This window comes from Arachis ipaensis, chromosome B10, assembly GCF_059453495.1.
Source record: "Arachis ipaensis isolate K30076 ecotype BB chromosome B10, ASM5945349v1, whole genome shotgun sequence".
Lineage (NCBI taxonomy): Eukaryota > Viridiplantae > Streptophyta > Magnoliopsida > Fabales > Fabaceae > Arachis > Arachis ipaensis.
This window is the reverse complement of record NC_142435.1, coordinates 141,445,385-141,516,199: the sequence shown is the minus strand read 5'-3', so window position 1 is coordinate 141,516,199 and position 70,815 is coordinate 141,445,385. Positions and strand designations below refer to the sequence as shown.

General features: G+C 33.5%; 8 protein-coding genes and 1 non-coding gene across 14 annotated transcripts; 3 read left to right on the top strand and 6 right to left on the bottom strand.

Moving 5' to 3' along the window:
- The first annotated feature begins 6,694 nt into the window (after window positions 1-6,694).
- LOC107623949 (early nodulin-like protein 17) lies at window positions 6,695-9,482 on the top strand. The gene is made up of 2 exons (XM_016326357.3): window positions 6,695-7,203; window positions 8,675-9,482. Exons 1-2 carry the CDS (start codon window positions 7,029-7,031, stop codon window positions 9,013-9,015), a joined length of 516 nt encoding a protein of 171 aa, XP_016181843.1. The 5' UTR covers window positions 6,695-7,028; the 3' UTR covers window positions 9,016-9,482.
- Window positions 9,483-10,341: 859 nt separating this feature from the next.
- LOC107624469 (early nodulin-like protein 17) lies at window positions 10,342-11,803 on the top strand. Its single transcript, XM_016326960.3, has 2 exons — window positions 10,342-10,646; window positions 11,164-11,803. The coding sequence occupies exons 1-2, from the start codon at window positions 10,460-10,462 to the stop codon at window positions 11,673-11,675; spliced, it is 699 nt and encodes a 232-aa protein (XP_016182446.1). The 5' UTR covers window positions 10,342-10,459; the 3' UTR covers window positions 11,676-11,803.
- LOC107624468 (Hus1-like protein) lies at window positions 11,523-14,659 on the bottom strand. 5 transcript variants are annotated; one of them, XM_088484445.1, is made up of 4 exons: window positions 13,940-14,653; window positions 12,311-12,644; window positions 12,148-12,243; window positions 11,523-11,668 (listed from the first exon to the last, which is right to left on the bottom strand). In XM_088484445.1, exons 1-3 carry the CDS (start codon window positions 14,453-14,455, stop codon window positions 12,182-12,184), a joined length of 912 nt encoding a protein of 303 aa, XP_088340571.1. In that variant the 5' UTR covers window positions 14,456-14,653; the 3' UTR covers window positions 11,523-11,668; window positions 12,148-12,181. The 5 variants fall into 5 exon arrangements, 4 of the variants coding, with proteins under 4 accessions (XP_088340571.1, XP_020970681.1, XP_016182444.1 ...); XR_015880975.1 differs by having other exon boundaries at window positions 12,148-12,644; XM_021115022.2 differs by lacking the exon at window positions 11,523-11,668 and having other exon boundaries at window positions 11,841-12,243.
- A 162-nt stretch (window positions 14,660-14,821) lies between these two features.
- LOC107621412 (uncharacterized) lies at window positions 14,822-15,343 on the bottom strand. The gene has a single exon (XM_016323434.1). The coding sequence runs from the start codon at window positions 15,341-15,343 to the stop codon at window positions 14,822-14,824; it is 522 nt and encodes a 173-aa protein (XP_016178920.1).
- A 151-nt stretch (window positions 15,344-15,494) lies between these two features.
- LOC148581942 (uncharacterized) lies at window positions 15,495-15,923 on the bottom strand. Its single transcript, XM_088494581.1, has one exon. The coding sequence runs from the start codon at window positions 15,921-15,923 to the stop codon at window positions 15,495-15,497; it is 429 nt and encodes a 142-aa protein (XP_088350707.1).
- Window positions 15,924-42,236: 26,313 nt separating this feature from the next.
- Window positions 42,237-42,735, bottom strand: LOC148581941 (uncharacterized). Its single transcript, XM_088501943.1, has 2 exons — window positions 42,661-42,735; window positions 42,237-42,542 (listed from the first exon to the last, which is right to left on the bottom strand). Exons 1-2 carry the CDS (start codon window positions 42,733-42,735, stop codon window positions 42,237-42,239), a joined length of 381 nt encoding a protein of 126 aa, XP_088358069.1.
- Window positions 42,736-44,326: 1,591 nt separating this feature from the next.
- Window positions 44,327-46,248, bottom strand: LOC107624005 (replication protein A 70 kDa DNA-binding subunit B-like). Its single transcript, XM_016326433.3, has 9 exons — window positions 46,237-46,248; window positions 45,814-46,081; window positions 45,627-45,720; window positions 45,384-45,511; window positions 45,211-45,295; window positions 44,987-45,119; window positions 44,758-44,915; window positions 44,546-44,669; window positions 44,327-44,416 (listed from the first exon to the last, which is right to left on the bottom strand). The coding sequence occupies exons 1-9, from the start codon at window positions 46,246-46,248 to the stop codon at window positions 44,327-44,329; spliced, it is 1,092 nt and encodes a 363-aa protein (XP_016181919.1).
- Window positions 46,249-57,299: 11,051 nt separating this feature from the next.
- On the top strand, window positions 57,300-60,957 carry LOC107622116 (early nodulin-like protein 20). Of its 2 annotated transcripts, XM_016324029.3 has the most exons (3): window positions 57,300-57,437; window positions 57,537-57,737; window positions 60,426-60,957. In XM_016324029.3, exons 2-3 carry the CDS (start codon window positions 57,551-57,553, stop codon window positions 60,782-60,784), a joined length of 546 nt encoding a protein of 181 aa, XP_016179515.1. In that variant the 5' UTR covers window positions 57,300-57,437; window positions 57,537-57,550; the 3' UTR covers window positions 60,785-60,957. The 2 variants fall into 2 exon arrangements, with proteins under 2 accessions (XP_016179515.1, XP_016179516.1); XM_016324030.3 differs by lacking the exon at window positions 57,300-57,437 and having other exon boundaries at window positions 57,485-57,737.
- Window positions 60,958-62,445: 1,488 nt separating this feature from the next.
- On the bottom strand, window positions 62,446-62,517 carry TRNAQ-UUG (transfer RNA glutamine (anticodon UUG)). Its single transcript has one exon. It is a non-coding gene; the product is annotated as a tRNA-Gln (tRNA).
- Between the last annotated feature and the right edge of the window lie 8,298 nt (window positions 62,518-70,815).

Genomic DNA, 70,815 nt, shown 5'->3' with positions numbered 1-70,815 from the left:
AGTCCAATTTAAGAACACTAGCTAATCCTAACTTAAAAAATGTCTTGAATGCAATGCGGATGACGAAAAATTGTGAGGATAAGTAAGAAACAAAAATGATACCCATTGTAAGTAAATACAAGCTAAAGATTTCATCCATCTGGTGACCTTTAAGGATCCGATTTAATAGTTTGTATGATTTAAACAGAACTTAATAATACACAAATGGCTTGATCAGGACAACCCATCAAATTGCTCTTTCGAAGTAAAGGCATGAGAACATCACTAAAATTCAGACAGTTTTTCACCAATAATTTTTTTCATTAAACAAATTTTCAAAACATAGCAACAAGTACGACCATCAATTTGATTGAAGAATCAGGTAAACTTCTACAATTAAGAAACAAAACCAGCACAAATCAACAGTAATCAGAATAAAAACGAGAAAAAGGAAAATTGATGAAAGTTTCCATGAGCTGCACTGCAGAAGACTGAGAAATAACATCAGGTATCATTTCTGATTTGAATTTTTCCTTTTTTTTTCCACCGTAACAAACCTAGTAACTGATCAAACCCTAGCACAGAGCCCAAAACAGAGGCGTTCATAGCCACAGATTGCATTCGAAAGAAACGGCCTGAACTTTGGTGAATGTTAAATTAACAACAACATCAAAACACAGAGAAAGCACATATTTTTTCATTTTCGGCTTACCTGTGTCAGAGAAACTAGCCTTCCCAACTCTGTGTATGAAGGAGATGACAACAGCGATGCTTCAGGGCCTGAGTTTTCGACTGAAATCGGTGCGGTTAATGCAATCGCACATGCGCCATTGGTGACTGTCTCGGAGAGGAAGAAACCTCACTCTCTGTTGTATTTGTTTTGTGTTTTGAGAGGAGGGAGGAAGGAGGAAGGAGGAAGGAGGAAGGAGGCTTTCAGCATGAAACGACATCGTTTCATCTCATTTTGGCGCTACAGCCAAAACGGCGTCGTTTCAGTAAGGCCCACGTGTCACGAAGGCTGCCAACTCAGCTTTCCGGTTGTGCCAGATGTCCAGAAATTGCCGGAAGGATAACTTTGAGTCCCGGAGTGCAAGTTCGGGGATGACTTTGAGAAACTTTTAAGTTCAGGGACTATTATGAGACTCGAGTGCAACTTCAGGGACTACATTTAGGCTTATCTCCAAATTTAATGGTAGGATAATATTGAATCCGTTTAAAACTTTTTTGTGATTGAAATAGGACGTGTAAAAATTTTTGGGAATGAAATAAGACGTTTGAAACGTTATGGACCAAACTAAGATTCGACCTAAATATTGGAACCAAAATAATACTTTACCCTATATAAATAAGAGTAGTGCCTTAGTGGAGTGGGCCAGATTTAATTATATCCGGATCTTTTCTAAATATTTTATCTAATCTATTTTAAAGATTTTAATTTAAAATAAATTGAATTAAACCCGGACGACTCAACATATAATTAGTATATATAATTTTGTAAATTTTATATAACAAATTAACAAAAATTATTTTTAATATGGAAATGGAGATGATGTTTTGGTTGAATATTGACAATTAAAGTGTATTACAGTATTGTGAAAATTATTAACACGTTCCCCACGTGTTTCAACACGCCCTCCACGTATTTGCCAATATGTTACCACGTGTTGGCCAGGATATTGCCACGTTTTGGCCAGGATGTTGCTACGTGTCCAACACGTCCCCACGTGTTGCAATACCCTCACGTATTGACTTCTCACCTACAAAATTCACCCATATGTAATTACACCAAATAATTCTATTTCTAAAAAAAATACTAATATTTTTTCTATATAAAAAAAAAATCAGCCACAAATTAACAAGAGCATATAAGAATGCATTAAATTAAATGCATTATAAGAGCACGTACGTAAAGTGCATTCTTTCTTCTTTTGAGATAGATGCAAGCAATTTTAGCATGAAGCATAGTATCTTATAGCAAAGTGACTACTGACTAGGACTAGCACTGTCATGAACTTTTCATGCTTGTTTTTTGGTACATCTCAATTAATACATTGATTCTACAGTTAAGGATGCAAGAGAAATACTTGTAGTTGTATGTATGTTGTTGGATTATCTTAATGCATATTTAAAAAAAAAAAAGACATTTTTTGAAATATGTATATAATGCGTTTGCATGTTAAATCATTTATATAGGTCATTTTTTAGAAAAATACATCGATTTTAAAAAAATTATGAACTTCTAGAAAGATTAGCTCTAGCCCAATTGCACCATGCATAGCAATAATTAATATTCATTACCATAAACAAGAAAAGAAAACATGCCATGAAAGGAAGACACAAAAGACATTGCCATAACATTGACACACCATATTTATATTTGTATAAATTTGCACTCTTCTTATAATTAATTGGGAAAAAAAAAACAGTCAGAACTTGCCTTATTTAGTATTAATTAATTATCGTAACAATTAATAAATGCTAAATAAAATAAGTTATGACTGTTTTTGACTGATTTTCTTTGGTTACCAAACATTTTTCTAATTAATTAGTATATACTATATACACGTATCATAATTCATACAAGCAAAATATGAGGAGATAGAGTAAGGGACCTTGAGACAATTTCTTTTTTTCAAAGTAGTAGTTGGATTATATTGTGACTTTAGGAAAGAGTGGACCACGCTCATTGGTAGGAAGTAGGAACAAACAATAAAAGGGTGATTTAGTGAATACATGTTTCTCATCTTTTCTCACAACTCACAACACCCAAATTGTTTCTATTTTGTAAAAGGAAATGCACATGGATGCGGTCAAAGTATGACCATTCAAAAGAGATCTTTTCAGTCACCAAAAAAAAAAGGATCTTTTCTATTTGTTTTTTTTTTTATTTAAAATTTTTTTTGTCAATTTAAATTGAGATATAGAAATTTATCAATTTGTACATTTAGTTTTATTTTTACCGTCTAAGACGATAAAAATCATATTTGTATTATTTTTTGTGATTATGCCAGCAAAAATAAAAAAGATTTAATAATTCAATTTTTTATCTCTCACATTTTCTGAACCACTGCGAGTAAAAATGAAAAAAAAAAAATTGTTCTTTTAGTTTTTGTCTACCTTAAATCTCTCTCCTCTTTTTTTTTTGTTATTTTCGCTGGCAGTGATTGAAAAAATATTAAAAAAAATTGATCTATTTTCGTATGTGTGAAATTGAAAAACTAAATTCTTCTTATTTTTGTTAGTACAGTTACAAAAAATCATACAAATATAGTTTTTGTAGTCTTTGACTGCGAAAATAAAATTAAATGCACAAATTGATAAATTTTTATATTTTGATTTAAATTGGTAAATAAAATTTTTTTATTTAATAAAAAAGTTTATATTTATTTATACATCAAAATCAGTCATTAAAATTAGTCATTATATATTTATATATAAATATATATGTAATTTAATTTATTTTTAATATATATTATATTTTAATATATATTCTATATCTAGTATGTAGTATGGTTGTTTTTGTTTTTAATAATCACCCATTTATCTTTTGTTTCTTGTTATCAAAATTGGAGAAATAATTTAACGAATTTAATTAGAGAACTATTTTTTTTGGTCAACATAAAAAATTATTTTTTATTCAAAATTTTAAATTTTTCAGAAAATAAAATAAATAAATAATTTTACAATAAAAAGTTAACTAATGTTTCATTAATTAAAAGTTGGTTTCTATACTTGTTTAATTTAATCATAGAAAAATTTAAGAGACTATTCTATAAGTAAAATTTGATAAAACATTTTAAATATTGACTAAAAAAAGTCATTTAAATCTACAAAGCCTAAGTTACTTATCTGCATGAATACAAAGATTAAATTGAGCATTGATCCAAAATTATGTCCAAAACTTTTCAAGAATATATAATGGTGCTGAACTGCTGATAGAACAAGTGAAGAGCAAATGTGGTCCTTAAAATGGCTCCCTTCCCAAACAGAACAAACACATACAAAAGATAAAATTATTTTAAAGTATCAAATATATGATATTAATATAGTGATCTATCTGTCAGATATAATATGCCTACCTGTTTATCATTAAAAACCATATCTTCATTTATTCGACAGCCGGCTTTTCAAATGAATACCAACACTAAATTTCTTTTTTCTTCCATTGCTTTAAGATACTCTATTTTAAGTATAGTGAAACATGTAGTGTTTATTTGGACGTCATTAAATTGATTAAAAAAAAAGTTTAATGAATTTTTTTTTATTTTTTAGTGTGTTTGACAAATTTTTAATAGTAAAAATAAAAATATTAAAAATAATTTTTTTTATAAGCTACAATTTATTATTTTTTTAAAAGATTGTTTTTTTAAAAAAATATTTTTTATATAATAAATAAAAAAATTACTTTTATCTTATTTTACCTAAATATAATTGATAAATAAAAAATTATTTTATATGAGATATTTAAATATAAAATTATTTTATTTTTATAAATTTTTTTAAAAAAAATATCATTATAAAAAGATTTTTTTTAAAAATAGCGTCTAAACAAATCTTAAATGAGTCTATTTTTTTTCATTAATTCTTTTTTTTTTCTTAATTTTTTGGTATGCACGTGATATATATATATATATATATATATATATATATATTATAAGATTGTTACCATTGCATTATTGTGTCTAATAACCTCATGATACATTGATATGGTGGGATTTATGAGTGTATTTCTTCTGCCAAACAATTCCCATCTTCCAAACCAAACAATTTAAAAATGTAGATTTGTTCATGGTTTTTGACAAATTTTTTAATGGATAGTGGTTGTACAATCTAACTAATAACTTTGATAAAGCGCAAAATCCAGGCTAAACAGTTAGGATTACACTTAATTAAGTTGAGTATAAAATATTAAAATGTTCTAGGATACCCACTTTTCTTCTCTCCTTTTTAGGTCCCATGATGTTAATCTCTATAAAAGTATACTTATAAAAAAATAATGCTTTTATTTATTTATTTAGTTATTTATTTTATAACGAGAGTCGTTTGTTTGTATAGTTGAAACTTGAAAGAAGTATTTTTAAGTAAAAGTAAAAGTAAAAGCAAAAAGTTATTTTACGTTTAAATATGAGTATCTACGAATTTTTTTTTTACAGGAGTATGTTTTATTAGGAAAAAAAGTTAAGTTTATTGGATATAAAAAATATATTAGAACTCCTTTTAATAAAATTACTAATATGATCATTATGAATAAAATTTTTTATATTATATGATATTTTTTGTAAATATTTATTATATTATATTATTTATTTATTTACCTAAAATGATAATTAAATAAATCATTAATAAAAATATAACTATATTATATTTTATATTTTAATTGAAAAATAGTAATATAAATTTATACAGGCGTACCTGTGTGTACACACACTAACACATTTTAATAAAAAAATTTTGAAATTGTATTTTTTAGATTTAACACATTTTAATAAAAAATATTGAAATTACATTTTACATATATAGCACTATATTTTAAAGGTATACATTTTATCAAAGGGAGACACTTCTCTTTTTCAGAAAAAATGGGTTAAATTAGTAAACTAGTCTTTTTAAAATTAATGATATATTTTTCTCTTTCATTTCTAGAAAAATTACTTATCTTTTATTTCTCATTTTTTAAAAAACAAAGCACAAAAAAATAATAAAAAATAAAATAAATACTTATTTAAATCAATTAATTAGAGTTGGATCCAAATAAAATATGTAATGAGTTATTTCATGTGTTAAATGTATAATTAACTTTTAAAGGATACCAAAATAATTACTTTATAATAATGACTACGTTGAATCATTTAATTGTACGAAAAAAAAAAAAGAACATTTAATTAAAATTCCAACTTTCTTTTGAAACAAGTAACTAAGACATCGCCCATATTTTCCCAACATGCTAGGATGAAAAAAATGAGCAATTGAGACATTCTAGATCTAGTTAGGAACAACTGCACTTAACTTCTTCCACTAATATTTCATCATTTTAGATATACTTAATAGTGATTGCTAACTTAGTTAAAAAAAAAGAGTAAAGTATATTTTTTGTTTTTAAAATTTGTTAAAAATTTTTAAAATATTTTTAAGTTTTATTTTATTTTATTTTGTTTTAAAAAAATTATTTTATTTGTATTAAATATATTTTTGATAATTAATATTTCAAAAAATTTAAGATGAATTTAGCAATAATTTTATAAAAATAAATTTCAATGCAAGTAAATCAGATATAATTGTCATATATTATTACTAGATTGGTTTTAAATTTTTTAAAAATTTAGGTATAAGAGATTTTAAAACAAAAAAACTTAAAAATATTTTTAAAATTTTTGATAAATTTTAAAAATAAAAAATATATTTTACTATTATGAAAAAATAATAACATTGAAGTATTGAACACTTTATTTATATATATATGATTAGTTTAAGTACAATTAGACATTATATGTTTTGTTGCAAGTTTGATATTTATGTTTAAAAAATAACATGTTAAAAAAATATGAGCCTAATAATGAGAAGTAGAGTGTCTAGTACTCTAGAAGATTTAAACCATGACCATCAGAAATAGTATAATGATGAAAATTTTGAATAAAAAATCTACATTCTTTTTAAAAAAATATATAAGGTAATTTGTAGGAAAATAAAATGTTGTTCTACTCAAATAAAAGAAGCTAACTTAGAAAGTGGCGAAATTTTCTCCATATATTATTGGGATAAAATATTAATGGCCGCGGAAATGTGTAAGTAGATCTTGTAAGTTGTAAGCAACCACCCTTTAAATTTTGCAATTCAAATAAATAAATTAAATAAACAAAACCAAAGTGAGTATCCCACAGTGACAATATATTAAATAAAAACAAAAAAACAGTAAAAAGAACCAAAATCGTTTTCCTTAAAAGGCCAAAAAGAAGAACATTGTAGAAACAAAACCACTATTGTTTCTGCTTCTTTCTTGGGTGGGTGTCTTCAGAACACTGAAGAACAAAGAGCAAAGAAGAACAAAGAAGATGAAGAGGGTTCTGTTGCTTCTTGTGTTTGTTGCTTTTGCTTTCATTGTTATGGTTCCTGAAGCTTCTGCTAAGAGATGGCTTGTTGGTGATAACATGGGTTGGTCCTCTAGCTATGGTGTCAACTACACTAATTGGGCCAAGGGAAAGCATTTCTACAATGGTGATTGGCTATGTAAGAACAAAAAGAATCAAACTTTTCTCTCTCTATATATATGTGTGTGTTGTTGAGTTTGTGTGTTTGATTTCAAAGTTTCAATCTTTGTTTCCTGTATGGACTGGATCTGAACCAATTTGAGCTTGGTATATGCTAAAGTTTTCAGCTTTTGCTTCATTTTGCTACTTAATTTTTTTTGGATAGTGTTGTGGACCCAAGTAGTTTTATTGGATAATCTTTTTGAGATTTTGGGTTTTTCTGTTTTATTGTTGTTATTATTTCTTTTGATTCATATTTGAGCCTTATGTTGTATGTATCAAATCTGTGTGTTACTTACTTGACTATGAAATTCAAGGATTGATAATTGTTTTAGCTATGTGAATTTGCAATGAGAATTTGAGTTTTGAAGGTAATGCCATTGTGATTTCTCTTTCTACATTCTTCTTACTTGCCCTTTTTCTTTCAAGGAATGTAATTGAGAATGGAAGGGGAAAAAAAGAAGAGGAAATGAAAAGAACAGTGTTTAGATCTTTCTTTTCCCTTTAGCTGATTTGTTCTGCATACTCAGATCTGAAAACTCTGCTTGCTTGTTCATTTTTTCAATTCTTGTTATTTTAACTTAATCCATGAAGTTTCTGAATTGTGTAACATAAATAAATAAAAAAGAAATTCACATCACAGATCTGTTTTAGTTCAAAGCAACTTTTGCTATTTTTGGATTATTATTATTAGTTACTATCATGCCAACCAAAAATAAAGTAAAAAAGGCTTCCCAATTTATTAATTCACTTTGTAAGTGAGGTGGAAAGCACAATTCAAAACAAAGATTTTTCATTGTCTCTTGTCTCTTAAATTATTAATACATTCTTGAAAGTTATGTAAGATTGATTTGTCATTACTCATTTGGGTCTTAATTTCGGTTAGATTTATACAAATGTAAGCACACGCACACCAAACACTTGTTTGCAAATGCAATGAACTCTCTAATTTCAAGTTCCAATCCTAGAATGTGGTTGTAGTTATGCCTTAGTTGTTGTCTTAGTAATGATATATTATGACATCTTATAATTCTTCCCTATAATGATAGGGAGACAATAACCAAAGTTACTTTATTTAACTTATCATTCACAATTTCATGCTTATAACATCCATAATTACACACTTATCACCTTTAAAATTATACAATTATTCTAGCGATAATTAATGAATGCTAAATAAGGTAACTTTGGATTATTTAGGCTGATTTTTTATTGTCTCCCAAACATTATTGATTCTTCCTAACTTATTATCCTCTAAATTGCTAAAGATATTATAGGGGTTAGCTAATGTGTGTCCATATTAATAATACCAAATGACAAAAAAAAAGACAAATTTTTAGGGTATATTTAATATTTAGGAGAATTATCTAGACTTTTTTTTTAAAGATGCTATATCATAGCTTGATCTACCTTTAACATGATACTAACTTGATTATTTTACTTTTTCACAGTCTTTGTGTATGATAGAAACCAAATGAATGTTCTAGAGGTGAACAAGACAGACTACGAAAAATGCAATTCTGATCACCCTCTTCACAATTGGACCACCGGTGCCGGAAGAGATGTCGTTCCATTAAACGTGACTCGAAACTACTACTTCATCAGTGGCAAGGGATTCTGCTTTGGCGGCATGAAGCTAGCTGTCCATGTCGAAAACCTGCCGCCGCCACCAAAGGCTTCCCCAGAAGTAGCTGGAGCACCACCGGCGTTGTACTCGAGAAGCCAGGTTGTTCTGTTGCCCGTTGTCTTCGCCGTTGGGGCGGCATGGGACACATTCATTCATCTTTGGTAGCTAACTTGGTGAATGGTATAGTCAAAATCCGACAAGAACTTTGTGTTCCACCATTTTTTAAAAAAAATTAATCTTTGTTATTTTTTTACCAAGAAGTATTGTTGGTTACTTGGTGAAATTAGTAGTTTGACCTTAAAATGGGGTTCAACTTTCAAGGAAGGGTGATTGTTTTTGTTTCAATTGTTAGGTAGTGTTTGGTGTTTTCTTAATTTTCAAAAAAGAGAAAAAAGAAGGCATTATATTGTATTTGTGCTATGTTCATGTGTTGTCCAGCAGAAGGCAGAAACTGGTGGCATTTTTAACTAATTTGGAGAATTCAAATGCGGAAATTGCGGGAATGAATGATTTTTTTTCTTGTCTAGGACCAATAATAATTGATAATAGGACCTTATGTTATGTGGATCCATGTGGGTGTGTATTTCTTTTTTGTCTGAAATGAAGGGACCATGTTGAAAGTTGAAACAGCATCCTTACGTTTTACCAACCATCAATTTTAGGCTTTTGAACCCATCATGAGTGAATTCTCGAGATTATATTAATGGAGAAGTTCCTCCAATTCAAAAGTGTACCTCAATTGAACTTCAAAAAGATGAATGCGTTTATCCCAATTTACTATACCATAAGTCCATACTTGCTATATTTTTTAAGGACTTAAATCTAAGATCTTTAGTTAAAAAATTATGATATAGTACCTTAATACATTTTTTCGCTCAAGAATCTCTTTTGGATTTATGTGAATTTTTAGCATAGACTTTTTTTTTTTCTTTTTATTTGTGTTATACTAAAATTATTTCTTTTGGGATCAACAAGGATTAAACTTTAAAACTTTTAATTTCTATAAGCTTTATATGATGTCATGAAATCAAAAGAAAAGAGGTTAGTCTCATTCTTGTGGTGATTTTATATATATATTTCTGGATCAAAGAAAAATATTTCGTGGTTCTTTATATTTATTCATCTGATCTTGTGCAACTCAATTCTATTGTCTCATAAATGTTAATAGCATCTGCACTCAAATAGCATGCAAAATAACGAGAAAAAAAAAGAAAAGAAAAAGAGACAAGTAGAAGAAGAATCTAACAAGTTTCAAAACAGTAATGTGGCTGGTTGATATTTAGCCACCATCTATGAGAATGATAGTCATAGTCATAGTCATAGTAATAACTTATAGGATCACTAGATTAATTGCTTCCAACCCAAACTCTTCCTCTCAAAGACAAACAAGCATTTGACTTAGACAAGAGGCCATTTATCATAAAATAAATAAATACCTTGGTGCCATTAATGAAGTGCCACAAGTTGAGATTTAATTATGTATATGTACAAAGTCAATGGGTTAATCAAAGGCTAAATAAGAAGTATATATGCATGTATTCCAGACTGTGTTAATAAAGTGAGAGGTTTCTAAATTCTAATAATTTCTACAACAAAGCCTTGGAGAGATATGAAGAGGATGTTAGCATCTAGCTCACCAGTCATGGTGCTGCTGTTTATGGTCTTTGCTGTGCTTGTCATGTTGCCGGAGGCCTCCGCAAAACGGTGGTTAGTAGGAGACAACATGGGTTGGAACTCTAATGTCAATTACAGTACTTGGGTGAAGGGAAAGCATTTCTACAATGGTGACTGGCTATGTAAGACTCAAACTCTCTTTATAGTGTGTGTCTATATGAATTGAAAATCCAATAGTAGTACAAATTTGAATCATAATAGAAGCTACTATTTCATGATTTAAATCCAACCATTTGCTTTGATTACCTTAATGCACAATACATGTCACGAACTTGGTGAGCGTGGATTTGAAGTTTTGAAACTTTTTGCTTCTCTATGGGCTTGATCTGAATTCAAGCATGATAATGGTAAGTTGCTAATGTCACTGACCAAGTTGGTTGTATCTCGAGCTTTTTTGGTTTCTTATTTTAAATCTTTGAACCTTGCATCAAATCTATGTTGTTGACTAAGGAAGAAAAAAGGAAAGACTATGAAAAGTAATTAGTCATTATAACATGAAAAGTAATTAAAAGAAAAAATTTGATTAGTCTAATTAAAGGTCTTACTAACTTCTAATCTTTTTTTCTAGTGGTTGTAACTTCCCTTTCTTTTTCCAATTTACGTTCGTCTTGCACCTCATTAAATTATTTTGCTTTCAAGTTTTTGTGTATGATAGGAACCAGATAGATGTACTAGAGGTGAACAAGAAAGACTATGAAAAATGCAATTCTGATCACCCTCTTCACAATTGGACCACCGGTGCCGGAAGAGATGATGTTCCATTAAACATGACTCGAAACTACTACTTCATCAGTGGCAAAGGAGGGTTCTGCTTTAAAGGCATGAAGGTAGCTATCCATGTTGAGAACCTGCCACCTCCACCAAAGGAGGATGACTCACAAATGGCTGATGCACCAGCATTACCCCCAGCAATAGCTGAAGCACCAACACTGGCACAGCCCCCGGTAGAGATCAGAGCACCAGCATCAGCATTACCCCCAACAATAGCCAAGGCAACAAGTCCGGCACAGCCCCCAGCAGAGACTGGAGCACCAACATTTTCCCCAGAAAGGGGTGGAGCACCAACATTGTCCTCAAGAACCCAGGTTCTTGTTATGGCTGTTGTCTTTGCCATTGGGGCAACTTGGGATACATTCATTCATTTCTGTTAGAAATCAAATAAGTTGTCTTTCATAATGGTAATTTTTGGCTTTCACGGGGATAATAGTTGTTGACCTCAAAATAAGTGGTTCATTAGTTGTTTCATTGCTGAAAATATATTCCTGCATTCTAATAGAAATAATTGTCCAATTTTAATTGTGCATAGAGAAATAATCTGTTCCTTAAAATCTGTTAGAATTCCAATTTAGCTCCCAAAATTTCCTCCGATATCTAGATTGTCAATCCATCGTATTACTAGATTTAACATAAACATCTAGACACAAGACATCAAGAAGATATTCCAGTTAAAAGCTTACAACAGCAATTGTTATGTACACACTCATCTAATCAACTTTTCCTAATGTAATGCAAAGTGCAGCTCAGAATCTCAGATAGTACTAAATCATAGACAAAATAGACAAAATACACAAAAAAAGATTTGTAGCAGTCACAAGCATATGTTGAATATAAAAAATGGTTTACCTGAATACCTAAGCTCAGAAACAAGTAATTACGCTCAGCATGAAAACTGTTGTTCAACTGGAACCAGGGTCAAGTACAGGAAGCCTGCAATGCAAACTGATTGATTTATCAGTCTGGTGAGTACCCGGAATAAAGAATTGGAATATCACTGTCAAACAACTACCCTGCGGTGCAATCCCATAGAAGGCGCAATCTGGTTTGGCCAAGTGACACTGGAGACTCTTGGCAAAGTGCTTTACACTCACTTGCACGGATTGACCATCACCTCTCAAAATCGACCTTGATGACCTTGACTGAGCACTGAGGTTTTGATCTTCAGCTGGAGCATCTGCTTTCTCTCCAATGACCATCAATTTCCGGAACTCAGCACCTAGACTGATCAGTGTTGCCGAAACTTCAACATGCAGATCACCATACTTACTAATGAAGACATTCAGTGAATCACCCAAATACTTCATCCGATCCACAAAGTTTTGCAATTGAACCAAATCCGGTGCCTATGTTATCAAACATGGCATGAGTGACATAGGGCACTGAGATAAAATGAGAACTGAAATGGCCTGACTTACATGGAATAAGAGGAAGTAACTAACTACTTACGTGTGTCCAAATAAACCATCTCAAGTAGCTAACTCTAACTAATGCTAAACAAACTCATCAAAACATTCTAACTGTGCTCTAAGGATGCTGCCGCTACTGGTGATAGTTACAAATATGATAGCATTGTATAGAGATGATTAAAAAACAGTTCAGGCAAAATGCAGAGTCTTTTCTTTTTTTTTTTTCTTATTTATTTATATGAAATCCTAAACTCACTGAATGATTAAAAATGTTTACAATAAATATTTAAAAGTAGTAACTATAACTAACTAGAATTAACTAACTTCTAACTAATGCCAATCAAGGCAAAAAAGATGAGTAAAGGTGCATAAATAAACAAGATTTGTACCAAAACCAGAAAATAACTAACTATTAAGAGTCAATAAACTGAATTAATATCTAACTAATACTAACCAAATTTTAATTTAACTATGGATATTAGATTTGCCTCTGTGCCCGAGTTTTTGGGAACTCAAATCCATAAGAAGATGAATAGATGGCTTATATACATAACAGCTTCTCACACTATTCTCTGAAATTGTAATCATCTGTTAGAATACTAGCTCTTTTGAAGTCTCTGACACTTTCTTCTGCATCAAATTACCCTTCACTTTAGGGAACTAATTCGACTTACTGAATATAATGTCAAAGATTAACTTGACTAAGAAATCAAATACTGAGAGCTTGTAAATGTCTTAAAATTATCAAAGACTGACATGAAAATTGAAGCTAGCTAACACTTAACTAACTAAAGTCAGACTAAACTAATAACTAATATTTAACTCATCAAGCTAGCTCAACTAGCCTTTTACAAACGTCAGCCATGAGTGTATGAACCAAAGAGATCTTACTCATCACTACCTAAATAAGAGTATGCAATCACAGTTTCACAATTGATTATATTTGGTCTCTATTCTCTATAAGTAAATGTGTAAGTAATTTTGGTTTCCGAAGTTTTAAGAAGTCAAAATAGTCCCTTAGGCCTCACATTTGTTACTTACAAGACTATTTTGACTCGTCAAAACTTAACAGAGACTAAAATGATTCACAAGTGTATCTACCGGTTCGTACATGATCATTAACCCATTCATAACTGAAGTCATCACATGAATTTTACAGATTTCATGTACTAGACTGAATCGCGAATACAAATTAAAGAACCACAAAACAAAGAGATTTCACTCATAACTACCTGAACAAGAGTCTGAGGCAGATCCTGCGCTGTTTCAAGTGCACTCTGAAGCTCCAAAACCTGAGTCCTCGACAGCGGCTTCGAGATCGGAACGTCCTGAATAACCGCCGACTTGTACCCGCGCGTCTCAAACGTCAAGAACGGCATCTGCTGCGTGCAATTCGGTGGAAGCTTCTTGACGAGCTTGATCTGGAGGCGATTATTGCTGCCGTCGGAGGAGGAGCCGCAGCAGACGGTGGCGGCGCTGCGGACAGCGCGGTGGAGGAGGGAGACGTCGACGGCGAAGGCGATGCGGTCGTCGTTCTGGCTGGAGATGCGGTAGTCGTCGAAGAGGGCTTCGCGGCGGAACTGCGCGACGGAGTGGAGACCGTGGCCGTTGAGGAGGTTGTGGAGGAAGGCGGCATGGTCGCGCGTGAGGTACACGTGGCAGGTCTTGCCGAGTTTGTCGAGTGCAGGGAGGAAGCGCTTCTCGAGGAGATAGACGCCGTTGTCGGTTAGGAATGCCTTGAACTTCATGGAGAGGCAGTGAATTGCGCCCGAGAAAGGGGATGGGATAATAAGACTTCAGAGTTCAAACTTGAGAGAAGGGAACTTCAATTTTTGCTGCTTGGTTTTCCCTCCCTTTTTGCCGGCCCGCGGGTTTTGCGGTGGTTTGGCGGGCTTTCTTTGTTTTTCTGTGTCTTGGACTCTTGGGCGATTTTTTTGGAAAATGCTCTTTCCATAGTTACAACAACTCAACAAGTTACACTGAATTTTATTTTGATACGTTATTTACACAGTCCTAATCATTATTTGTTTTTTAAAATAACTAGTGCAGCGGTATGTATTTGAAGAATTAAATTGTTGAAAATACCACATATATTATACAACACATTTATAAAATTATATGTTCTGAAAGATTTCTCTATATACATTTATTGTTGACTTTGATAACATGTATCCACTGTTTTGAATAAGTACTCGCAATCCAGCCTTCGAGTTGACTCTTGATAATGCTATATATAGTTGTCCATGTGTAAATACTGGTCTCAGTAAGTATAATCTAACAATACTTAGTGTCTGTCCCTGTGATTTGTTAATCGTCATAGCAAAAGAGACAATAATAGGAAACTGTCTACGTTGGAACCTGAAAGGTAAAGCTTGGTTATTGGGAATCATATTCATGCGGGATATTAGAACCACTTGACCTACCTTGTCACCTGTTAGTGTAATGCATTCGATCACGTGGTTACCCAATCTTCTGACTTGCAATCTTGTTCCGTTACATAACCCATTCGACTGATCAATGTTACGCAGTAGCATGACGGGAACACCAACTTTCAGAGTCAATTCGTGAGGTAGTAAACCAGAGCAATTGATAGCATTACAGACATCCTGTGATAACGTATCCAATTCAGATTCCATGTTTCCTTCTTCCACACATAAAGTGTCAGAGCTCAAATAAGTTTTCTCATCAGCGTTTACATGTTGCATAATGAAAGCATCAACCTCATTTACAACTTCCAATGTTGGGGCCAAGATTGATCTGTCCTTGAAAAAAGATGTTATCTGGATGTTAGACAATAGGTTGGGATAAACGAATTCCACCAGTTTCTCGAAATGCATCAATTACAATTTCGTCATGCATAAGCACAATCGACTCACCATCAATTGAATCTCCAGCAAGGCCGTCACCTATCCCCAACAACCACGTGGCAAATTCATCAATGTCTTTCAGTGTGGTAGTATTTAGGCCAACAGTTAAACGCATGTTCATCGTGAGCCTCAACACAGTACAGTGTTGCCACAAATAGGATGAGTTTATGGATGCCTGCACAATATCTTGTCTGGAACCCACTGGTATTACAGGCAATATCTGCCTAAAGTCCCCCCTTAAAACAACCACCTTTCCTCCGAATGGCAGTTCTGCGTTATAGTAAGGTTCAAACCTAAGAATGTCCCTCAAGCATTTGTCAAGAACCTTATAGCACAATTTATTTAGCATGGGTGCCTCATCCTATATAATAAGCTTTGCCTTGCAAACCAGCTTGCACAACGAAGTGCCTTGTTTAATGCAACAAACCGAGTCTTCGTTCAAGTCAATGGGTATTTTAAACCTTGAATGTCCTGTTCGTCCATTTGGAAGCAACAAAGAAGCAATACCGCTATGATGGTTTCAGTGGCTAAGAGAAGGGGGGGTTGAATCTTAGCCCCTTTTTTGCTTGCTAACACTTGCTGAACTTAGAGGAGACTTTTCTGTTTTTAGCTCGTCCCTAGCCACGAGACTTTTTCATTTTGTCTCGTCACTTGGAACGAGACATTTTTGGTTTTTGCTCCTGTGCAGTAGAAAAAAGAAATGGAGTAGGAGAGAAGGAAGATTACACCCAGATATATCCTGGTTCAGCTGCTAAGTGCAGTGCAGCCTACATCCAGTCTCCATCACAACAATGATGGAATTTCACTATAATCAACTTGATTACAAACTATAAAGTGCTAACCCAACTTACAAGGGGATTCCCACAGAATCATGAAACACAACATAGATGAACAAAGGAACTCTAAGACATCTATGGCTTTTTCTTTTAATTTTGCACTCTCTACCTTTTTTCGCTCTATGGCTTTTTCATACAAACCTCACTGTTTGCCTTTTTCCATGAGACTCAAGACATGACAAAATTAAACAGAAAAATACTAAACAGAATACATTGAAGGAGAAGAAAATCTGTAAGCTTAGGTAGCTCTGAGAATCCTGTGCCTTGCACTCTCACTGCTTACTTCTAACTCCTTGCTCCAAACAATGGTTGTTCTCCCTTTTTTTATAGAAGAGAGAAGCCTCCACACTTGAAGCCAAAAACCCAAGCCAACTTCTTCTTCCTTCAAGAAACCGGTTCGGCCACACAAAGAGAGAAGAGATAACCATGCAATAACCAACATGCAATTACCTCTAGTCCTTCCTTGGTCATCACTATTCATCAATCCGAGCTCTCCATCCTTGGCTTGCTCTCCAAGATGGATTTCTGGCCCTTGATGCTTCATGATGATGATGGCTTCATCTGCTCCAATCTCTGCCTCTTCCATCACTTCGCCACTCTAGCTACTTCCTGTGGTGGTTGAGCAGAATCAAAGACAAGCCATCTCCTCCAAGAATCTCACCTTGCTGGCTGAGATCTTCTTCTTCCTTTTTGAGCATGAAGAACCCAAGATTACCTCACCAAATCTATCCATATTTGGTAACAATCTCAGCCACAGCTCATTTTTATTTTAGTATGTTTTCTTGCCATCATTAGCTTGATGGTCTTGATGCATGCAGCTCCTTCTTTCTTTTGGTAGCTGAACATAGCTTCCATTATTTCCTGGACAATGACTGAAGAAGAAGAAAGAAGGAGAGAGAAGAGAGAATCTGAAGAAAAGCAATTCAAAGTGATTAAACAAATTAATTGAAAATAACTTGCTTTTACTTCCCTTAGAGTGGTGTGTAGCAATGATGCCCTCAATCAAATCAATGTCAAATTCTCTCTCATGTTTCCAATGCTAGCAATTAAGTTTTGAAGTCCATCTCTAATAAGGAAATGGAATCCGTTGAAAGCATGGAGCCAAATTATTTTCTTTTTAACTTGGTTTCGGACCAAGCTTGGAAACATTCATCAAAAATAATATTGGGCTTGGTAGTAACAAAATTTAATCTGGCCCAATTGGTAACATTTGCTTTCCTGATGAATTTTTGGATCATGCATAAAACACATAAGAAAGCATTTTTAGTTTGATTAAGTTGGCCCAAGTAACATAACAAAATCAATTCAGCCATATTCATCATATATTATCAAAACTAAAGGCTGAATGTGATTGGGCTTGCACCAGAATTATTTTTTCGGCCCAAGTAAATCCTGCACAGCAAAATTAATTTAATTAACATATATAGATTAGATTAATAATTTTGCTGTTAATAATGTTTGATCATCATCAATTTAATTTAGAGTTTTCCAAACTCATCAATCTCCTCCTTGATGACAAACATTATTAAAATTGAAATGGAAAATTTTTTTTTAAAAAAAATTGAGTATGAGTACTCCCTTTGAAGGTTGAATTTCTCCCCCTTTCTAAATGTCACATGGCTCCCCCTTGATGTATGCTTATTTTACCAAGGGAAGCACTAACCTGTAACATTTTAATCAAGCTTCAAGAACAATGTTATTTAGCATATTATATGATGCTAAATGCTTGATTTATGAGCAGTTTTAAATTGATAACCAAAACTCATTTGATATCATAAACTGATTTACTGCTCAAACTTTACACACATCAACTGATTCCAAAACAATGTATTTGAAAAAATTTTCAAATATTTTCAATCAAGATATCAGAGCAATATTATTCAAGTAAGGAAGATATTTTTGAATCACTCATGATCACATCAAAAACATTACAGCTGTTAGATATCACAGTTTAAAGGAACTGCCAAAAATAAATTTTCAAACCAACATGTTTACCAAGATGAATAAGAATATTCCTATTTCAATACAAGCATGTTCATCAAGATAAATCAACAACCAGGCATTCATATGATCAATACAAATATTTTGTCAAACATCATCATAAACCAAATGCCAAATGTATTTCCAACAGCAGTAACCATAGTGAAACAAATGCAATAACAACATGCATTCTTTGAACAAGGGTGATCATGAATTTTCAATTGAAAATTTCATCCCCTGTTTCAGCAAATCCTCCCCTATTTTATTAGTTTCAATTTCAATTTTGGAAACTAATTTTCTTCCCCCTTTTGTCATCAAGGGGCACCTGCACAAAATATGAACAACACAACAAAATATCCATAATAAAGTAACAAGAGTGTATCAAAGTACCATAGAGCAGTGAGTATCGAGTCATGCTCCTACAAAAAACAGATTGAGCCTAATGGAGCCAATATCAAATAAAAGTAAGGAAACAGTCATTAATCATCAGAAAGATTGAACTCTGAATCGGAATCATCTTCGTAATCCCCTGTCCCCATTTCATCATCAAAGCTCTTAATCATGAAGCCAACCCTTTCGTGACACTTCTTCCAAGCCCTTTCCTGTTCATATTCCAATTTTCGGGCAGTCTTGTGGGATTTGAACATCAACTTGGACATGTTGCGGAACTCACTGAGCACCTCCCGGATTGATGCAGTGACATTTGAGAGTTCAGGACGGCTCTCCAGATCGCTGAGAGATGGTTCAGAGTGAACAGACTGCTTGCCTTTCTTGCTCGAAACTCCTCCTCCTTTAATCATTGAAACCTTGTTCTCAACAGATTCATTAGACAAATCAACCTTAAAATACTCAAATATACACGTGAGGAACATGCTATATGGAAGATTAGCCTTTTTAGTACTTTTAACTGCTTCCCACATATGACGTATCATAATATACGCAAATGAAATTGGAGTAGAAGTGATAAGAGCAAAGAGAATGATAGAATCAGAAACTATTACTTTATGATGAGAGCCACTTTGTGGAGTGAGGATGTGAGTGATGATACGGTGCAATAGAGAGTTTTCAGGGCCGAGTGCTTGATGAGTTGGGATTAGTCCATCTAAACCTGAAAGATTTGCACAGATGTGTTGCAAGACTGTTTGCTGTGCAACGCCAACTTGATCATCCCACTTATCAATCATGTAAACTTTTGGTCCTTCATCTTCATACCCAAGAGCAGCACCTATGATTTGAGGGGTGAGGGTCATATAAACACGCTTGACGTAAGAATGGATCGAGCCATCAATTAAACGCATGTTTGCATAGAACTCCCGGACCAGCCCCGGGTAAACAAGTTTCTGAATCTGAACCAAGGGGGTCCATTTTAGAGCATCAAACAGAGAAGAAAAGTTGATTCTTTTGTTGGCCAGGTTTTCAAGATTCACCAAGTAAGAGGGGCAGAGATGACGTTTCATCAGAACATCTTTGTGAAACTCATAGAAAGCACATGAGTAGAACCGAGAAGGATCAAAATGTGAGTGATTTTTGTGATGCTTGTTCTTGAATTCAAGTTACTCCAAATTCGCAGGTTCCTTAGTATCATGTAACACAAAGCTTTTCTGCTTCTTTCGAGAGCTTCTTGCATGTGGGGTGGATCTTTTCGGAGGTGATTGAGGGGGCGAGGTATGTGACTCGTCTTCATCCTCTTCAACACTAGGTTCCTTGGTCTTTCCAGTTTTGCCTCTCCCTGAAGTTTTCTGAGCAACTACCTTACGTCGCATGGTTTCGGTCTTTTTGGAAGGAGGGGAATAAGTAGAAGAGGAGGTTGAATGGAGATGGATATACGTATGGGTTGGAGGTGATGAAAAAGGTGGTTTTTTTGGAATGGGGGTTCGGTTACTTCTCCTAAGTGCAGTTTTCTTTTTCATGATAAGATGAATGGAGAAGTTGAATATGAAAGGGTGAATGTCGAAAGAGAGTGAGGGTGGAAGGAGGTTAGTGGTGCATTAAATGTGGATTGGAGAGAGATGATGGGGAAGTTAATGACCATAATGGCGCGGTTATTAACCAAATAGGAGTTTCAAAAAATGATAAAAAGGGAGTTTCCTTGAATCAAGGGATTAGTTGGAAGGAAAAGATATGATTTGACAACATGCTTCTTCCAACAATATATGAAAAGACAATCCAAGGGATTTTGTGATTTTATTTTTCAAAGAAAGAATAACTAACTAAATTGCCATGGTGGGGTCAGGAATTATTAGGTGGGGCCCATGAAAATTTAAATCTGCGTTGCCTCCCCCTTGATCATAGCTCATCTATCAAGCCTGCATTTTTATCTCGTCCTAACCTACGAGACAAAACTGAACAGAGTTAAAAGTTCACAGATTTTCAATGAAACTTAAATCAAACATTCCCAAACTTTTTCTCAAGGTGCAGAATCTGTCTTCACAGAGGGGTTTTGTAAAAATATCAGCAATTTGATCTTCAGATTTTACAAATTGAATATCAATAGTTCCCTTTTGCACATGTTCTCTAATGAAATGATATTTAATTTCAATGTGCTTTGTTCTTGAGTGCAAAACAGAATTTTTTGAAATGTTTACAGCACTCATATTATCACAAAATAAGGGTATACTATTGATTTTTAATTTGTAATCTTCTAATTGTGTTTTTAACCAAATTAATTGAGTGCAACATGCGGATGCGGAAATGTATTCTACTTCAGCTGTGGATAAAGCCACTGTGGCTTGCTTTTTGCTTGACCACATATTGAGTGAGCTTCCAAGGAAGCAACACATACCGGATGTGCTTCGTCTATCCACTCTATCTCCCGCAAAATCTGCATCACAAAACCCTACTGCACAAAAGTCATCAGATTTAGGATACCATAATCCATAATCACAAGTTCCCTTAATGTATCTAATGATGCGTTTAACAGCCGTGAGATGGGATTCTTTTGGGTGAGATTGGAACCTTGAACATACACCCACACTTTGGACAATGTCCGGTCTAGAGGAGGTAAGGTACATGAGTGAACCTATCATTCCCCTATACCTTGTTTCATCCACATCTTGACCATCATCATCCTTTTCAAGTTTTGTGTTGGGATGCATCGGTGTACCCATTGATTTGGAATTTTCTAGGCCAAACTTTTTAATAAGTTCTTTTGCATACTTTCTTTGGTAAATAAAAGTACCGCTAGGAGTTTGTTTAATTTGGAGGCCAAGAAAGAAAGTAAGCTCTCCCATTAAACTCATTTCAAACTCACTAGTCATGAGTTTTCCAAACTCTTCACACAAGGAAATGTTGGTCGATCCAAATATAATGTCATCAACATAAACTTGAATAAGGAGTATATCATCATTAGATGCTTTAATAAATAAAGTAGTGTCGGTGGTACCCCTTTGAAATTGATTTTCCAACAAGAAGGCACTAAGCCTTTCATACCAAGCTCTTGGAGCTTGTCTAAGACCATAAAGAGCCTTAGTTAATTTGAAAACATGATTTGGAAACTCTTTTTGTTCAAAACCGGGGGGTTGTGCCACATACACTTCTCTATCAATAAAGCCATTAAGGAAAGCACACTTAACATCCATTTGAAACCTTTTGAAACCTTTATGGGCGGCATAGGCAAGAAGCAATCTAATTGCTTCTATTCTAGCTACCGGAGCAAAAGACTCATCAAAATCTATACCCTCTTCTTGATCGTAACCTTGGGCCACTAATCTAGCCTTGTTATGAACAACTTGTCCATCCTCACCAAGCTTATTTTTAAATACCCACTTAGTACCGGTAACTTTCTTACCGTCCGGATGAGGTACTAGTGTCCAAACCTCATTCTTGTCAAATTGAGCAAGCTCCTCTTGCATTGCTTTAACCCATAATGGGTCCTCAAGAGCTTGTTTAACATTGTTGGGCTCTATTTGTGACAAGAGAGCAAGATTGCTAGGTTCGGTTTGCCTTTTGGTGGATGATCTTGTTGTTACTCCTTGGGAGGGATTACCAATGATGAAGTCATGAGGATAACCCCTCATGGACTTCCATTCTCTAGGCTTTCGGACAGGTGTAGAGCTTTGATGAACTTCTGGTGGTCTCACTGTTTCAGTTGCTCGTGCCTGCTCAGGAAACAAAATGGAAATGTCTCCTCCAATCTGACAAGACAAAACTGGACTGGCAGATTCTTCATTCTGAACAGATTTGGGATTTTCTTTGCTTGTTCCAGCTTCTTCACCATCTGAATCATTATCTATCACAGTATTGGGAATTAAGTTAGAATCACAAAAAGTAACATGTATGGATTCCTCTATAGTCCTATGCTCCTTAAGATAAATTCTATAGGCCTTGCTCGTGGTAGAATATCCAACAAATATTCCTTCATAGGATTTTGGATCAAACTTTCCAAGATTTTCTTTATTATTAAGCACAAAACATTTGCATCCAAAAACATGAAAGTACTTAAGATTTGGAGGGGTTCCTTTCCATAGCTCATAAGGGGTTTTCTTTAACCCTTTTCTAATGATCGTTCTATTCAAAATATAACATGCTGTGTTCACAGCTTCAGCCCATAAAAATTTAGGAATCTCATTCTCACATAGCATAGCCCTGGTCATCTCTTGAAGGCTTCTATTCCTTCTTTCAACCACCCCATTTTGTTGGGGGGGGGGGGTTCTAGGGCATGAGAAATTATGAGAAATTCCTAAGTCATCACAGAATTTTTCAAAGTATTGATTTTCAAATTCTCTTCCATGATCACTTCTCAAATGAGCAATTTTCAAATCCTTTTCAGTTTGAATTTTCTTGCAAAGAGTGGAAAAGACATGAAAAGCATCAATCTTATGAGCAAGAAAAAGTACCTAACCAAATCTAGAGTAATCATTTACCACCACAAGACCATAGTGTTTTCCTCCTAAACTTTGAGTTCTAGTAGGACCAAAAAGATCAATATGTAACATCTCCAATGGCCTTTTGGTTGAGATTCCATCTTTTGATTTAAAAGAGGATTTTACTTGTTTGCCCAATTGGCAAGCATCACAAGTAAGATCCTTATCAAACTTGATGTTTGGAATTCCTCTAACCAAGTTCTTTTTGACTAGCTTAGAAATTTGGTACATGCTAGCATGGCCCAATTTTCTATGCCAAAGCCATTTTTCAGATTCAAGAGATGTAAAGCATGTTACATTTTGTTCCGTTAAATCCTCAAGAGTTAATCCATACACATTGTTACACCTTTCAGCTTCAAATAAAATATCCCCAGTTTTCTCACAAACAACTAAACAAACAAACTTCTTAAAAACAACTTCAAAACCCAAATCACATAATTGACTAACACTAAGCAAATTATGTTTCAAACCATGTACAAGGAGAATATCATTTATACAAGAAGAAAAATTTTTACCAACTTTTCCAACAGCCACTATTTTTCCTTTTGCATCATCACCAAAAGTGACAAGGCCTCCATCATATTCATCAAGCTTTATGAAGAAGGTTGTCTTTCCGGTCATATGCCTAGAACATCCGCTGTCCATAAACCACATATTTTCTTTCCGTTTGGATGCTAGGCACACCTACAAAACAAACTTAAGTGACCTTAGGTATCCAAATTTTCTTGGATCCTTTCACGTTAAACCATCTCCTATGTCCTAAGCCATTGTAATCAAAAACAACTTTACAAACTTTATCACCAATCATTCTTTCACCAAAGAAACATTGAATAGGAAAGTGTCCATTTCGTTTACATAGCCTACAAAATCTTGGAGTTGCTGTTTTGTTAAAGTAGGTGGGGTCTTGATACCTTGTATCATTTGAAGATGAAGCAATGTTTTCAAAGTGAGATTTTTCAGATTTATAAAACCCCAACCCAGCCTTGTCATAAAGAGGTTTTTGACTAGCCAAGATTTGATTCAGATTTTCAGAACTTTGGGTGAATTTGGCTAAGTCTTCCTTAAGCCTTTTAACCTCTTTAAGCAACTCTTCATTTTGCTTAAAACAATCTACATATGCAAGAATGGAATGATTACTTTCACAGCTCTTAATTTGGGCTCTTAACTGCTTATTTTCCTCAACAAAATCACAAGCAGTTTCGGCCTCTCTTACTTTCTCTTTAAGAAAACTATTTTCAGCTTTAAGAATGGTGATTTGTTGTTCAAGCTCTTGATTTTCCAGCAGAAAACATCTTATTTTTTCAGAAAGGTGGTCTATCATAAGATGAAGATCTTCAGTGTTAGGGTTATGAAAGACTACCTGATCTATGTGATGTGCCATGAGACATGATTGTGACTTGGTCTCGGTTTCCAAGTCATTTTCCAAGTCTTCTCATGAGGCCCTCAGTCCCTTCTTCTTTACTCTTTTCGGCTTCTCCTCCTTCTTTAACTTGGGACAATCAGATCTGAAATGCCCCATTTCCTTGCAATTGTAACAGGTTACTTTGCTAAGGTCTTTCTTCATCTTCTTTGAGCTGCTGCCTTTACCTTTGAGCTTCACCATTTTCCTGAATTTTTTTGCAAACAACATAAACTCATTTTCAGAAGAGTTATCACTGGATTCATCATCCAGAGGGTTAGTCACAGAAGAAAAAGCAATTCCTTTCTTTTTTGAATCTTTTTTCAAATAGGTGTTTTCAAAAGCAAGAAGATTTCCTCTCAAATCATCAACTGTCATGGAATCTAAGCCACTACTCTCATAAATAATTAAAGCTTTTGTTTCCCACTCTTTTGTAAGACATCTCAACACTCTTCTCACTAGCACATATTCTGAATGTGTAATTCCCAGAGCATCTAAGCCAACAATGATGGTGTTGAACCGTTCGAACAGTTCATCAATGGATTCTCCTTCCTTCATTGCAAACATTTCATATTCTCTGTTCAACATGTCTGTCCGAGTCTTCTTAACAATGGTGGTTCCTTCATGAGTGATTTATAGCTTGTCCCAGATTTCCTTTGCCGTTGTGCATCGTGATACCCGTTGGTACTCCTCAAAGCTGATAGCACAGTTGAGCAGGTTTACTGCCTTGGCATTTAATTCTACCTTCTTCCTATCTTCCTCAGTCCATCTTGCTTCTGGTTTGAGAGAGACTACTCCTTCAGCACTTGTGGTAGTTGGAAATTGAGGCCCTTCCAGGATAATCTTCCAAAGTCTGTAATCCACTGCTTGTACAAATATCTTCATCCTTTCCTTCCAATAGGTATAATTTTTCCCATTGAAAAGAGGAGGTCTGTTGCTTGATTGACCTTCAGTCAGATTATAGGACACCACATTTGCGCCACTGTTTTCTGCCATGAGGATCTTTACTCCAAGCTGCAAAGCTTGATCTCTTTGAGACCAAGCTCTGATACCAATTGATGGTTTCAGTGGCTAAGAGAAGGGGGGGTTGAATCTTAGCCCCTTTTTTGCTTGCTAACACTTGCTGAACTTAGAGGAGACTTTTTTGTTTTTAGCTCGTCCCTAGCCACGAGACTTTTTCATTTTGTCTCGTCACTTGGAACGAGACATTTTTGGTTTTTGCTCCTGTGCAGTAGAAAACAAAAATGGAGTAGGAGAGAAGGAAGATTACACCCAGATATATCCTGGTTCAGCTGTTAAGTGCAGTGCAGCCTACATCCAGTCTCCATCACAACAATGATGAAATTTCACTATAATCAACTTGATTACAAACTGTAAAGTGCTAACCCAACTTACAAGGGGATTCCCATAGAATCATGAAACACAACATAGATGAACAAAGGAACTCTAAGACATCTATGGCTTTTTCTTTTAATTTTTCACTCTCTGCCTTTTTTCGCTCTATGGCTTTTTCATACAAACCTCACTGTTTGTCTTTTTCCATGAGACTCAAGACATGACAAAATTAAACAGAAAAATACTAAATAGAATACATTGAAGGAGAAGAAAATCTGTAAGCTTAGGTAGCTCTGAGAATCCTGTGCCTTGCACTCTCACTGCTTACTTCTAACTCCTTGCTCCAAACAGTGGATGTTCTCCCTTTTTTATAGAAGAGAGAAGCCTCCACACTTGAAGCCAAAAACCCAAGCCAACTTCTTCTTCCTTCAAGAAACCGGTTCGGCCACACAGAGAGAGAAGAGATAACCATGCAATAACCAACATGCAATTACCTCTAGTCCTTCCTTGGTCATCACTCTTCATCAATCCGAGCTCTCCATCCTTGGCTTGTTCTCCAAGATGGATTTCTGGCCCTTGATGCTTCATGATGATGATGGCTTCATCTGCTCCAATCTCTGCCTCTTCCATCACTTTGCCACTCTAGCTACTTCCTGTGGTGGTTGAGCAGAATCAAAGACAAGCCATCTCCTCCAAGAATCTCACCTTGCTGGCCGAGATCTTCTTCTTCCTTTTTGAGCATGAAGAACCCAAGATTACCTCACCAAATCTATCCATATTTGGTGACAATCTCAGCCACAGCTCATTTTTATTTTAGTATGTTTTCTTGCCATCATTAGCTTGATGGTCTTGATGCATGCAGCTCCTTCTTTCTTTTGGTAGCTGAACATAGCTTCCATTATTTCCTGGACAATGACCGAAGAAGAAGAAAGAATGAGAGAGAAGAGAGAATCTGAAGAAAAGCAATTCAAAGTGATTAAACAAATTAATTAAAAATAACTTGCTTTTACTTCCCTTAGAGTGGTGTGTAGCAATGATGCCCTCAATCAAATCAATGTCAAATTCTCTCTCATGTTTCCAATGCTAGCAATTAAGTTTTGAAGTCCATCTCTAATAAGGAAATGGAATCCGTTGAAAGCATGGAGCCAAATTGTTTTCTTTTTAACTTGGTTTCGGACCAAGCTTGGAAACATTCATCAAAAATAATATTGGGTTTAGTAGCAACAAAATTTAATCTGGCCCAATTGGTAACATTTGCTTTCCTGATGAATTTTTGGATCATGCATAAAACACATAGGAAAGCATTTTCAGTTTGATTAAGTTGGCCCAAGTAACATAACAAAATCAATTCAGCCATATTCATCATATATTATCAAAACTAAAGGCTGAATGTGATTGGGCTTGCACCAGAATTATTTTTTTGGCCCAAGTAAACCCTGCACAGCAAAATTAATTTAATTAACATATATAGATTAGATTAATAATTTTGCTGTTAATAATGTTTGATCATCATCAATTTAATTTAGAGTTTTCCAAACTCATCACGCTAGATGCCACGTTTAGAACAATTTCATCTCTACTTCGTATTGCTGCTGATAAAGTCTTATAGAGATACATCTTTCCAGTACCTCCATAACCATAAATAAAAAAAAACCTCCATCATTCACATCTACGGCCTTCATAATCACTTCGAATGCTTTCCTTTGATCTACATTCATTTCTGTGAAGTTTTTAGTAAACTCATCGTGTAGAACACCACGGTCAAAGTTCAGTTCATCCATGATCAAACGATCGTCTAACCCTTCTACAGAGGTAATACTTGGAAAAGGCATTTGACAGAATTCTTTAAGCGATCTACCATTAGCCTGGAGTTTTTTCCCTATCTTTGAAAGGGTGAGAGATTCATGATTTGGTCCTCGGAAAGTTGCAAGTCTATCACCGATATACAAAGATAGAGTTGTCAGATATGTGAATTTAAGTTAACGAAAAGATAATTTGGAACCAAACAACAAAGATATAAGTGTTAAACTCACCTGCAGAATGCAATTTTTTTCTACGATTATATAAGATGTCCTCAGATAGCACACCATAACACTGTTGCCAAACGATTTCAGGTCTACCAATGTTGTTTGACAATAAGAGGACGACAAAAAGGTTGCGCATGTAAGCTGCAGATGCCCAAGAACTCGCTTCTAAGATTGCATCAATAAATTCTTTATCTTCTTGTAGAAGCCCCAATGCATAGCATGCTTCCTTGAACGTAGTATACACCACGCTCTCAACCGTCCGCAAGTCAACAAAACTCAAACAACCTTTTTGAATATTAAGTAGAAGCCTGAGGTAATAGTCTTCACCATTGCCACGTGGGACATGAGTTAATCTGCCAATTGAGAAGCCTTGTTTCCTAGGCATCCACATGGACATATCTTCTTTCCAAACAAATTTGGTTGGAAACTGACTATAGGTAAGCACGCGACCAGATGCAAACAGTCTATTTGCAAGCATCCATGCTAGGATCTTTGTTGGCTTGCCGTCAACCCTGTCGATGACATCAACTATGTTCTCATAGTCTTTAAAAATCACGGGATGTTCGTTGGTAAGTGAAAAGGGAGTCTGACAACCGATGGTTCCTTAAGTTGTATCTCATACCCAAATATTCTCCATGCAGCTTCACATGCAGATATGTACCTACAATCGTAGTAATTTCTGATCTCATCAATTACCTTTTCGAGCTGTCCTTCGCCATTGCTCTGGAAGAAAGAAGCCGTGACTCTATCATTTCCCTTGTGAACGTATTTAAACAAATATTTTATGGCAGATGTCTGACATGTATGCTCAACGTTAATGTGGCAAGCATACTTTAGCAATAGAGATGGGTTGTACGGAACTATGTATGCATTATCGAGAACTGTGTTCTTCTTCATGATTGTTCTACCGTTGTCTAGCCGTCTGTATTTGGGGAACCCGGCTTCATCAATTACAGTCCGTGATCTAAATTGTTTTGGAAAAAACTTTGAGCACCACCCATTGGACATGCATGGGCTGATATTGTTGTATCTTTCACATGGACCATGAATCATGAACTTCTCAATAGCTGCGTAGAGTCTAGGTCTCTTGCGCTTGTCGGGGATTTCGGCTGATATGAGCTTGTCTATATCCTCGGGTGATTTAGGCTTATACAGTGGGTGCATGAATAACAATATATGAGCATGTGGTAACCCTCGTTTCTGGAATTCCACTGTGCAGACATCTGGACATGGTAATACACAATTATGGGAGTTCAATAAATTTATGAATATACATAAATTAAGATATACATACAGCCAGTTATTTTCCCGAAGAACCTTCCTTGCTTGAAGTCTGCAATTAACTCACTTAGCTTTATGTTAAAAATCCGTGAAACTATGTCTGGCCTGTCCTCTGCTTTTAATTTGGTGTCTTTCAGTAGACGTTTAATCTCATCCCATTCGGAATTGCATGTTATGGTGATAAAGTAACTCGGGTAGCCAGCATACCTGCATATTGCGAAGGCATCTTTACAATGGTTAAACATGTATCTGGGTCCACCAGTGAAACTACTTGGAAGGATTATCCTCTATCTAATTGACACAGCATTAGCTTCTCCCATGATGAATGACTCATGGAGTGCACTATATTTGTCCACCCTCAGTTTTGGTTGATTGTTCCTAATGAAGCTAAGTCGTTCAGACTCTCATGGTATATGCATCAACCAAGAATTGCTGAAATAACCTCCTTGATTGGAAAAGGATAGGTGACTCATTGAACCGCATTTGCAGTCGGTAGGCAAAAAACTATCTCATGCTAATGGTCTTCCTTTTCTTAGTACGGTCAAACCCGTAACGAATAGATGTCTCAATGCCCAATCTAAAATCATCTTCTCCATAAGGAAACAATAAGGGGTATTGAAGAGCCAAGTATAACGGGTGTAAAACATCTATTCTTTGCAATCTGTTTGACGTTGATTCTATTATAATATCTCTTTCAAGAATGGAGTCATCAATGTCACCTACAATTAGAATGGCAACCTCAGACACAGTTGGTAAGTTATATACTCTTCCGTCCTTCTCACGCTTTCTAATTAGCTTCAATTTGATTTCTGGATTAGAACCCTCAACGAACCTATCTCTAGCAAAACGGAAATTCTTTGCAAAAGGGTTGTGAAGATCTAACATCTCTTTTAGTTCATACACAATCTGCGCCTCAATTATGTTGGATTTTGTTTCAGAACTGAAATCACACAAATGAACTACACCGTAAATTATACATTTTCATGGGGAAATATAAATAGTTTTTAATCGTGCCACTAATAATTACATTGAAAATGGTCCTGAATAACAGGAATGGATCCTCTCAATTTTTTTAACAATTGAGGAGTATAGTGTGATCGCTAACGCATCAATACTTTCACTCTTGTTCTACTTATAAAATTAATAGTGACAAATCACACTATACCCCTCAATTCTGAAAAAAATTTAGAGTATCCATTCCTGTGAATAACAAATTAGAAGAAATACTTTACAGCAGTTATTCTATTGTTAGCTTCATTCTCGGTGTCGTATATGTACAACTGTGCAAACCTCGGCCTTTCATCGATGGTAGGAAGCAAACTCCCAATTGAATGATAGTTTTGACCGCTTATTGAAAAACATGGTGGTGCTGAGCCATTATTAATAACCCGATTGACTTTTCCGGCCATGGATGTAAATGCAAACATGGAGTTAAATTTTTTTATATTCTTTTTGAAATATCTCCCTTTGTCATCATTCAAACTGTGCAAATCTTGTAGAACTTGTGGTACCGTGTTTAGTAGTGGCAGCTCGACTTTACCATCCATGCAACAAAGGCCAAATCTGGGGACTCTATTCCTCTTGCTTTTCGATAGTCTCTCACCCTCCCACATGCATGCATTACAGTATATACAACAATGGATCGCATCACCAACATTCCGAATCTCTGTTCTTTCAATTAAAAAATGTAATGATCAATCCCGTAATATATATAGTATACGTTAATTATAATTGCACATAAAAATTTAATGTATGTACAGACCTTGTTCCATAATTGATTCAATGTTTGTGTCAAATGACTGATGGTTTGGATCTGATGGCAAAGCTATTGCATGGGTTAAATATAATTAATAGGGGTTTCCAAAATCAAATCAAAGCAAATTAAATCCTGAAAATGAACCAAAAAATTGATAACCAAAAAAATCATAATTTGGATAAACAAAAATAATGGGAATATAAAAAATGATTTTGTTTAATATTTTAATATTATTTTTAGTGACAATATTATCAAAAGGAGCACATAATTGAACATAATATTTTCTCGTTTTCAAGTTTTTCAATTTAAAACGATGAAAATTATTTGTAAGCCAAAACACGATTTTTTCAGTTGAGATTCCATGACTTACCTTGTTCGATCATTCACCCATCCGTTTGTCTCTGACCCGGCAGAACCAAATCATAACTGACGTATCGGGAAAAATATGAAGCCAACGCCTCCAACTCTATGTCCACTCTCTTCCAACGGTTCTTCCAGTAGCTCTTCCAACTCTGGAAGCTCTCCTCCATTATCTTACCTTAGGTTTTCCATTCTCTCAGTACCATTTAAAGACAAAGGATATCTTTGAAACTTTCTTTTACCATGGGGTTCGTGAAACAATATAAAGCCAACGCCCCCAACTCTATTTCCACTCTCTTCCAATGGTTTTACCAGTAGTTCTTCCAACTCTAGAAGCTCTCTCGTAGTGTCTTCTCTTAGCTTTTCCATTCTCTCAGTACTGTTTAAAGAGAAAGGATATATTTGAAACTTTCTTTTTCCGTTTCGTTCAAAATTTTTGCTATATTTTTTTAAATTGGAATTCTAAAATTGTCTAAAATTTGAGTTCTAAAAGCACCACTTCCGTTTCCTCTATTAACCGCTGATTACGTTACTAATAAGTCCTCTATTGATTGCGTACTTAATGCTAGATCTCTTCCATTCTCTTCCACCGGTATTACATTTTTTCCATACGCCTCAAAGGTAAAAGAGTCCTCTAAAAAGTTGCTCTGCTGTCTCTCTAAATTTATACTATTTTTTTTTGCAAATTAGATTTGAATATTAAACGGTGTAAAATTTGAGTTATAATTTCTTATTAGATTCAACTAATTTAGTTTTTTTAATTCAAGCTCTTTCATTCTCTTTTCACTTGAATTTTAAGTAATTCTCTGTGTTTTGTTCTAGTCTTTTTTGGTATGATTATTTACTCTTGCATTATACAAAAGAGTTAGTCTAGATTATGTGGAGACTCCATGCCACTTATTGTTCCTAGTTCTAAGTTATTTCATGTTGTCATAACATGTGCTTCAAAAGAGAAGTAGAATTTCTAGCCATAAGACATGAATTAGTGATACAAAAAATTTGAGTGATGGTTTTTTACTATTTTGTATTCTGATTATTTTTCTTTTTGTAGATACTTTGCTATTTTATTAGGGGAAGAGCAGTAAAAAATGGCATTGAGCACAAAGATAAATTTCATGGCGAACATACTAAATATAAATTTTGTTATTTAGGTAATGTGTTGGTTATAAGTGTACCTTGTTGTCCGTCGGTGTAACAATATTCTACATAGTCAGAATCCATGGCGGCGTCGTCAAAGGCATCTATCACTGTGTAAACTCAAATTTGTTATATATAAAATACTACATTACTTAAGACAATTAACCTAGACACTATTGCTCTCATAGGTTATAAGTGAGTCAAGTTTTTTGGCTCTGAATGCTAACTTGAAATAAAAATTTAACGATTATTTCCGAAGGCGAACCTTCATCATCCTCGATGAAACCATTGGTATTTTCGGTCGAATCAACGGTAAGAAAGAACGCTTGTACCGCATAAGGATGCTGTGAATGCTCTATAGCTGAGCCATGTTGCATCCGCCCTACGAATTAAACAATGATTAATTAGTTTGATTCATGATATGGCGTATAAACCGTGATAACACTTGCCATATAATAAGTAGAGAGAATACCACTCCCCTCGCATGTGAGATGATAAAATGACACTTCCATCCCCTCTATTTATAAAATATATATTTCCCTTCTCTATAACTTTTAAAAAACCTCATCTTTAAAATATTTTAAATTTTTTAGTGTTAACTAATGTTAACTTTCTTTATTTTCACGAAAAAATAAATTATTTTTTACAAAAATACCTTTTGGCAAAAATTTTATTTTTATGTCATTAAATTTTACTTAGCAAAATACTCTTTAATAAATTATTTTTTAATAATTAAATTGTACTTTCACCATAATATTTTTTTAAAAAAAATAATAATTAAATTATTTTTTTTAATATATCTTTCAATAATTTTGAAATTAATAAATTATAATTCTATCACAATGTTTGTTAACAATTATTTTTATATTTTACTATTAATTTTTTGATATCAATATGTATTATTTTAACATTAAATAAAAAATCTTACTATTGTTAGTATGTTTAACAATTAATATATATTTATATTGAAAATAATCTTACTAAGATTTTTTTATTTAATTTATTGATATCAAAAATTAATAGTAAAATATAAAAAAAAATTAAGAAAAATTTTGGTAAATATTGAAGGGTACCTTAGGAAAAAAGTTTAATTATCAAATTGTTTAAAAAATATTTTGATAAAAGTACAATTTAATGAATAAAAAAATAAATTATTAAAGAGTGTCTTAGTTAGTAAAATTTAATGATAAAAAATCAAATTCTTGCTAAAGGATATTTTTATAAAAAATAATTTATTTTTCTTGAAAAATGGATAAAGTTAATATTAATTAACACAAAAAATTTAAAACAGATTAAAGAGGAAGTTTTTTGAAAGATATAAAGGAGGAAAATATACATTTTATAAATAGATGGGAAGGGAGTATCATTTATATATCTTGCAGGGGAGAGGAATGGTATTTTCTCTAATAAGTATCCAGTTAGGCAATGCTCTGGCATCTATGTATATGTTAAAAAACAATGAATTTAGAATTGTACACTTTTTTAATTTTGATATGGAGTAAGTAATGGTGTATGGCATAGTTATGGGGATATAGGGTGTTTCACCAGGCTGTGATGATTGCGTCAAGCAAATCGGACGGTCCGATGGGACGGAGAGTAATCGGACGGTTCGGTTACAGTAATCGGAGCGTCCGATTTGTGTATCCTGAAATTTTTAAATTTTTTAAACACAAATCGGAAAGTCTGATTTGTGTACTCTGAATTTTTTCAACTTTTTAAACACAAATCGGAGGGTCCGATTTGTGTACTCCCACAATTTTAAAAAACACCCAAAAAATTACAATGTTAAAGTATATCACTCATTTTACTTCCATATCAAAATTTTTTTAGCCAGAATCAGTTTTTGAAAAACAAACCTTGACCGTGAGCGACGACTTTGTTCCTATCATTGTGCGGAAGGGGCCTGTTCAGTGAAAAATATAGTACATGTGAGGTGTTATGTTCATGGCTTCCAAGTTGATTAGTTGAACTTGGGCTTTAGGTGATGGAACCGCATGACTGGGAATCGGGTAAAATCTTTCCATTATTAATTTTAAAAATTACAAACCATTAATGGACAATGAATATGTCATTAGAACTAAATCTAATGCACCAAAGTTGCTCACCGTCGCATTTGGTTATTAACCAAATTATCCTGTGAAGTGGAAGGGGTACAGTTCATTGCAGACGTGTGTCGAAAGTCTTGCATGCATTGAATGATGAAGGAGCATGGATCGATAATTCTAATTCTTCCATTGCTGGATTCATGTGCATATTGGTTTCTCTGGTAAACTGAAAAGCACCATTTTAATATAAGAATTCTAATGAATGTATAGACCAAGTTCGGTTGTAGAAGGAATCGAAACTGTAAGCGGATGGAGTGATACCATTTGAGATGTTTGCCAGAGGACTGCGCAAACAATCTGGTTGGGCCACAGACTTATTTTTCTTGCGAGCAACATCTTTGAGACCGATCACATGCAACTCAAAAGGATTTAACGAATAACTTTGTATGGTTGGATCCGTTGGGCTCACTAATGGTTGCGTTGAAGATGAACCCCTGAACACCATATTTGAGTGCCTCTTAAGAGGAAGAATTGATGCCGCACTTGAGGCTATGACGGGTAATGAATATGTTAGAAGAAGTATATGAAGGAGCAGGACAATGTATATATGTATTTTTTTTTTTGGACAGGGGGCAATGTATATATTTAAACCATGAATGGGCTAATAAGGATAGCGAGCAATAAACTAACCAGTCGTGGCATGGATTTGGGGTAATGATTGTTGTCTCCTTCCTCTTTTCTCATGCAGTATCATTTTCCTCCTTAATCTGGCTAATTTGGGTCTCAGTATATAATCATTATAATCCATGATAGAAAAAATAAACTAAAACTTATGACAGCTAATATCTGATGATTGTGTATTTATATTGTAAATGGAGATGAAATTTTCAGGAGGGAGATTATGAATTGTACAAATTTTTCCTTATATTTTTGGATGTAACTTTGCAAATTTACTTATGGATTATCGGCCAACTTGACATGTGTGTGTGCGTGTTTGAAGCTTGTTTAGTGATCTAAATCCAAATCTGATAACTTTCCACGGTCATATAATTTAATAATTAAGATTAAATTAAGACTAAATATTAAACAAAAGACATGATGATAAATTGAAGTGAACTTGGTGAGAGGTGCTGGTCTGTCTAAGTTAATTAACGCTTAACACATGAGATGCCATCTCTGAAGATTTATTGGCATCCCCTGATTTGTAACTTCTTCCTCTCTTGTTTGACATAAAGTTATCTTTTTAATATAGCTCTCTATATATTATTAGTAATTTTTAATAATTTTCAAAAAATTGAAAGCACGGTCTTCCAATGAAACCAAATATATAATTTATGATCAAGAAAGGAGGATAATCTTACAAAGAGAATCAATGGATCCTTTCATACTTAGAATTCACAAAGTCTATATTTTAATTAAAATTAATAAGATAATAAGATTAGTAAGATTAATAAGATAATAAGATTAATAAGATTAATAAGATAAGATTAATAAGATACATAGCGTGTTGAGTTGATAGCTACATCACATAGTCCAAGCACTGGTGCAGGAAAAGTAACTTGATGAACCATTTTTCTTGTCCTCATGTATCCTAATTGTTCATAATATGCCAATGGAACAACATGAGAAAATCTATGCATAATGGTTCACAGAGTTACTCAACAAAAACGTTACACGCTAGCCCATATACCACCAAAACATGGAATAACTAATACATACTAATGTGGTAGTGAGTCCATCAAACATGCAAGACTTCTACATACATGAAATACTCATTAAAGGGTGATGCTATGAATCTCAACATACTGCCAGACCTTAGAAAGTGTTTCCTCACAAAAGCTCTCCATCCTCTATCCATTATGACCTCAACGAACCCATAGGCAATATTCCAGTTGAGACGCATGTGGTACTGCAATCCGCTAGATAGGATAACATGAACATCATTGAATCTAGACGGAAAGGCATGGATGGCAAAATTAGTAGGAATAGTCTGCATCACAAAGTAGCAAAAGTTATGCTCATAGAAAGTAATAAATTTATAAGGTATCAATTGCTGCACTGTATATATTGCATCGATGTTAACATAAGTTACCATGTAGGAGCATCGGACCTCTTGATTAGTAAGGATGGACATGAATGAGTAATAAGGTGCATTATCTGACCATTTGCTTAGGAAGAATGGAATGATGCACGGATTGTTGAATCCAGCAAAGGAAAAAACATGCGGAGTACCATTGAGAAGCTGACTGGTAGGATATGTTGGTGGGAATTTGTACAATGGTACCATAGGTTGCTCCTTGGTAATCTCGACATCCTGGTGGTTCATTTTCACAATAAATTGTTCCTGTATAGTGGTGTCTTCCTCGTCAGTGTCAGGCACAACGTTGATGTCTATGTCTAGAGGCTTCGAAACAGGATGAGAATTCTCGAACTCTAAAATGGCAGGAGCAGGTGGCGGTTTAATGGTAAGGTTGTTGATGGCAGTCTTTGCATCCATGCTTCTTGCATGCTCACGGTAAGGATAATTAGTCTTCATCTGGCCTTGACCCGATTGACCTCGTTTCCTCTTCTTGTTAACCTTGTACGATGCATAGTGGAAACTCTCTATCTGGTCAAAAAAGGGGTCATTTGGCATAACTTGTTTCCCTTTATCCGAGCTATTAGATACAAAACGATCCTTGACATAATGGAAGACGATTGGGATGCTTACCATCTTATCATCCTTCACCTTTAGTACATAGAAGATATCATTGAAAAGGTAACACAGCTTTATCGAACCCCCGTTTGTGAGGCGATAAAGTTGCACCAACTTATCAAACCCTTCAACAATATAACCAATGTTGTGGCCCCTAAGAATTTTCAAGGAAATCAGGTTTCGATTGGTGTCCACAACTTTCATCTTGTTATCCAAGGAGTGGCTGTATTTTCTAAAGAACAGTGTAGGAATAGCATGCATCCTCTACGCATAATGAAAATGGATTAATACAAAATAGTCACATGCATGGAAGTATGTCTAGTGTTACTTTCAGCAAGAATCCATTAACTATTAATTAATCGTGATATAAAAAGAAAAGGTCATGATATCATACCGCCATTGGATCGATAGTGAGATAAAATACACGACATTGTTGATCAATGTCAGATGCCTTTGTACTACTTTCCATTTTAGGATCAACAAAGACGCCAGTTGATTAATGGGGTAGCGTTAATGCAGTGATTGAAGTATTTGCCAAAAAGGTCCTCCATGGGAATTAAGTCGCTGAGTGGATGGAGTGGACAACAACTTCCAACATACAACAGAGGATCTCCATTAATGAATGGAAAGACCCCACTTTTACAAAGGGTATATGAGGGCATGTGAAGAATGAGAAAGAAGATGTGCCTGTGCGTTTCACACTAACTATGTTTTTTATTCATTGTCGTACTCATTTATAGATCAGGCATGTTATTTAGAATTGATAAGTTGAAGAAAGACTCTAGTAATTAACTTTTGATAAAGCCCAATCTATACACATGGAATTTTAATTTAATAAAATCTTTTTTGACGGTGATGAGTCAGTCATAGACCTCATCATTAACGGTGTAGCTTGTTGATCAGTACATCACAACCCAATGTGTAAAGTCTGGAAAACTCTATAAAAGCAGTGTTGGAATGTGTGTAGACGTGATCATGGTGTAAATGGTGGTAATTAAGCAACAATATAATATTAGTTCAACTTTTGAATAGCGTGTGCAGATAATGTTATTAAGATATATATGATACACCATGTATTAATGAGGCGACGACAAAATGGATCAAAGCAGGTGAAGACTGTAGTCAGAGAGTACTTCTGAACACAGGGTGATAACTTGCTACAAATATTGATGCGGTGGCCTGCAATATTCAATAATAGGTTGTGTAAGATTCAACATGCATATACTCAAATATCCATGTTTGATTTAGCGCCATAGTAAAGAAAATTGATGAGTAGATTTCATTCCTTCACAACACTATCAGACCTAATAAATTCCACATATTTTGAAGAAACTAATTAATTATCTCATTGTTTGCATTAGTGTTGGTACCCCACCGCACAAAACAACTGAAATAATTCTGACTCCCAAAAGAGTACTGATGAGTTTGGAAAACTCTTATTTAATTTTGATGATGAACAAACATTATTAAAATATTTAATTACAAAATTATTAATTTGATCTTTACTCATATTTACTAAATTAATAATTTTATTGTGCAGATTTTATGTTGGGCCGAAAAAATGAGTTTCTGGTTTAAGCCCAATTAGTTTGAAGGAATCAAAATTTTATTGGGTCAGATTAAGCTTTATTGCTACCAAGCCCAACTTGAATTTTGATGAATGTTTCCATGCATGATCCGAATCCAATATTCATCAGGAAAGCAAATGTTATCATTTGGGCCAGATTAAATCTTAATGCTACCAAGCCCAACATTATTTTGATGAATGGTTCCAAGCCTGGTCCGAAACTAAGGAAGCAAATAGGCTTCATGCTTTCCAACGGATTCCATTGCTTGCTAAGAATAGATTTCAAAACTTAATAAGCTAGCCTTGGAAACATGAGAGAGAACTTGACTTTGATTTGATAGGGAATCATTATGATTAATGCTATACGCTACTCAAAGCAAGGGAAGTAAAAGCAATCTATCAATATGTTTTAATTTCATTTAATTGCTTTTACTTTAACTTCACATTCTCTCTCATCTCTTTCTTCTTCTTCCATCGGTCCTTGTCCAGGAAGCTATGGATGCTATGCTCATCAACCAAGAAAAGGAAGAAGTTGCATGCATCAAGACCATCAAGCTAATGATGGCAAGAAAACATATTAAAATAAAAATGAGCTGTGACTGAGATATTCACCATATTTGGTTAGATTTGGTGAGGTATCTTGAGCCTTTCATGCTCAAAAATGGACGTTGAAGATTCGGCCAGCATGGAGGAGATTCTTGAAGCATGGCTTGTCTTTGATTCTGTTTAACCACCACAGGGAGTAGCTAGAGTGGCGAAGTGATGGTTAAGGCAGAGATTGAAGCAGATGAAGTCATTATCATCATGAAGCATCAAGGGCCAGAAATCCATCTTGGAGAGCAAGCCAAGGATGGAGAGCTCGGATTGATGAAGGGTGATGATCAAGAAAGAACCAGAGGTAATTGCATGTTGGGTTTTACATGGTTATCTCTTTTCTCTCTATGTGGCCGAACCGATTTTGTTTGTTAAAGGAGGAAGAAGTTGGTTTGGGTGTTGGCTTCAATAAGTGGAGGCTTCCCTCTTCTATATGAAGAGAGAACAGCCACTATTTGGAGCAAGGAGAAAATTAGAGAGTGCAAGACACAGAGTTCTCAGAGCTACCTGAGCTAACAGTTTTCTCTTCTCCTTCAATGTATTCTGTTTTGTATTTTTCTGTTTAATTTTGTCATGTCTTGAGTCTCATGGAAAAAGGCAAACAGTGAGGTTTGTATGAAAAAGCCATAGAGCGGAAAAAGGCAGAGAGTGCAAAATTAAAAGAAAAAGCCATAGATGTCTTAGAGTTCCTTTGTTCATCTATGTTGTGTTTCATGATTCTGTGGGAATCTCCTTGTAAGTTGGGTTAGCACTTTACAGTTTGTAATCAGGATGATTATAGTGAAATTCCATCATGGCTGTGATGGAGACTGGATGTAGGCTGCACTGCACTTAGCAGCTGAACCAGGATATATCTGGGTGTAATCTTTCCTCTCTTCTACTCTATTTCTGTTTTCTACTACACAGGAGCAAAAACTAAAATGTCTCGTGCCAAGTAACGAGCCAAAACAAAAAAATCTTGTGGCAAGTGACGAGACAAAACAAAAAGTCTCGTGTCTAGAGACGAGCAAAAACAGAAAAGTCTCCTCTGAGTTCAGCAAGTGTTAGCAACGAAAAAGGGGGCTAAGATTCAACCCCCCTTCTCTTAGCCACTAAAACCATCAAGTACTAAAATGAAAGTTGAATGATAAAAGGAGTGTGACTTATTTACAGATGGAGCATATAACTAATAAAAATCCATGGATGAGAGTGATTTTTTGGATATACTTCCATGGTTTGCGTGAAAATGAAGGATGAATGGATTCACGCTGCACACGTACAAATGAGCACTTTTTATGCAGATCACATAGAAGGACAAAATAGAAGAGAGGGGTAGTGTTGTTTATGTGTTATCCATTGCTAGGATTTAGAAAGGATCTGATGCATTTGTGTTTGACATTTTTTTTCATACTGAAGAATGGGAGGTGCAAAAATGGAGTGGCCTGGTAAGTAAGCCATTTTGCCGCGCCAATTTGATGGAGGTAGTACAATGTTGTGTATTGTTATACATACATACCTGTAATGATGCAGCTTAAGCATGATCATTGAACACTTTCCTTGAAGATCCGGCACTAATATAAATGTGAGTAAAAAATATGTTTGTCGAGCATCCAGTTGAGTTGGGTCTTGTAATAGTATTTGACTATTTTAATGTTAAAAAATACAACTAATTAAGTGGAATAAAGACTCTATACTTGAGAATTTTTTTTTAAAACAACTAACATTAGGAAATTAAAGTTTTCAGGTTTTACATAGGGAAATATTAATGCTGACTACTTGGTTACATAATTTAAAAGAAAAATAAATTAGTCTTGTGGAAAGAAAGATAACAAAGAACATCAACAAAGAGCATTTATCAGTTGCTGAGCGTCTACCATGTCCGAGCTCCTTCAGATCTTGAGAATTTTGACATGCAGGGTGGTCTCATCAGATGGTAAAACAGAGAACTCCAGAACGGTGCCGGCTCTAAACCCATTGTACTTAGCAAATGTCTTCCATCCACGCGTCAGATATAACTGCACCTTCCTTTTCTTGCTCCATCTCAACCCCATTCGGTAGCAAGAGCCATTGTCTAGTATCACGTTAACATGGTTATGCCTGCTGGGGAATGCACTCTCGGAAAATCTAAGCGGTATTACCTTCCGATTGAATGTAACAAACAAAGAAATAAATAAAATAATGTCAATTAATCTGTGATGGAATACATGATTGTGTAAAGTTAAAATATGACCATAGAGTTACCACTGCACTGCTTTGGACTTGGGTGGATGTGAGAAGTTTCAGGCAAGTCAACGGCTGGGCTCCTTGAATGGCTGTACCAGGGTCTGAGCTGATTAACGGAGACATGATATTGTTGCCTGCATTTTTTTTTTTCGGTTTGAGTGGTTGGATAGCTCGCAGAAGAAACATGATTGTTAAGAGTTTTGCAATTGAGCAACGCCTGATTAGGAAGTTGATGTTGATTCTCCATAAAAGCATTTCCTTGGTTAGACATACCATTTGAATCGATAATGCAAGGGTAGTTTGGGTCAGACAGAACATAAGATTCTTTCAAAGATGGAGCACTCATAAAGCCATAATCTCTTTGAAAATTGACACTTATAACATCTTGCATATAAACAGTTTGCACCTCAGGTGTGTAGCAAGTTGACACACTCGAAGAGAACACCGCAAGTGGATAATGAAGAGTTTCTTGGCTAACGGTGCATTGCAAGTTATGTTGGGAAATGACTATATCATCACGGTTTGAATTAACAAAAGAGGAGGGAGGAGGACCAGTGGTTCGTTGTTGGCTATTATTAAGAGGACCCTACGATTTGACTGCGGTGAGTGAAATGCTTGGGGGACATGAGAACTCTTTAGTGGTCATGCAGCTATCCTTAACTTTCATCACAACAAATATATCCTTCCCAACATACAATAACTTCATCCAACCACCATGAGTAAGCCCGTAACACGCCACCAAATTATGAAATCCATTGATAATATACCCAGTAGAGAAACCTCTGCCCAATGATAGCTCGATTTGATTGTTGTTGGTGTCTATAACAATCATTCTATCACGAAGGAGATGGTTATATTTCCTGTAAAACAGGGACGGTAACTCATGGGTAACCTGCAAATACATAATATAATAATAATGAGTGTCCCAGTAATTAAGAAACCAAAGCAAAGCACAACATACGGAATTTGGGAAGGATAACTATGTTTGGGGTCTGAATGAAACAACTTACGGCAACAGGGTCTACATGAAGATAGAATATGCGATCATCGTCAAAATCCGACGGAATGAGCCTGTCTCTCCCCATGTTTGGATGTCTTGAATGGATAGAAATGTGTAAAAATATTGGTATGGTTCAGAAGTATGTTATTCAACTGTTAAACAAATTGAAGGAAACAATGCCAGGGCTAAAATAGACCCAAGGGAAGTGATAAACACAGGTGAATGAAAATGAACATTTCCATTGAAAACAGGAATATCAGTATATGTAAAGAGTATAGGGCGGTGGCGTGAAACGGTGAGAACAAATGTACTTGTAGTGGGGTTTATAGAAAGGGGAAACACTGGTAAAAATGACACCTATGCATGAGGGGGTAAAGAAGGAAAGCTTTGGCTATAAAGGTACAAAAAAAATTTAAATATGTAGAGTATTAAAAAATTGTGCCGAGTAAAACTCATTCAGGTTGGATGGTGTTTTGCTGTATCAAAATTTAAATACTAATATCTTAATATCAAAAAAAGAGAAAAAGTACACACGAGTGTGCCCTTCAAGCAGGTTGCGCAATAATAAGTTCTAGTTCTGTTGTGGGTGCTTTTATTCATGAGGATTCATCCTGTAATTTATGCACCTCATTGAATGGTGGAACTAATTGGGATCTTAAAGAGATGATAGTCTCAGGAAAAAAACATGCTTTGCGAATACATCATAAATTAAAAATTCCAACGTAAATATCTTATGGCTTTGAAACCACCAAAAGATGCATAAGGGTACTATACATGCATTAGAATTGTCTCATTCTTTTTCCCAACACATGAAAATCAACATATAGTAATTTGAGTGATATTTAGAAGGGGTGACCACATTAAATACTAAGATAGCATTAAAAGCAACATCACAGTAAGCAGGTGCATATCATGGATACTGCTCCTTCCGCACATACAGGGTAGTAAGCATTAAACAAACACAACAACATGCATGGTTTAACTGTATATAACCATGCGTTATTTGGAAAACATAGGTAAAGGGGAACCTATAAAATTCCCTAAGTTCAGGACAGCACACAAGACCTTAACCGAAAGCAGCATTAACAGTACGAAACATAGTGTGATCTTATAGGTGGATCATTAATCTATGCGTAATTTCTCTTGCAGGCTTTGGCGCACTAATCCTGATGGGGTTTATCAACACCAGCAACCTGGCCATCCTTCAATTTCCTACACTTTGTGGATGATCCTTCGGCAGAATTCGGACAGAGATCAATAAGTTGTTTAGTCCATCCGCCACTAACAATGTTTCTCTTTGGAGTTGAGTAACCCTCATTAGTGTCGCCGACCAAAATCTCAACAGAGGGTGAACATGTGTCCTGAAATTTGAAGGTATTTATAAAAATAGATTTTCGTTGGATTTAGTAAAAAAATATGTGATCTGTTGAGAATGACGGTAACCTTAGGCGTCTCTGCAGACCCAGATTGCATGCTGAGCAGTTGTGAGTGCTCTAATGCCAGATTTTGCTGAATCATGGAGATTGCATTAGTTCAATTGAAAACAAACTTCATTGAAATGAAATAATTCAATGCAATTAGACACCTGATATATATCATGCTTCTGAATAAATTTTGATATGACAGACATGTCTCCACAAAGCTTCATGACAATTATCTTGCACGGTTGGAATGAGTTAAGATCCTCCATCTTCACGGAGACTTTGAAGATAATTTTTCCCCCTAAAAGAATTAAGCTCTATCGGGTATTCCTCATTGGTGCCACCCTAGAGTTAGGATGAAAAATTAGATATGATGTGCTGAATAATGAAGTTCATATTAACACAAAACGATAGCAACGTATCATCTTACGTGCATCTAGAGTATCTATAGTATATGCATATAGTATACAATACCCTGGTCAGTTGTGCAAGTCTGAGATCAAAAGCTGAGATCCCAAGAAATTTGGAAGCTTCTTTGTCATACAGCAGAAATGCAGCCGAATCAGTGTCATCAACAACCTTAATATTAATGCTATACCTGTTTAAGAAAATACGTTAGCAAGGATGAATGTAACTTTAGGCATGCTTGTTCAGTAAAATTTTTATCAAAAGGTTTTGATGCATACCGTGGAGTGTGAATGGTGGGATACGTGTCGCATTTAGCGCAGTGGTATGAGTTCTCAGCCTCCTTCAGAGAATGGAAACAATGTTTGCAACTTTTGTACCACCAACCGTTCTTAGGATCGATTGCAACAACAGTTCCAATTGTAACAAAGCTCCCATTCTTAAAAGTAATAACTCATAAGTTCTAGGAATTTGCAGAAATAAAAACAATTATGTTATTTAATGACTAACCTCAATGCATTCCTTGAGCTCAGAAATGGATTTATATATTGACTTGTCAATGAGATCTTCCTCAATGGAGTATACAGGTTCAGTCGTTATTTGGGAGAGTTGATTTAGAGGTGGAACACCGGACATGATGACACTGGTAGTATTTTAGATATACATACACGTCATTCGTTTGACGAAGCTGATGAAACAGTTATTGAACAAAATAACAGGATGAAATGTAGTACCTTTTACGAAAATCCTTTACCGCCTGAAAGTCCGCATTGATGTAAAGATTTGAATTATAGGTGATGTTTGATATCCCCATTGTACCTGCCACAAACATGGCATTCCCTCAATTCAGTACATGAGCAAGGAGATGTCGATGACTTACAATTCCAAGAACACATGGGTGACAAACCTTTAAATAGATTGAACTTAGCGAATTGTACAATTAGGATATACTCAGACGTCAGCTGCTCTTGAATATGTTTGACCAACTTACTTGCGAACTCCTCCCAAAGTGTACAGCGAATTTTTCCTTTTCCCCTGGTTTAGATACTGTAAGTCATATACCTTTAAAAAAACTTCCTAATAACATGAGGCTAGCCTATGACAAAAATTGGAATAAATATTAGATGGGATCAGCTTTAGCCCTAACTACATGTCGTCAAGCTCCAGAACGATGTAGTTGCTCTTCTTTCCATTTTTAGTAAATTCAATTATGTCACCCTTGGCTGTCAGAAGACCAATGACATCTGAAAAGTAAAGGTGATTACATTTTCCCATCAGATTATTTGACATCATTAACAATGCTATATAAATAGAATATCTTAGCAATTACATGTTACCTATAAGATGCGACTGAGCGTTGGTGTGGTTGAGTATGACTTCGTTGGGAACAAATCGGAAGACATTCTCAGAAAAGGATGGATCATCAACCAGTCGAAGTTGAGTATCCCTCTTAAAGTAAATCCTGCTAGCATGATTAGTGGCCTTGTATTTTTTATCATTAATGGCAACTGAAAAGTTGCAGATGGTATATATTTTTCCCTCCACCAACTCATCCTCAAACAGCCTCCGCTGTGGATTCCTAATGGAACATTGGATGCGATCTCCCTGTATGCAAATCATGGCAGTACATGATGCATATGAACGTACAATTCACGTGGTAATTCATTAAGTCAGCTGATTTTTTCATAGCCCTGGTTTGCTAATAAAACCAACACATAAATAAATAAAACTAAAAAGCAACATTGTGTTAGATAGCTCACCAGCTGGTCCATTGCCACAAACTCCAAAGTTAGTCTTACGTATTTCTGCTGGGCAGGGGACAGTGACCATATTTTCAATACCCTCAGCTTGATCCTATAGATCAAATTGTCATTAGATGCATCCACATCCTTCAGGTAGTTGTAGGTGCTTGCCATTTCAAAATGGTTTTAGTTGCAACAAATTCTAGTTTAGGTGTCAAGCAAAAGATGTTGGACTACCTGGTCTTGGTGATGTATTTATAACCACTTGTGGCGCTTGTAGATGAAGATGGTGAATGAGGTTGTTGTCATGAGGTCGAAACAAAATTGGAAACTCTAAGTGCCCAAAAAGTGTTTGCTGCACTTCAGAGAGCTGTTCTAAATGTACACACGTAGTAGCATGATGTGATAATTTCATAACTTAAGTATTGGTTATTGATTAACATGAGTTAATAATGTTAATTAGTATGACTCATACGACCTGGTGATATCAAGCATAACATTTTCAATAAGAGAAAAAGTGAACGCGATATACAAAATATATGAGCAATAAGTAAATTAAAATTAATTTAAATGAGATAACAACAAAAGGAATGCATTTCTTGTAATAATTACCCAGTATTATTGATGATTAAATAAATTAAAAATAAAGATTAAATATATATAACATAAATAGAAATAAAAATATAAAAAAAAAGACCTACAACAACTACAAATAAACACATAAATATAAGAATGTAGACTTGTATGATAGATCATAAAAAAAGATGGGGTTATCACGAATGGCATTTTCACGTGGCATAAGTTGCAAAAAAAGGTTACGCTTATCTTTTACCTTTAATAAAAAAATATATTATATTACTTGTCTTATAATTATAACTTTTCAGTTCTAGAAACCATTAAAAAAGAGAACATATGAAACAAAATATATGAGCAATAAGTGATCTGCAATTAAATTAAATGAAATACTAACAAAACACAAACATCACTTTTATTTATATATATAACTCAATCAAGTATTAAATAAATAAATAAATAAATACATAAATAAATAAGGGTGTATACTTGTACATTAGAACACAGCATAAGATTGGTTCATGATAATGGCATGTGCACACGCACAGGGCATGCATGGTTACACATGTCTAGGTATGTCTTGTTATATTCATATGCTTCTATTGCCGAAAAGGTTACTCCTATCTTTACTTTTAATAATAGGCGATACCATAACATACAATTAGATGTTCTTAGGAGGCATCACGTGACTCATAATAATTCATCACTCAAAACAAAAAGGAGAGATAGTAGTATAAAAAATATGGGCACAGCCTAATAAGAAATAAACAGAACACAAAGCAAAATAAACAACTGATAAAGTATATGTATATATATATATATAAGAATATAAGATTTGACTATGGGACACCAATTAACATAAGTTAATTTTGAATGACATCTTGAGGCGAACGGAGCATTAAGGGCTACCCTTATGTATCTATCTATCTATAGTCATATCTACATGCATGTATTTCCAAAAAAGTTGGGCATATCTTGACTTTTGAAAGAATGAGAATATATGAACAGGGTAACTTCTGTCCAGAACCTTGAATCATGATTTGTGTTGTGCACGGGGCAATCACTAATGACCGTAACTAAACAACCACCTATGGATGTAACTAAGTATAACATTGGAGTTGTTGTCTTTGAGAGGTAGCATCACTGAATTGCTTAAAAATGCATATTCGATTCAGAGGTTAATTGCATTTCAATCGGGATTTAACTGACTCAATCAAATATAAAATAAGTTTTTCAAAAATTGACTGTATAATTTAGATAAACTCAAATCCGGCCAATTAATTCTCATTAGATTTATCCTGAAGAAAATTAAAACAGTGGTTATGTTTTAGTCTCTACTAAGTCACATGTTGCTGCTTGAATAAATCAAATTGAATTTATGCTAAAACTGCCCACATTTCATTTCTTATTAATTTCCAAAAAGATTTTTCCACATTAAAAGATTGCTTCTGCAGGGAAAGGAAGAATTAGGTCCAGTTGTTAAAAATTTAGCACACATAGAAGAACAAAATAATGTAATCGAGTTAAAATAAAAATGAAACTTTCGTCATTTGATTTGGGAGCAACAAAGGTGATGTGTTGATGGTACCCCTAAGTTTGTTCCACTTTTTTGTTCGACTAAATGATGGAGAAAAAAAAACACAATTACCCCAGTTTTAGCAGAAGAAAGACCCAGAATGCGAGCAATTGAGTATTAAAATGACAATCAGAATAATCAGCATCCAGATTCAACAACTTAAAATCAGAATCAGAGGACCATCAACAATTTAGGTTGAGAGAAAACATGAACCAGCAACTCACAAATCAGGATAAATAAAAAAAATAAAAAATCATGAATAAAATGATGAAGCCATTTTTACTGACAGTGAGGGACAAAGTAAGGCACCGGCGAGGTGAATACTCCACAACATAATTGAGAGAAATGTAGAGAAAGGAGCGTGTTGGGGTACAAAGCGTTGGAAGACAGTGACGCTGTGCAGAGAGTTCGCGACGGCAAGAAGATGATGACCGACCAAGAGCCCCTCGTGATGGCAAGAGGAGTTCTCCGATCAAGTGGTTCACGACGAGATGAAGAACGTCAATGGGAGAGACCTTTGGTTTGGCACGGTACCCTACAGCTGTGATGTTGCCAACGGCGACGGTATTGTCGACCGAGGAGATTACTACGGCGACGGTGGCGGCTGGTAGTTTCGATCATGACAGGGGCTCGGTAATGAGGTTTTGCGTTAAATCTGATTTGGCGAGTGGGTTAGGGTTAGAGGATGGTGAACCCTTTTTTCGGTAAACAAATTTAAAAAAAGGGAAATTTTTTAAGGAAGACCGGTTGGTTCAACTCGTTTCGCGGTCTATGACGGGCTCGATCAAGAAGTCACAAAGGGTTTCTCACACCCTTTTTGTTTCAACCCACTCAATATAGCGATTGGCAGTTATTTAAACGCTTGAACCGACTGAACCGGTTAGTATAAAAAAAACATGTACTCACGTTAATTGTGAATATTGGTTAAAACATTCACTTTCTTCAAAACCATCAGTTTATGTTAATATTGAATCCCTAAGGAAATACTGGCTGTTTTAGAATGGCTGTTTTAGGAGGTCAAAAAGCCAGGAACACTAAACTTTGAGTAAGTCTTCTTCGAATGAATGTGGGACTTAGAAGAATACTTAATTCTCCATTAGCACATGTGGCTATATACTTAATTGTACATGGTATGCATGAAATATGTTATAAAAAAATGCATGCCAAAGTTGCAATCCATGAAGGTTGGCAACCATTCTTTCAAGCATTAAAAAGCCAACTTCATTAATATTATTTTTGGGATCAGTACAACTAATATCATAACATATAATGCTAACATATAGCACTAACAAAATACGTTAAAAGTCAGATCCATTGCTTAGCCATCAGACATAATTAAGTGATTTGGTCTTCACAGACGTAATATAGAGACAAAGATGGTGGTTTCATCATTAGTGGGCACTAAAAATCTAACAACACTTCCACACTTTAGTCCATGGTCAATGGAAAATCTTCTCCATCCCCTAGTAAGGAAGGCTTCTGATGACTTCAGACTCCACCAGCGAAGCTTCATTACTATAGGTGGGTTGCGGAGTTCCCTAACACGAACAAAATCGAGTCTCGAAGGAAATGCTTGCGACGAAAAAGCAGAAGGAAGAAGCTGCAAAATGAATTTATCAGCTTGTTGAACCCTTCAATGCAACTAAATAGTTTTTAATAACGTTAAACATGGACAACATGGTATATCAATTTGATAAAACTTACCATAGAGTAGTGAGTTGACTGATACTTGGATATCATCCTAACCACAGAATAATACTCTAGTCGTAGAGGAAAGTGCGATGGCAGGACGACGTGGCTATTATGAGGTGGTGGTGGTGTGGGGCTACGGCTATTGGGAGACACTATATTATGATTGGTAACAACATCAGGACTAGTGTTTGAATGGTGAATAGTCTGCTCTAGCGGGGCAGATACGGTACCAGTTGGTGGAAATGTTAGACTGGGCGAGGAAGGAACACCAGAAAAAGATAGTAACTGTGGTATTGGATCACATTGTTCCTGTTGGACATGCTTGTTAGGGGAGAAAATGACTTTACCTGAATAAGGTTCAAGACCGGCATAAACGGTGGGATCAACGCAAGTCAATGTGTCGACAACAGATTGTGGAAGAATATGATGCTCGTTAATTGTGTCAGCCGAATTTGGATTAAAGGGAGTAGAATTATCTTGTTGATGCAGGATTTCAGGAATTGTTACAAATTCAACTGGATCAACGACGGGACTTTCATTACATATGTCATCAGATATGTTGATTACTTCCTCAATAGGAACAGATGGCCTGACCTCAACAGTGAGTTTCAATGGTGGGGAACACAGCTCTTTAGAGCGCATGTAATGGTCCTTGACGTCAACAACCAAGAACTTGTCTTGACCAACATAACAAACACTCAACCAACCTCCTTCTTTTAGGCCATAAAGTGCAGCAAGATTATTATAGCCATAACAACTATACCTGTTCGGTGACACTTGTCGATAACCACATCAACCTCATTACCAGCAAAATCACAAAATGTCATGGAGCTTGGAATGACATCTTTGAATCTCCGAAAGAATGTGTATAGAAGTTCACCCATCCCCTTCAAGACAAAAACAATGATAAGTCAAATGTATAATAGACTATCATGTGACATACTGAAAGATTATCGGACATTGCTAGAAAAAATAGCACATGAATTGGATAAAGTGCTTACCAAATATGAGTTTATCTCCATGTAAAAGTATCGCCCTTGATAGTAAGAATTCAAGCTATCCATTTGACATGAACAACAATATATGGCCTGATGACAAAACAAAGTTGATGTTAAATAATGGTAGGTAGTAACAATTCCAATGAATTTGATCACAACACAAATATGGTGGTCATGGAACTTAAAGATATATGTCGATTGTAATTAAAAAATATAAGACCACGGGCAAGACTTACCTAAGGGAGAGAACTTGAAGAACGACGTTGGGTTAGAAGGAAGCAAATGTTTAGAATGGTGGCCTTTGAAATGGGGGGTTGGAAACAGAGTTGGATGTGAGGGTATATGCACATAGCTGAGCATATCTTATAGCCATCTCTGATCATGGTTACAGTACGGACACACTTTTTATATAATGTAATAGTTATACTTGTTGACCATAAGATAAATATCATCACAATTACATTAAATTAAATAATGCATTTATATAAGTTTCAATAAAATTATATGACCAATATAGTTTTAACAAAGAATGCATTTATATATATAGATATATATTTTCAGAATGTGAAAAAAATAATTAAAATAAATACAAAACAATCAATTCATGAGATCGCCATCCAGTGCAATGGTAATCTCTTCTGTGCTATTTATAATAATAATAATTAGATTTTAATCTGATTTTAAATTTGAAAAGACAACAACAACACTACGATGATGATGTCAGAGGGTTTGTTGGTCCCGATACAAACCGACTCATAAAGTAAGTACATTTAATCTGGCTTGAAGACTTAGATAATTAATAACTTACTCAATATATTACATACTGGTGAGAATAATATGCCTTTATGTAGATGTAGATCCTTTATGTATAGATATATATGATATATGGTATATATGATGATTTATGATATGATCATATGATACATGAATACATGATATGATATATGATATGATATACCATGAATCAATTGTTAATAAGTGATATGATAAAACACGCGTTGTTTGAAAGAATAGAAGACCTGGGTGAGTGTCACGTAGCAGAGTCCACTATCGAAGAAACCTTGTTTTCAAGGATTGTTATAGGATTATTCATGTAATTAATAAAATAATAATAATCATTTTTAATGATATAATAATATATAATTAAATATATAGATAAAACTGATTTACATCAATAGTGTTCGTATGCTCGGGTGTATGGTGGATCGGGACAAACAGGTGCTGGAGCAGGGGTTCGAGAGGGTTGGGATCTAGGCATGAGTTGCGAGACAGGAGGAGGTTGTGTGCTGGGATCTACGAGAAGGCGATGTGGTGGGACCACCTGCAAAAATTCCGACGCTTAAGTCAGTATTCATACAAAAGGCGGCGTTTAGAGTTGGAGTAGGTGACATATCTGTGGAAAGGGGCGGGTCACCTCCTAACTCGGATCGAGCGATCTGTTGGGTCGGTCGCTCATATACATACTCGGGTTACTAATGGACTGGGTCGGAACAAATAGTATATTAAAATTAATTTTTTTATGATATAAAAAACTAAATATTTTTCTTTTTTAATTTTTATATTTTTAATCGGGGACGGATGATTTATAAGATAAATCTTTTACTTTTTAGATAGACAAAAAATTACAAAATCGTCTAGAAGCCGATGAAATCGAATCCGGATGGCTTTGATTAAACTGACGCATTTATATATATATAAAATGAAAAAGTATATAGAATCAAAAGGTGATCAGTCAAAAAGTAACCAACTTAACTAATTTATAATTATATTTAATTAATTTTATTTATTTTTAATTTATAATATTTGATATTAATTGCTTCTCACCCCAAATTAAAATTCTAAATGATATGTTGGAGAAATAGGGGCGGAAATCACGGAATTTTCAACAATCCCAATTCTTAGTATATAAAAAAATTTATAAAATATATAAAAGAACATCCATTTAGTATTGTTAAAAAGAAACATTCTGATACTTAGTAGAAGAAACATCCTAATACCTAGCATAAGCATCATCCACGTAGAGATTTTGGATTCATTCAGAAACATCTCTTGGTTCCCTAGCATTCTTGTTTAAGAATTTATAAAGAAGTTAAAAAAAATTACTTCTCTCATAATATTACTACTTTTTATCATATTTATATAAAATAAGCACTTTTAGAACTAAAATCCAAACAAAAAATAACTTATTTGTAAATTACTTTTAATAGAGCTATTTATTGTTTAAGCTATTTTTTCAAAATGAGTTTAATTAAGTTATTTATCCAAATTGGGCCTATATCATCCCTCATTGCTCTTGCATTTGATGATTAGATCCGTCTCTCAATATTATTTATTTTTTCTTTTTTTTTTCTTGCTATGAATGATTTTTAGTATTTTTTTAATGGAAAAGTATAGGTAGATAATGAAAATATTAAACAATATGAATAATGAATATATAAGATGTTCAATTCACTAGGTGTGTGAATGGTTATCCTAATATTAAAATTTAGGTGGATAATTTAAAAGTTTAGTATGTTTTTACTTTATTGGACCAATTTTATATCCCATTATTCACAAATGCTATTGTCTACCTAGTAAAGTCCATTCTTAAATAACTTTTTGGGTTTTTTATTTAAATAAAATATTTGGACTTCTATATTACCTGATTCCCCTAAATGATTTTTTTGAACGTGAATCCCTAAATCATATAATATATAAATCATTCTAGGGTTGTGTGTTTTAATGAATATATAAATCATTGTACCCTAGGACGATTTATGCATGAATTACATAGGTGAATAAGGCATAAATCGTCATAGCCCACTGTGTGTTACGAGTAACACGGAAATCGTCCTAGCCTAGGATGATTTATGCATTTTAACTTAAAACACTCTACTCTGGCACGATTTACGTGCTTCTTCCTAACCCTCTACCCCCTAACACGATTTACGTACAAATTCCAAACCCACAAGCCCCTAGGACGATTTATGTGAAAACTTTTATGTGTAATTCGAATTCTAACTCATCTAGAGTAAAAAGACATGTGTTTCTTTATATGATAACCATTTTTTGATGCAATCACACCATATTTACTACTATATCAAATTTGAGTTCAATTAAGAAGTTAATTTTTTAAGTTACAATTTTTTTTTAATTTATTTTTATTTTAAATTTTAAATTTTAAATTTAAAAAAAATAAAAATAAAAAATTAATTTACAATAAAAAATAAACTAATATTAATTAAAGTTAATTTTCATATATTTATTCATCAAATTTATATTGTGTTGACTTATTTATTTGTTCTAGAATATTCTACTACACAAATATTTATGTAAATCACATTATGGGCTTGATTATATATATAATATAAGAAAATGAAATATTTGTAACAAAAATTTTGTAACAAATTTAAAATTGTTACAAAAAATTAATTTTTGTAACAAAAATTAGTGATTGTTACATAATAATAATATTTTGTAACAATACAATTTGTTACAAAACGTTTTGATATTTTGTAATAATTTATTTTTTTTGTTACAAATTATTTTGGCTTTTGTAACGAATCGGTGTGTTGTTGTAAATGTTCAAAATATTTTGTAATAAAAAATTAATTTGTCACAAAATTCAATAGTGTTTGTAACAAATTATTTGTTTGTCACAAAATATAAGAATTTTTGTAACTAAAAAATTATTTTAAAATGTTAAAATATTTAAAATAATTTTATTTTGTTTCCAAAATTTAAGTTTTTAAAATATTATTTGTATTAATTAATTATTTGTTATGAAAAATTAAAGATTAAATGATTAATTTTTAAAAATGGTATATATTATTTTATATTTTTTATAAAATTAATATATAATTTTTACTAATAATCAAGTGTTAAATGTTGATTAGAAATTAATTTTTAAATTAAAAAAATTATTGTTAAATACAAATACAAATCGTCCTAGGGACATGTGGGTTTGGGATTTGCACGTAAATCGTGTTAGGGGTAGAAGGTTAGGAAGAAGCACGTAAATCGTGCCAGGGTAGAGTGTTTTAGGTTAAAATGCATAAATCATCCTAGACTAGAACGATTTACGTGTTATTCGTAACACACAGTGAGTTGGGACGATTTATGCCTTATTCACCTATGCAATTCATGCATAAATCGTTCCAGGGTACAATATATTCACTAAAACACACAACCCTAGGACGATTTATATATTATATGGTTTAGGGGATTCACGTTCAAAAAAACTATTTAGGGGAATCAGGTAATATAGGAGCCCAAATATTTTATTTAAATAAAAAATCCTAACTTTTTAGAAAGCTGCAATTTGATTTTGAAAATTGCATCAGTCATTAATACTACTACTTTTTATAAGTTAAAAATTCAAAAAAGTTACTTTTAGGGTCCGTTTGGATAGGTCATAAGTGACTTTTTTTTAACTTTTAACTTATAAAAATGTGTAGTATTAATGTCTGGTACAATTTTCAAAACAAAATTGTAACTTTTTAAAAAGTTATTTTGGTATTTAAGGAGAAGTTAAAAAAATGACTTCTCTCATAATAAAAAGTTTTTATCACTTTTCTCTTAAAATAAGTACTTTTAAAACTAAAAAATTAAATACAAAGTAGTTTATTTAAGTACTTTAAAATAAGTAACTATTTTTAATATAAATATTTATTATTTAAACTATTTCTTCAAAAATAACTTAATTAAATTATTTATATAAACTGAACCTTAATCTTTTCAAACGGTCCCATAATATCGAGAGTGATGAAGAAGAGAGAGAGAGTTAGCAAAAGCAAAGGCAAGGGAGTGAGGGAGTCACGTTGTCGCCCATTGCTGCTGGAGCTGAACATTGGTTGATGTTTTGAGGGAGTCACATTGATGTTGTTGCGGCTGTTGTTTCTATTTTCCACGAAAAGAGGAGTACAGCCATTAGAATATATTTATATATTTTGTGTTTATTTATAATTTTATATATTATTTTATAAAAGTTTAATTATTTCAATTGAGCCATAATTAAACTTCTTTCATAAACTAATAAATAGAATTATTCAATAACCGATTCGATTTTTAGATTTAGAACCTTGTCTTTACTCTTTATGTATGTATTTCTTGTTTATTAGTTTAATTTGTAAAAATACAAATAGAAAAAGTATATTTATCATTTTTCAAAATCCATGTTTACTTTTATGTTTATTCATTTGTACAAAAATTAGTGTCTAGTTATCTATTTATTTTTATACAAATATCTTTTATTTAAAATTTGAGGACTGTTACACATACAAGTCTTTTTGGCTTACAAGTCTTATAAGTTGGCACAAGTCCAACAAAACACACGCATTACACTCCTACATTCAAGAGTAAATAAATGCACGTTATTCAACCACTTCCTGTTTTCAAAACGCACTACTCACCATGCGTTATGAACGACTCTTCTTCTTCCTCCTCCATGAAAACGAGTTTCTTGCCAAATTTGAAGATAATGGAACTTCAGAAATATACCCAAACGATTACAGAAATACACCCAAACGATTATAGAAATACACCTGAAGGATTACAGAAATACACCCAAGGGATTACAAAACTACACCTAAAAGATTTAAGAAATACACTCAAAATTCGTTGAAGTACACCTTATGCATAATTCAGAACTCTTTCTCTTTTTCCTCCTCATCTTCTGCTGCTTCTTCTTCTTCTTTAAAAACGATTTCAGAGCTTGATGTCAAAAAACAATGGAAATCGAGAATAACGAAAAAAGAAAACAGAGAGAAAAGCACGTAAATGAAGAAGGAGAAAGAGAAGGTAAGAAACGAAAGAAAAGAAGAAGAAGAAGAGGAAGAGGAAGAGGAAGAGGAAGAGGAAGAAGAACGTGCAGCAAAAATAAGAAGAAGGTGCAGTGAAAAAAACAATAAAAATCGAGAATAACGAAGAAAGAAAACAGAGAGAAAAGCACGTAAATGAAGAAGGAGAAAGAGAAGACAAGAAACAAAAGAAACGAAGAAGAAGAGGAAGAGGAAGAAGAATATACAGAAAGAAGAAGAAAAAGGTACAATGAAAACGTGCAGTATGGTTCGAAGCGCGTTATAACTTGTATAAAAAAAACACTTGTATGTGGAGAATTATTATTAAAATGTACGTTTATTTTTATTCAAAAGTCATACTTACTTATTTAACACTAAATGTATGAAGTTAAATACTATGCATAGATAAAAAAGGAGTAATAAAATATTCAAGAGTTAAGAAATAGGAGTAGACCATGTAACCCAATTGATCACTAGATATAAGGGACAAAAGATCTAAACACTTTTCATGAGGTGTAAATGTAATGCTGACTGTCTCTCCAATTAGACACTCAGGAATATCACATGTTAATTTCAGTTACAAAACGCCTTATATGTGTCTATGTATGTCCCTTGCACTCTTATATTCTCATATTACCCTTTTTGTTCACTCTACACACACATATATATACACTTTCACAATTGGAATTTTGGTTTGTTTAGGAAGTCTAGAGGAAATGATGGAGAAGTTGCGGTTTGATAAGATGGCGGCAGTGGCGGTGGCTGCGGTGGTGGCGGTGACGGTGATGGCTGTGATGGGAGAAGACCTCCATAGGGTTGGAGGTTCTAAAGGATGGCGTCCTGATGTCAACTACACTGATTGGTTTGCTCATGAGAAGACTGTTTATGTTGGTGATTGGCTTAGTAAGTAATTAAATTAACATTTAATTTCTCTGTTTCTCTCTTAATTATTTATTTATTTTCCAGTCCTTTAATTAATATGTTTAATTTCTTGTGTATGTCATGTGGGTATTTCATGAAATTTGAGGGTTACAAGAGTAATTAATTAACAAGAAGTTAAATTTGATGTTGCCTCTTCTAATCCTTGTATCACAAATTTAATTTCACCTCAATCATATATCCTCTTCTAAAATGTATAATCGTATAAATTTAATTTCTTCATTTCTTCATAAGAGAGAACATATATTTTTCTTTTTTAGAGAAAAACAAATTCCTTTAATTTCCCCCATTTTGTTTGTGCTAGTTATACTTGCCTAGTTTGTTTGTTTAAACCAAAAATAGCTTGTGAGTTGTGACTTGTGACATTAGAAAAAAATTATTTGTTTAAAAAAATTTATTTGCTTCTTATAATACATGGAAAATGAGTTTTCTTTAGCACAATAATACAATGAAAATAATAATCTTATTAAATATTTACTATTATATATAATTTTTAATATATAATAATTTCATGAACTTTGAGACTGGAGTATTGGCCAAGCTAATTAAGGCTGCCACTCATATTTATTAAAGGGAGAAGAAAAAGAAAAATAGGTTACCCTTTTACTTTTTGGTATATTCGGAAAACATTGCTATTTAAGTGGTGTTGCATATATGCAAGAAATTAGGTAACTCCTGATCAAGAAATTAAAACTAAAATTGAAGAATTAATGATTAGATGAAAAGCCTATAATAGTATAATGCGTTCTACATTCCAATGAAACATAGTATTAATCCCTTATTCAAACTACATTCATAGCTTAGTAAAAAAATAAATAAATAACAATAAGATCATGAAGATTTGTGCACTTTGAACAAATTTAAAAAAAAAAAATATTAATAAAGTTTTCTACGATAACAAACATGAATAAATTAATTTAAATTAAGACCTTCTATCTTAATCATAAAAATTAATTTAAAAATAATATAATCACATTTGTTATCTTAAAAAAATATATTAGTATTTTTTTTAATAATTTATTTATCACTTTATTCAAAAAGAAAAAGGTTAAAGTCATTGAGTCAAGAGAAACACAAAATCACAACAGAAGAAGGATGAATATAAGGAAAAATAAGAATCTCCCTTTGAAAACGATAAGAATAATGCTACTTTAACTTTCCATAACAAAAAAAAAATTGCATGAGATACACACAAAATATTTTTACTGACTCTTCTTTTTTTAACTGTTGCAAAATTATTTTTGAGCCTTTGAAAACTGTCATAAAAGGAGGAACCAAATCGCCACAGCTCCTTTTTGGTGTAGTATATATGAATTGAACACATTAACATAAAACACAACCCAACATGCAATTATAAGCTTCATTAAGGTGGTCTACAAAACTTGGATCTATATTCTTTTAACACTAACAATTAATCTAAATAATAAATGGTATTTTGCAATTTCATCCTAAAGATTCATCTTAATTGTTAAATAAGAAAAAGTTTAAACACTTTTTTATTAAATATTTGAAGAATTACATATGTTAGAGAAAATGATAAATCGATCTCTAACTTTTTGGTTCGTGAACATTTAAATTTTTAAAGATTTTAAAATACATTTAAATCCTGACCTCTTCAAAATCTGAACATATCGATCCCTGAATTTAATTTGTCTAATTTTAAAAATTTTCTCATGTATGCATCCGTATCAATCAGATCAGTACAACGGGAGTTACGTTTTATTTTTCTATTAAATCTAACAGACCCAAATGAACACGAGAAATTGATATGTCCAAATTTTGAAAAGATCAGGAACTTAACTATATTTTCAAATCTTCAAAAACTTAAATGTCGGCAGATCAAAAGATCAAGAACCTATTTATTATTTTTTCTATATGTTATAATATTTCAAGATGATATAAGTAGACTTTTTATTCATATATAATTGGGATCAATAGAACAAAGAACTTGATATATTTTATGCGTCTGACATGCTAATTATAATTATTTTAAGGGAGACACTTAGATAAAGATGTCAAAAATGTCTTTTTTTAAAGATATTTTTAAAAATTAAAATTTAATACATATAATCAATTAAATTGTATTATTTTTATTAAAATTTGACTGGACAAATCAGTTTAGCAAGAAATTAATAAATTAAATTTTTAAACCAGTATAAATTAATATTTTTTATAAAAAATTACTACAATATCCCTATTATAAAATACAACTAAAATATCCCTATCATATATATATATATTGAAAACTTTAAATTCTAACCCTATAACAATAGAGAAGAAAAGGGCTAGAATTTAGAATTCTCAAAATTAATATATATAATAAGTGTATTTTAGTAATTTTATATAATAGGGATATTGTAGTTATTTTTTATAAAAAAATAATATTAATTTAGACGAATTCAAAATTTGATTCACTATTTTTTAGTCAAATTAATTTGTCTGACTTAATTTTAACAAAAATAATATAATTTAAATGATTATATGTATTAAATTTTAATTATTAAAAAATATCTTTAAAAAAAACGTTTTGGAGCATCCCCTTATTTTAATACATTATACACTAGTTAATTTGTCTTGCATTATTAACATTCAACTAATTAAGCATTGTTATTAAATATTAACTAACCATTTTTTTTATTAATATCTTTTAAGTATTCTATTTTGACAAGCGATACTACAACGTTCTGGAAGTGAACAAGACAAGCTACGAGAAATGCATAGACAGAGATTTCATTAAGAACGTGACACGTGGCGGCCGCGACGTGGTCCATTTGACGGAGCCGAGGGACTACTACTTCCTCTCCAGCGGAGGATACTGCTTCCATCAAATGAGAGTTGCCATCAACGTTGTTGCCAAAGATGAGCGAAAAGACCAACCTGCCCCCATTCTTGCAACTGCATCCCCATCAGCACCTTCTCAGTACTCTGCCTCTTCCACTATTATGTTCACATGCATTTGGATTGTTCTTGTTAATGTGGTTTATGTGAGTTTGTTTAGTGAGAATTATTAGTGCAAACATTGTTTTATGTAATTTTTTATGGGCTCATTATTATTAGCCACATGTTTGTGTATGCTAGCCCAAAAATTTATATAGCATATGGTGGAACTAGTAGTAGTGTGATAAAAAAGAAGCGAGATTTGAATTTATGGGTTTAAAGTTTTATTAAAAATTTAATTTACTTACATTATGATTTGTTCTCTTCTATTTTTCTCTTCTTGGTTTATTTTCTCTCTCTATAAATATAAATATTTTTAATTAGTTGTTATTAGTCTATTTTAGTATTTAAATTTATAATTTAAAATTTATAATTAAATATCTATGATTTAAGATATATAATTTTAAATAAATAATATAATTTTAAAAAAATAATTGATATTAACTAAAAAAATGATTACTTAACATTATTTTTTAACAAAATGATCACAAGACAATGTAACTCAAAATTCACCACCATCAGCAAACACAAAACACACAACTGTTAGTGGTAACTTCTTCCACCCTGCTCCTCACATGATATGTATGTACTTTATGTGTTCCATATACATGTCTCCCTTTACCAACCCATCATGTTCTTCCCCATCCGTAAGTTATGATCTTCCATGATATAAGTAAATGATCAAATTAGTTTTTGAAAGATTATTCGTTCTTTAAATTAGTCCTAAAAAAATTTTAATTTATTATCTTATTCTTTTCGTCAAAATTTACTAATGTGACATGTTAAGTCTTAAGTGACACTACAATACACTCTTATAAATCTTAATTGAATATTAACGTAATATATTTATGAAATTAAATCAAAATTTAATTGAGGGGATAACTTGAGGTATTGGAAACTTTTAATTTAGAATTAATTTGATCTAATTTCATAAATTAATGATGTTAATAGTCAATTAGAATTACTAGGTGTATATTATGATGTTATTTAATATACCACATCAACAAACTTTGACCCTATTAATAACAAAAGCAGTAACCAAAAAACTAATTTAACTAATTTAAAATATTTCAAAAATGAATTTAATTAATTTTTTTAAAGATTAATTTAAAAAATGAATAATTTTTTAAGAATTAATTTGACTATTTACTCTCAATGATGTATTATTTCTCCTTTTATTTAGGCATAGCCATCAAAAGAATAATAATACATGTTTTAAACATGGATATATCTATGGTAAAAAATGTAAAACTTGGTCCTTCAAGAACCAACATTGAAAATGTCAAACTAGTGGTTTAAATGAATTTGTGTTAGCATTGATATTTTTTTTAATTTTGTCTCACCAAAATTTAGAAATTGATATGAATAATTAGGCATAATTTATTGTACTATTGTTTAATTTCCAAAAAATTTTGAAGTTCTCGAATAAGTGATGGTGATGAATATGAACAGCTTGATAAAAGCTATGTCACTCTTACTTTGTCTTAATTTTATCGGATCCAAAGATATAGATAAAAATATTGTATTTAATGATACTAAATTAATATATTTTATGTCCATTTTTATAAGATAATACAAAAATTTTTAAAAAAATATTAACAACGTATACAATTTATTTTTTATAATTATAATTTTATTATTATATTTTTGTTGTCAAATTTTTTGATGAAAAAAAAAATTAAATTTTTATAATTTGTTATTACTTTACACTAAATTTTGTGACTATATAAAGTAGAGGTCCTACCGGGAGTCGAACCCAGGTCGTTGGATTCAAAGTCCAGAGTGCTAACCACTACACCATAGAACCGAATGTGTTTTTATTTTTTATATCTTGTTCTTAATATCTTGTCTTGTCCTATTCTAAAAAATAGATGTAACCATAAGAATCAGAAAATACTTTCTCCATGCTAGAACCCTCTTTCTAACATGGATTTGTCTGTAGTAGAGAAAATATAAATTAGTTCTTAAGGATCAAAGAGAATATGCGATTTTTGGGGCTATGATGATTTTTTTATACTAATTTTTAATATTATGTAAATGACCTCTAAATTGATAAAATTATAATAACTGAATTGGAATATAGCTCAATTATGCTAATAATTGTAGGAATAAATTTAATGAAAAAATATGAATTTATTTGTGACAAATATGTATTTAATAAAATTAATTTATTATATATATACAAGTAAATATCAATTCTAAATAAAAAAATCAGTTATCTCTTTATTTTTTATATTGATAAAAAGAAAAGAAAATGGTATCAATTTTGTTTACTTTGTTTTATTGCTATCAAAAAATATATAATTAATTCATATCTTTTAACAAAATTATCACCAAAAAATAAATATTAAATTTAAAATTGTTATTTACAAACTATGTAATTTATAAATATTCAAATTAATTAGTAGATAAAATATTGGTAACTACATATGTCATGAGTAATACCATTATTAATAATACAATGATATTATTTAATTTATTATTCATATAATTCTATTAATTAAGTAAATATAGTCAATCTTTTAATTTTTTTTATATATTTAAGATGGAAAATTTTCAATCTTTTCTTGATTTAAATTAATATAGTAATTAAATACAAAGAGGTTACACATATATTGATTACGTAGTTCTTTTAAAATTAATAAAAAATAATATATTAACAAAAACTACACTCTTAATATAAAATTTGTATTTTCGTAAAAATACATATACATACAATGAAAAATAAAGATTTAAATTTAAAATGTTCTGTTTTACATACAAATATTTAGTGCCATCAAGTTAGTAATTTAATTTTTTTGTAATTTAGATAAATTAAATAGTTAGTAATTTAATTTGTTAATCATAAATAAATAATATTTGATATTATAAATTATAAAAAATAAAAAATACCCTTTTACCTATAAAATTGTTTAATTGTATTACAAATTAAAATTTAATTTTTAATTTTAAAATATTGGAACTCCAGATTTATTTTTAAAAAGTAAATATTTTTTCACATTAAACATAAAAATACCAAAATATCCTTTATGTAATAATTTTAAAATTGGTTTTGTCTTTGGCAAAAAATGTAGAGACTGAACCTTTATAAACTAATGTTTCAAATTCTATACTAGTGGCTTATATGAGTCCATACCATAAATTTGGTAATTGAAAATTTGATCCTGTATGTATCATGAATTTTAAGTAGGTGGTGTTAGATTTAGCCTAATTTAATATCATATATGAATGAAACTTTGTTTAAGTTAAAACGGATTGAAAAAATTAATTTTGACGATGAACAAACATTATTAAAATAATTAATTATAAAATTATTAATTTGATTTTCATTTAACATATGTTAATTAATAATTTTGTGATGCAGGTTTTTATTTGGGCCGAAATAGAAAGAGAAATCTCAAGCCCAATAAAAAATTAAATTCAGCCCTATGTAATTCTTGTTATATGATTGTTGGCTGAAAAAAAAATTTTTATCAATTGGGCCAGAATGAATCTCATTGCTCCAAAGCCCAACTATGTTCCATATTTGGTAAACCAATGCTTGATCCAAATTTTATCAGGAAAGCAAATGTTATTATTGGGCTAGAAATTAAATGTTGTTACAACAAAGCCCAATGTTACATTTGATGAGAGTTCCTCATGCTTGGTCCGATACATAATGAAAAAAAGCAAATTGGTTCCATGGTTTCCAACCGATTCCATTTCTTGTTAAGAGATGGACTTCAAATTTAATTTGCTAGCATTGGAAACATGAGAGAGAACTTGACTTTGATTTGATGGGAATCATTATGATTCACGCTACTCCACCTAAGGGAAGTAAAAGCAACCTTCTCTCACTTAATTTTGTTTATCTCATTAAACTGCTTTTCTTACAAAATTGTTTCTTCTCTCTCATCTCTTTCTCTCTTTCGGTCATTAACTAGAAAACAATGGATGCCATGTAAGCAAAACTGAGCTACCGAAATGAAGGAAGAGCACGCCTAAAGACTATCACAATGATGGCAAGAAAACATATCAAAATAAAAGCATGATGTGGCTAAGATATTTACCAAATATGGTTAGATTTGGTGAAGTAATCTTGAGCTCCTCATGCTCAAAAAGGAAGAAGAAGATTCGGCCAGATGAAGGAGACTCTTGGAGGCGTGACTTGTCTTTGATTCTGCTCAACCACCACAGGAAGTAGCTAGAGTGGCGAAGTGATGGTAGAGGCAGAGATTGAAGCAGATGAAGTCATCATCATCATGAAGCATCAAGGGCCAGAAATCCATCTTGGAGAGCAAGCCAAGGATGGAGAGCTCGGATTGATGAAGAGTGGTGACCAAGAAAGGACTAGAGGTAATTGCATGTTGGGTTTTGCATGATTATCTCTTCTCTCTCTATGTGGCCGAACCGGTTCTGTTTCTTGAAGAAGAAGAAGTTAAGCTTAGGTTTTGGCTTCAAGTGTGGAGGCTTCCCTCTTCTATAAAAAGAGTGAACAACCACTGTTTGGAGCAAGGAGTTAGAAGTAAGCAGTGAGAGTGCAAGGCACATGATTCTCAGAGCTACCTAAGCTTACAGATTTTCTTCTCCTTCAAAGTATTTTGTTTAGTATTTTTCTGTTTAATTTTGTCATGTCTTGAGTCTCATGAAAAAAGGCAAACAGTGAGGTTTATATGAAAAAGCCATTGAGCGGAAAAAGGCAGAGAGTGCAAAATTAAAAGAAAAATCCATAGATGTCCTTAGAGTTTCTTTGTTCATCTATGTTGTGTTTCATGATTCTGTGGGAATCCCCTTGTAAGTTGGGTTAGCACTTTACAGTTTGTAATCAGGAAGATTATAGTGAAATTCCATCATAGTTGTGTTGGAGACTGGATGTAGGCTGCACTGCACTTAGCAGCCGAACCAGGATATATCTGGGTGTAATTTTCTCTCTTCTCTACTCCATTTATGTTTCTACTACTCAGAGGCTAGAACTGAAAATTATCTCACGCCAAGTGACGAAACAAAAAGAAAAATCTCGTGCCAAGTGACGAGACAAAAATAAAAGTCTCGTGGCTAGGGACAAGACAAAACTCAAAAAGTCTTCTGAAGTTAATTCAAAGGCCAGCAAGTGTTACTAAGCAAAAAGAGGGCTAAGATTCAACCCCCATTCTCTTAGCCACTGAAACCATTAATTGGTATCAGAGCTTGGTCTCAAGCTTTGCAGCTTGGAGAAAAGATCCAGATGGCAGAAAGCAGTGGCTCTAATCTGGTGTCCTACAACCTTACAGAAGGGCAGTCAAGCAACAGACCGCCTCTTTTCAATGGGAAAAACTATACCTATTAGAAAGAGAGAATGAAAATCTTTGTGCAAGCAGTAGACTACAAACTCTGGAAGATCATTCATTCATTCTTGATGGTCCTCAATTTCCAACTACCACCAGTGCTGAAGGAGTAGTCTCTTTTAAGCCAGAAGCAAGGTGGACTGAGGAAGATAGGAAGAAGGTGGAGCTAAATTCCAAGGCTGTAAACCTACCCAATTGTGCTATCAGCTTCGAGGAATACCGGCGGGTATCACGATGCACAACGGCAAAGGAAATCTGGGACAAATTGCAAATCACTCATGAAGGAACCTCCATTGTAAAGAAGACTCAGACAGATATGTTGAACAGAGAATATGAAATGTTTGCAATGAAGGAAGGAGAATCTATTGATGAGCTATTTGAACATTTCAACATCATCATTGTTGGCTTAGATGCTCTGGGAATTACATATCCTGATTCTATGCTTGTGAGGAGAGTGCTGAGATGCCTCACAAAAGAGTGGGAAACAAAAGCTTTAATTATCTCTGAGAGCAGTAGCTTAGACTCCATGACTTGTGATGATTTGAGAGGAAATCTTCTTGCTTTTGAAAACACCTATTTGAAAAAAGATTCAAAAAAGAAAGGAATTGCTTTTTCTTCTATGACTAACCCTCTGGATGATGAATCCAGTGATAACTCCTCTCAACATGAATTTGTGTTATTTGCCAAAAAATTCAGGAAAATGATGAAGCTCAAAGGCAAAGGCAGCAGCTCAAGAAAAATGAAGAAAGACCTCAGCAAAGTAACCTGTTATAACTGCAAAGAATTGGGACATTTCAAATCTGATTGTCCCAAGTTGAAAAAGGAGGAGAAGCCGAAAAAAGGAAAGAAGAAGGGACTGATGGTTTCATGGGAAGATTTGGAAAATGACTCAGATGATGATGATGAGGAAACCGAGACCAAGTCCCAACCATGTCTCATGGCAGATCACATAGATCATGTAGTCTTTCATAACCCTAATACTGAAGATCTTCATCTTATGATAGACCACCTTTCTGAAAAAATAAGATGTTTTCTGCTTGATAACCAAGATCTTAAACAACAAATCACCATTCTTAAAGCTGAAAACAGTTTTCTTAAAGAAAAAGTAAGGGAGGCCGAAACTGCTTGTAATCTTGTTGAAGAAAATAAGCAGTTAAGAGCCCAAATCAAGAGCTGTGAAAGTGATCATTCCGTTCTTGCATATGTAGATTGCTTTAAAAGAAACGAAGAGTTGCTTAAATAGGTTAAAAGGCTTAAGGAAGACTTAGCCAAGTTTACTCAAAGTTCTGAAAATCTTAATCAAATTTTGGCTAGTCAAAAACCTCTTTATGATAAAGCTGGGTTAGGATTTTATAAATCTGTAGAAAAATCTCATTTTGAAAACATTGCTTCATCTTCTAATGATACAAGATTTCAAGAACTCACCTACTTTAACAAAACAGCAACTCCAAGGTTTTGTAGGCTATGCAACCAAAATGGTCATTTCCCCATTCAATGCTTTTTTGGTGAAAGAATGGTTGGTAATAAAGTTTACAAAGTTGTTTTTGATTACAATGGTTTGGGACATAGGAGATGGTTTAACGTGAAAGGATCCAAGAAGATTTGGATACCTAAGGTTACTTGAGCTTGTTTTGTAGGTGTGCCTAGCATCCAAACGGAAAGAAAATATGTGGTATATGGATAGCGGATGCTCTAGGCATATGACCGGAAAGATAACCTTCTTCATAAAGCTTGATGAATATGATGGAGGACTTGTCACTTTTGGTGATGATGCAAAAGGAAAAATAGTGGCTGTTGGAAAAGTTGGTAAAAACTTTTCATCTTATATAAATGATGTTCTTCTTGTGAATGGCTTGAAACATAATTTACTTAGTGTTAGTCAACTGTGTGATTTAGGCTTTGAGGTTATTTTTAGGAAGTTTGTTTGTTTAGTTGTTTGTGAGAAAACAGGGGATATTTTATTTGAAGCTAAAAGATGCAATAATGTGTATGGATTGACTCTTGAGGACCTAAAAGAACAAAATGTAACATGCTTTACATCTCTTGAATCTGAAAAGTGGCTATGGCATAGAAAGTTGGGTCATGCAAGCATGTACCAAATTTCTAAGCTAGTTAAGAAAAATCTGGTTAGAGGAATTCCAAACATCAAATTTGATAAGGATCTTACTTGTGATGCTTGCCAATTGAGCAAACAAGTAAAATCCTCTTTTAAACCTAAAGATGGAATCTCAACCAAAAGGCCATTAGAGATGTTACATATTGATCTTTTTGGACCAACAAGAACTCAAAGTTTAGGAGGTAAATACTATGGTCTTGTAGTGGTAGATGATTACTCTAGATTCGGTTGGGTACTTTTTCTTACTCATAAAAATGATGCTTTCCATGCCTTCTCCACTCTTTGCAAGAAAATTCAAAATGAAAAGGATTTAAAAATTGCCCATTTAAGAAGTGATCACGGAAGAGAATTTGAAAACCAAGATTTTGAAAAATTATGTGATGACTTAGGAATTTCTCATAACTTTTCATGCCCTAGAACCCCCTCCCCCCCCAACAAAATGGGGTGGTTGAGAGAAGGAATAGAAGCCTTCAAGAGATGACTAGGGCTATGCTTTATGAGAATGAGATTCCTAAATTTTTATGGGCTGAAGCTGTAAATACAGCTTGTTACATTTTGAATAGGACAATCATTAGAAAAGGGTTGAAGAAAACCCCTTATGAGTTATGGAAAGGAACCCCTCCAAATCTTAAGTACTTTCATGTTTTTGGATGCAAATGCTTTGTACTTAACAATAAGGAAAACCTCGGAAAGTTTGATCCAAAATCCTATGAAGGAATGTTTGTTGGATATTCCACCACAAGAAAGGCCTATAGAGTTTATCTCAAAGAGCATAGAACTATAGAGGAATTCATACATGTTACTTTTTGTGATTCTAACTTAATTCCCAGTACTGTGATAGATAATGATTCAGATGGTGAAGAAGCTGGAACAAGTAAATAAAATCCTAAATCTGTTCAACATGAGGAATCTGTCAGCCCAGTTTTGTCTTGTCAGATTGGAGGAGACATTTCCATTTTGTCTCCTGAGCAGGCACGAGAAACTGAAACAGTGAGACAACCAGAAGTTCATCAAAGCTCAACACCTGTCCGAAAGCCTAGAGAATGGAAGTCTATGAGGGGTTATCCTCATGACTTCATCATTGGTGACCTTTCTCAAGGTGTAACAACAAGATCCTCCACCAAAAGGCAAACCGAACCTAACAACTTTGCTCTCTTGTCACAAATAGAGCCCAACAATGTCAAACAAGCTCTTGAAGATCCATCTTGGGTCAAGGCCATGCAAGAGGAGCTTGCTCAATTTGACAAGAATGAGGTTTGGACACTAGTACCTCATCCGGATGGTAAGAAGGTAACGGGTACTAAGTGGGTTTTTAAAAATAAACTTGGTGAGGATGGACAAGTTGTTCGTAACAAGGCTAGATTAGTGGCCCAAGGTTACGATCAAGAAGAGGGTATAGATTTTGATGAGTCTTTTGCTCCGGTAGCTAGAATGGAAGCAATTAGGTTGCTTCTTGCCTATGCTGTCCATAAATGTTTCAAAATGTTTCAAATGGATGTTAAATGTGCTTTCCTTAATGGATTTATTGATAGAGAAGTGTATGTGGCACAACCCCCCGGTTTTGAAGATAAAGAATTTCCAAATCATGTTTTTAAACTATCTAAGGCTCTTTATGGTCTTAGACAAGCTCCAAGAGCTTGGTATGGCTTAGTGCCTTCTTATTGAAAAACCATTTTCAAAGGTGTACCACCGACACTACTTTATTTATTAAAGCATCTAATGATGATATACTCCTTGTTCAAGTTTATGTTGATGATATTGTATTTGGATCGGCCAATGTATCCTTGTGTGAAGAGTTTGGAAAACTCATGACTAGTGAGTTTGAGATGAGTTTAATGGGATAGCTTACTTTCTTTCTTGGCCTCCAAATTAAACAAACTCCTAGTGGTACCTTTATTCACCAAGGAAAATATGCAAAAGAACTTATTAAAAAGTTTGGCCTAGAAAATTCCAAATCAATGGGTACACCAATGCATCCTAACACAAAACTTGAAAAGGATGATGATGGGCAAGATGTGGACAAAACAAGGTATAGAGGAATGATAGGTTCACTCATGTACCTTACCTCCTCTAGACCGGATATTGTTCAAAGTGTGGGTGTATGCTCAAGATTTCAATCTCACCCAAAAGAATCCCATCTTACGGCTGTTAAACGCATCATTAGATACATTAAGGGAACTTGTGATTATGGCTTGTGGTATCCTAAATCTGATGAATTTTGTGCAGTAGGGTTTTGTGATGCAGATTATGCAGGAGATAGAGTGGATAGACGGAGCACATCGGGCATGTGTTGCTTCCTTGGAAGCTCACTCAACATGTGGTCAAGCAAGAAGCAAGCCACAGTGGCTTTATCCACAGCTGAAGCAGAATACATATCCGCATCTGCATGTTGCTCTCAATTAATTTGGTTAAAAACACAATTGAAAGATTACAAATTAAAGATCAATAGTATACCCTTATTTTGTGATAATATGAGTGCTATAAACATTTCAAAAAATCCTATTCTGCACTCAAGAACCAAGCACATTGAGATAAAATATCATTTTATTAGGGAACATGTGCAAAAAGGTACTATTGATATTCAATTTGTAAAATCTGAAGATCAAATTGCTGATATTTTTATAAAACCTCTCTGTGAAGACAGATTCTGTACCCTGAGAAAAAGTTTGGGAATGTTTGATTTAAG

What these genes read in the sequence shown, in the direction of transcription:
- LOC107623949 (XM_016326357.3), top strand. Translation starts at nt 7,029, where the DNA reads ATGAAGAGGGTTCTGTTGCTTCTTGTGTTTGTTGCTTTTGCTTTCATT. An exon ending in CTACAATGGTGATTGGCTAT is followed by an intron (nt 7,204 to 8,674) that starts GTAAGAACAAAA and finishes ACTTTTTCACAG; the next exon opens with TCTTTGTGTATGATAGAAAC.
- LOC107624469 (XM_016326960.3), top strand. Translation starts at nt 10,460, where the DNA reads ATGAAGAGGATGTTAGCATCTAGCTCACCAGTCATGGTGCTGCTGTTT. An exon ending in CTACAATGGTGACTGGCTAT is followed by an intron (nt 10,647 to 11,163) that starts GTAAGACTCAAA and finishes TTTGCTTTCAAG; the next exon opens with TTTTTGTGTATGATAGGAAC.
- LOC107624468 (XM_016326957.3), bottom strand. Translation starts at nt 14,455, where the DNA reads ATGAAGTTCAAGGCATTCCTAACCGACAACGGCGTCTATCTCCTCGAG. An exon ending in TGCCTCAGACTCTTGTTCAG is followed by an intron (nt 12,645 to 13,939) that starts GTAGTTATGAGT and finishes TTGATAACATAG; the next exon opens with GCACCGGATTTGGTTCAATT.
- LOC107621412 (XM_016323434.1), bottom strand. Translation starts at nt 15,343, where the DNA reads ATGGAATCTGAATTGGATACGTTATCACAGGATGTCTGTAATGCTATC.
- LOC148581942 (XM_088494581.1), bottom strand. Translation starts at nt 15,923, where the DNA reads ATGCTAAATAAATTGTGCTATAAGGTTCTTGACAAATGCTTGAGGGAC.
- LOC148581941 (XM_088501943.1), bottom strand. Translation starts at nt 42,735, where the DNA reads ATGGGGAGAGACAGGCTCATTCCGTCGGATTTTGACGATGATCGCATA. An exon ending in TTCATGTAGACCCTGTTGCC is followed by an intron (nt 42,543 to 42,660) that starts GTAAGTTGTTTC and finishes ATGTATTTGCAG; the next exon opens with GTTACCCATGAGTTACCGTC.
- LOC107624005 (XM_016326433.3), bottom strand. An exon ending in GTAAAGGATTTTCGTAAAAG is followed by an intron (nt 45,120 to 45,210) that starts GTACTACATTTC and finishes AAATACTACCAG; the next exon opens with TGTCATCATGTCCGGTGTTC. An exon ending in GACTTGCACAACTGACCAGG is followed by an intron (nt 44,417 to 44,545) that starts GTATTGTATACT and finishes TCCTAACTCTAG; the next exon opens with GGTGGCACCAATGAGGAATA.
- LOC107622116 (XM_016324029.3), top strand. Translation starts at nt 57,551, where the DNA reads ATGATGGAGAAGTTGCGGTTTGATAAGATGGCGGCAGTGGCGGTGGCT. An exon ending in TTATGTTGGTGATTGGCTTA is followed by an intron (nt 57,738 to 60,425) that starts GTAAGTAATTAA and finishes ATATCTTTTAAG; the next exon opens with TATTCTATTTTGACAAGCGA.